General features: G+C 51.0%; 1 protein-coding gene across 1 annotated transcript; it reads left to right on the plus strand.

Annotated features, from left to right (window-relative positions):
- Positions 1-25,149: 25,149 nt before the first annotated feature.
- On the plus strand, positions 25,150-26,776 carry LOC137375544 (uncharacterized; the record flags this gene model as incomplete). Its single annotated transcript, XM_068042886.1, has 1 exon — positions 25,150-26,776. A coding segment is annotated over one exon (1,593 nt), but the record flags the coding sequence as incomplete, so codon positions are not given.
- Positions 26,777-70,497: the final 43,721 nt, after the last annotated feature.

Genomic DNA, 70,497 nt, shown 5'->3' on the forward strand with positions numbered 1-70,497 from the left:
AGAGTCATTGCCTGTGGAAGTTTACCCCATTTAGAGTCAGTGCCTGTGGAAGTTTACCCCAGTGAGAGTCAGTGCCTGTGGAAGTTTACTCCATTCAGCTACAGTACCTGTAGAAGTTTACACCATTCAGATTCAGTGCCTGTGGAAGTTTACCCCAGTGAGAGTCAGTGCCTGTGGAAGTTTGCCCCATTCAGAGTCAGTGCCTGTGGAAGTGCCCCCCAGTGAGATCCAGGGCCTGTGGAAGTTTACCCCTTTCAGAATCAGTGCCAGTGGAAGTGTCCCCCAGTGTGAGTCAGTGCCTGTGGAAGTTTACCCCATGCAGATTCAATACCTGTAGAAGTTTACCACATTCAGATTCAGTGTCTGTAGAAGATTACCCCTTTCAGAGTCACTGCCTGTGGAAGTTTACCCCATTCAGTGTCAGTACCTGAGGAAGTGTACCCCAGTGACTGTCAGTGCCTGTGGAAGTTTACCCCAGTGAGAGTCAGTGCCTGTGGACGTTTAACCCATTCAGAGTCAGTGCCTGTGGAAGTTTACCCCAGTGAGAGTCAGTGCCTGTCGAGGTTTAACCCATTCAGAGTCAGTGCCTGTGGAAGTGTACCCCTGTGAGAGTCATTGCCTGTGGAAGTGCACTGCAGTGAGAGACAGTGCCTGTGGAAGTTTTCCCCATTCAGATTCAGTGCCTGTAGAAGTGTACCCAGTGAGAGTCAGTGCCTGCAGAAGTGTACCCAAGTGAGAGTCAGTGCCTGATGAAGTGATCCCAAGTGAGAGTCGGTGCCTGTGGAAGTTTACTCCATTCAGATTCAGTGCCTGTGGAAGTGTACCCCAGTGAGTGTCAGTGCCTGTGGAAGTTTACCCCATTCAGAGTCAGTGCCTGTGGAAGTTTACCCCATTCAGATTCAGTGCCTGTGCAAGTGTACCCAGTGAGAGCCAGTGCCTGTGGACGTTTACCTCAGTGAGAGTCATTGCCTCTAGAGGTTTACGCCATTCAGAATCAGTGCCTGTGGAAGTTTACCCCATTCAGATTAAGTGCCTGTGGCAGTGTACCTCATTCAGACTCAGTGCCTGTGGAAGTTTACCCCATTCAGAGTCAGTGCCTGTTGAAGTGTACCCCAGTGAGAGTCAGTGCCTGTGGAAGTTTACCCCATTCAGAGTCAGTTCCTGTGGAAGTTTACCCCAGTGAGAGTCAGTGCCTGTGGAAGTTTTCCCCATTCAGATTCAGTACCTGTAGAAGTTTACCCCATTCAGATTCAGTGCCTGTGGATGTGTCCCCCGGTGAGAGTCATTGCCTCTGGAAGTTTACCCCATTCAGTGTCAGTACCTGTGGATGTTTACGCCATTCAGATTCAATGCCTGTTGAAGTGTACCCCATTCAGAGTCAGTGCCTGTGGAAGTTTACCCCATTCAGAGTCAGTGCCTTTTGAGGTGCACCCCAGGGACAGTCAGTGCCTGTGGAAGTTTACCCAAGTGAGAGTCAGTGCCTGTAGAAGTGTACCCCAGTTCGAGTCAGTGCCTTGGGAACGGTATCCAAGTGACAGCTAGAGCCTGTGGGACTGCACCCCAGTTAGAGACAGTGCCTGTGGAAGTGTACCCCAGTCAGAGTCAGTGCCTGTCGAAGTGCACCCCACTGAGAGTTATTGCCTGTGGAACTGTAACCAATTCAGAGTCAGTGCCAGTGGAAGTTTACACATTCAAAGTCAGTGCCTGGGGAAGTTTACCCTATTCAGATTCAGTGCCTGTGGAAGTGTACCCCATTGAGAGTTATTGCCTGTGGAAGTTTACCCCATTCGGATTCAGTGCCAGTGGAAGTGTACCCCAGTGAGAGTCAATGCCTGTGGAAGAGTACCCCAGTGAGAGTCATTGCCTCTGGATGTTTACGCCATTCACAGTCAGTGCATGTGGAAGTGTGCACCAAAGAGAGTCTTTGCCTGTGGAAGTTTACCCCATTCAGATTCAGTGCCTGTGGAATTGTACCCCAGTGAGAGTCAGTGCCTGTGGACGTTTACCCCAGTGAGAGTCATTGCCTCCAGATGTTTACGCCATTCAGAATCAGTGCCTGTGGAAATTTACACCATTCAGATTCAGTGCCTGTGGAAGTGTCCCCCAGTGAGTGTCAGTGCCTGTGGAAGTTTATCCCATTCAGAGTCAGTGCCTGTGGAAGTTTACCCCATTCAGAGTCAGTGCCTGTGGAAGTGTACCCCATTCAGAGTCAGTGCCTGTGGAAGTTTACCCAGTCAGAGTCAGTGCCTGTCGAAGTGTACCCCACTGAGAGTCATTGCCTGTGGAACTGTCACCAATTCAGAGTCAGTGCCTGTGGAACTTTACCCCATTCAGATTCAGTGCCTGTGGAAGTGTACCCAAGTGAGAGTAAATGCCTGTGGAAGTTTACCCCATTCAGAATCAGTGCCTGTGGAAGTGTGCTGCTGTGAGAGTCAGTGCCTGTGGAAGTTTACCCCATTCAGAATCAGTGCCTGTGGAAGTGTACCCCAGTGAGAGTCAGTGCCTGTGGAAGTGTACCCCAGTGAGAGTCAGTTCCTGAGAATGTTTAACCCATTCAGAGAGAGTGCCTGTGGAAGTGTACCCCAGTGAGAGTCAGTGCCTGTGGAAGTTTACCCCATTCAGAGTCAGTGCCTGTGGAAGTGTACCCCATTCAGAGTCAGTGCCAGTGGAAGTGTACCCCAGTGAGAGTCAATGCCTGTGGAAGAGTACCCCAGTGAGAGTCATTGCCTCTGGATGTTTACGCCATTCACAGTCAGTGCATGTGGAAGTGTGCACCAAAGAGAGTCTTTGCCTGTGGAAGTTTACCCCATTCAGATTCAGTGCCTGTGGAATTGTACCCCAGTGAGAGTCAGTGCCTGTGGACGTTTACCCCAGTGAGAGTCATTGCCTCCAGTTGTTTACGCCATTCAGAATCAGTGCCTGTGGAAATTTACACCATTCAGATTCAGTGCCTGTGGAAGTGTCCCCCAGTGAGTGTCAGTGCCTGTGGAAGTTTATCCCATTCAGAGTCAGTGCCTGTGGAAGTGTACTCCAGTGAGAGTCAGTGCCTGTGGAAGTTTACCCCATTCAGAGTCAGTGCCTGTGGAAGTGTACCCCATTCAGAGTCAGTGCCTGTGGAAGTTTACCCAGTCAGAGTCAGTGCCTGTCGAAGTGTACCCCACTGAGAGTCATTGCCTGTGGAACTGTCACCAATTCAGAGTCAGTGCCTGTGGAACTTTACCCCATTCAGATTCAGTGCCTGTGGAAGTGTACCCAAGTGAGAGTAAATGCCTGTGGAAGTTTACCCCATTCAGAATCAGTGCCTGTGGAAGTGTGCTGCTGTGAGAGTCAGTGCCTGTGGAAGTTTACCCCATTCAGAATCAGTGCCTGTGGAAGTGTACCCCATTGAGAGACAGTGCCTTTGGAAGTTTACGCCATTCAGATTCAGTGCCTGTGGAAGTGTACTCCTGTTAGAGTCAATGCCTGTGTAAGTTTACCACATTCAGAGTCATTGCCTGTGGAAATGTACCCCTGTGAGAGTCAGTGCATGTAGAAGTGTACCCCAGTGAGATTCAGTGGCTGGGAAGCGGCTCACCATTAGGAGTCACTGCCCATGGAAGTGTACCCCACTCAGAGTCAGTGCATGTGGAACTGTACCCCAGTGAGAGACTTTGCCTGTGGAAATGTACGCCAGTGAGAGTCAGTGCCTGTAGAAGTGTACCCAAGTGAGAGTCAGTGCCTATGGAAATGCACCCCAGTGAGAGTCAGTGCCTGTCAAAATGTACCCCAGTGAGAGTCAGGGCCTCTGGACGTGTACCCCAGTGAGAGTCAGTGCCTGTGGAAGTTTACCCCATTCAGAGTCAGTACCTCTGGAAGTGTACCCCAGTGAGAGTCAGTGCCTGTGGAAGTGCAACCAAGTGAGGGTCAATGCCTGTGGAAGTGTACCACATTCAGAGTCAGTGGCTGTGGAAGTTTCCCCCTGTGAGAGTCAGTGCCTGTGGGAGTGTACCCCAGTTAGAGTCATTGCCTCTGGAAGATTTCCCCATTCAGAGTCAGTACCTGTGGATGTTTACCCCATTCAAAGTCAGTGCCTGTGGAGGTTTACCCCATTCAGATTCAGTGCCTGTGGAAGAGTACCCCTGTGAGAGACAGTGCCTGTGGAGTTTTACCCCATTCAGAGGCAGTGCCTGTGTAAGTGTACCCCAGTGAGAGTCAGTGCCTGTGGAAATGTACCCCAGTGAAAGTCAGTGCCTGTGGAAGTTGACCACATTCAGATTCAGTACCTGGAGAAGTTTACCACATTCAGATTCAGTGCCTACCGAAGTGTACCCCACTCAGAGTCAGTGCCTGTGGAAATGTACACCAGTGAGAGTCAGTGCCTGCAGAAGTGTACCCAAGTGAGAGTCAGTGCCTGTAGAAGTGTACCCAAGTGAGAGTCAGTGCCTGTGGAAATGTACCCCAGTGAGAGTCAGTGCCTGTGGAAATGTACCCCAGTGAGAGTCAGTGCCTGAAGAAGTGTACCCAAGTGATAATCAGTGCCTGTGGAAGTTTACCCCATTCAGATTCAGTGCCTGTGGAAGTGTACCCCAGTGAGAGTCAGTGCCTGTGGAAGTTTACCCCATTCAGAGTCAGTGCCTGTGGAAGTGCACCCAAGTGAGGGTCAGTGCCTCTGGAACAAAAACAAGAAATGCTGGAATCACTCAGCAGGTCTGGCAGCATCTGTGGAAAGAGAAGCAGAGTTTACGTTTCGGGTCAGTGACCCTTCTTCGGAACTGACAAATATTAGAAAAGTCTCAGATTATAAACAAGTGAGGTGGGTGTGGGGCAAGAGATAACAAAGGAGAAGGTGCAGATTGGACCAGGCCTCATAGCTGACCAAAAGTTCACTGAGAAAAGGCAAACAATATGTTAATGGTGTGTTGAAAGACAAAGCAATATTGTTTGCCTTTTCTCCGTGACCTTTTGGTCAGCTATGTGGCCTGGTCCAATCTGCACCTTCTCCTTTGTTATCTCTTGCCCCACCCCCACCTCACTTGTTTACAATCTGTGACATTTCTAATATTTGTCAGTTCCAAAGAAGGGTCACTGACCCGAAACGTTAACTCTGCTTCTCTTTCCACAGATGCTGCCAGACCTGCTGAGTGATTCCAGCATTTCTTGTTTTTGTTTCAGATTTCCAGCATCCGCAGTATTTTGCTTTTATTTCAGTGCCTGTAGAAGTTTACCCCATTCAGATTCAGTGCTTGTGGAATTGTCCCCCAGTGGGAGTCAGTGCCTGTGGAAGTGTACCCCAGTGAGAGTCATTGCCTCTGGAAGTTTACCCCATTCAGAGTCAGTACCTGTGGATGTTTACGCCATTCAGATTCAGTGCCTGTGGAAGTGTACCCCAGTGAGAGTCAGTGCCTGTGGAAGTTTACCCCATGCAGATTCAGTACCTGCAGAAGTTTACCCCATTCAGATTCAGTGTCTGTAGAAGATTACCCCTTTCAGAGTCACTGCATGCGGAAGTTTACCCCATTCAGTGTCAGTACCTGTGGAAGATTAACCCATTCAGAGTCAGTGCCTGTGGAAGTGTACCCCAGTGAGAGTCATTGCCTGTGGAAGTGCACTCCAGTGAGAGACAGTGCCTGTGGAAGTTTACCCCATTCAGAGTCAGTGCCTGTGGAAGTTTACCCCATTAAGATTCAGTACCTGTAGAAGTTTACACCATTCAGATTCAGTACCTGTAGAAGTTTACCCCATTCAGATTCAGAGCCAGCGGAAGTTGACGCCATTCAGAGTCAATGCCTGTGGAAGTTTACCCCACTCAGAGTCAGTGCCTGTGTCAGTGTACCCCAGTGAGAGTCATTGCCTGTGGAAGTTTACCCCAGTGAGAGTCAGTGCCTGTGGATGTTTAACCCATTCAGAGTCAGTGCCTGTGTCAGTGTACCCCAGTGAGAGTCATTGCCTGTGGAAGTGTACCCCAGTGAGAGTCAGTACCTGTGGATGTTTACCCCTTTCAGAGTAAGTGCCTGTGGAAATGTCCCCTAGTGAGAGTCAGTGCCTGTGGAAGTGTACCCCAGTGAGAGTCAGTTCCTGAGAATGTTTAACCCATTCAGAGAGAGTGCCTGTGGAAGTGTACCCCAGTGAGAGTCAGTGCCTGTGGAAGTGTTCCCCAGTGAGAGTCATTGCCTGTGGAAGTTTACCCCATTCAGATTCAATACCTGTAGAAGTTTACCCCATTCAGATTCAGTGCGTGTGGAAGTGTTCCCCAGTGAGAGTCAGTGCCTGTGGAAGTTTACCCCATTCAGATTCAATACCTGTAGAAGTTTACCCCATTCAGATTCAGTGCGTGTGGAAGTGTACCCCATTCAGTGTCAGTGCCTGTGGAAGTTTACCCCATTCAGATTCAGTTCCTGCGGAAGTGTACCCCAGTGAGAGTCAGTGCCTGTGGAAGTTTCCCCATTTAGAGTCAGTGCCTGTGGACGTTTACCCCAGTGAGAGTCAGTGCCTGTGGAAGTTTACCCCATTCTGCTTCAGTCCCTGCAGAAGTTGACACCATTCAGATTCAGTCCCTGTAGAAGTGTACCCAGTGAGAGTCAGTGCCAGTGGAAATGTACCCCAGTGAGATTCAGTGGCTTGGGAGCAGCTCTCCATTAGGAATCAATGCCTATAGAAGTGTATCCCATTCAGAGTCAGTGCATGTGGAAAGGTACACCAGTGAGAGTCAGTGCCTGCAGAAGAGTACTCAAGTGAGAGTCAGTGCCTGAAGAAGTGATCCCAAGTGAGAGTCGGTGCCTGTGGAAGTTTACCCCATTCAGAGTCAGTGCCTGTGGAAGTTTACCCCATTCAGAGTCAGTGTCTGTGGAAGTGCACCCAAGTGAGGGTCAGTGCCTGTAGAAATGCAACCCAGTGAGAGTCAGTTCCTGTGAAAATCTACCCCAGTGAGAGTCAGTGCCTCTGGAAGTTTACCCCATTCAGAGTCAGTGCCTCTATAAGTTTACCCCATTCAGAGTCAGTGCCTGTCGAAGTGTACCCCACTGAGAGTCATTGCCTGTGGAACTGTCACCAATTCAGAGTCAGTGCCTGTGGAACTTTACCCCATTCAGATTCAGTGCCTGTGGAAGTGTACCCAAGTGAGAGTAAATGCCTGTGGAAGTTTACCCCATTCAGAATCAGTGCCTGTGGAAGTGTACCCAAGTGAGAGTAAATGCCTGTGGAAGTTTACCCCATTCAGAATCAGTGCCTGTGGAAGTGTGCTGCTGTGAGAGTCAGTGCCTGTGGAAGTTTACCCCATTCAGAATCAGTGCCTGTGGAAGTGTACCCCAGTGAGAGACAGTGCCTTTGGAAGTTTACGCCATTCAGATTCAGTGCCTGTGGAAGTGTACTCCTGTTAGAGTCAATGCCTGTGGAAGTTTACCACTTTCAGAGTCATTGCCTGTGGAAATGTACCCCTGTGAGAGTCAGTGCATGTAGAAGTGTACCCCAGTGAGATTCAGTGGCTGGGAAGCGGCTCACCATTAGGAGTCACTGCCCATGGAAGTGTACCCCACTCAGAGTCAGTGCATGTGGAACTGTACCCCAGTGAGAGACTTTGCCTGTGGAAATGTACGCCAGTGAGAGTCAGTGCCTGTAGAAGTGTACCCAAGTGAGAGTCAGTGCCTGTGGAAATGCACCCCAGTGAGAGTCAGTGCCTGTGAAAATGTACCCCAGTGAGAGTCAGTGCCTCTGGACCTGTACCCCAGTGAGAGTCAGTGCCTGTGGAAGTTTACCCCATTCAGAGTCAGTACCTCTGGAAGTGTACCCCAGTGAGAGTCAGTGCCTGTGGAAGTGCAACCAAGTGAGGGTCAATGCCTGTGTAAGTGTACCACATTCAGAGTCAGTGGCTGTGGAAGTTTCCCCCTGTGAGAGTCAGTGCCTGTGGGAGTGTACCCCAGTTAGAGTCATTGCCTCTGGAAGATTTCCCCATTCAGAGTCAGTACCTGTGGATGTTTACCCCATTCATAGTCAGTGTCTGTGGAGGTTTACCCCATTCAGATTCAGTGCCTGTGGAAGAGTACCCCTGTGAGAGTCAGTGCCTGTGGAGTTTTACCCCATTCAGAGTCAGTGCTTGTGTAAGTGTACCCCAGTGAGATTCAGTGCCTGTGGAAGTTTACCCCATTCAGATTCAGTGTCTGTAGAAGATTACCCCTTTCAGAGTCACTGCATGCGGAAGTATACCCCATTCAGTGTCAGTACCTGTGGAAGATTAACCCATTCAGAGTCAGTGCCTGTGGAAGTGTACCCCAGTGAGAGTCATTGCCTGTGGAAGTGCACTCCAGTGAGAGACAGTGCCTGTGGAAGTTTACCCCATTCAGAGTCAGTGCCTGTGGAAGTTTACCCCATTAAGATTCAGTACCTGTAGAAGTTTACACCATTCAGATTCAGTACCTGTAGAAGTTTACCCCATTCAGATTCAGAGCCAGCGGAAGTTGACGCCATTCAGAGTCAATGCCTGTGGAAGTTTACCCCACTCAGAGTCAGTGCCTGTGTCAGTGTACCCCAGTGAGAGTCATTGCCTGTGGAAGTTTACCCCAGTGAGAGTCAGTGCCTGTGGATGTTTAACCCATTCAGAGTCAGTGCCTGTGTCAGTGTACCCCAGTGAGAGTCATTGCCTGTGGAAGTGTACCCCAGTGAGAGTCAGTACCTGTGGATGTTTACCCCTTTCAGAGTAAGTGCCTGTGGAAGTGTACCCCAGTGAGAGTCAGTTCCTGAGAATGTTTAACCCATTCAGAGAGAGTGCCTGTGGAAGTGTACCCCAGTGAGAGTCAGTGCCTGTGGAAGTTTACCCCATTCAGAGTCAGTGCCTGTGGAAGTGTTCCCCAGTGAGAGTCAGTGCCTGTGGAAGTTTACCCCATTCAGATTCAATACCTGTAGAAGTTTACCCCATTCAGATTCAGTGCGTGTGGAAGTGTACCCCATTCAGTGTCAGTGCCTGTGGAAGTTTACCCCATTCAGATTCAGTGCCTGTGGAAGTGTACCCCAGTGAGAGTCAGTGCCTGTGGAAGTTTCCCCATTTAGAGTCAGTGCCTGTGGACGTTTACCCCAGTGAGAGTCAGTGCCTGTGGAAGTTTACCCCATTCTGCTTCAGTCCCTGCAGAAGTTGACACCATTCAGATTCAGTCCCTGTAGAAGTGTACCCAGTGAGAGTCAGTGCCAGTGGAAATGTACCCCAGTGAGATTCAGTGGCTTGGGAGCAGCTCTCCATTAGGAATCAATGCCTATAGAAGTGTATCCCATTCAGAGTCAGTGCATGTGGAAAGGTACACCAGTGAGAGTCAGTGCCTGCAGAAGAGTACTCAAGTGAGAGTCAGTGCCCTTAGAAGTGTACCCAAGTGAGAGTCAGTGCCTGAAGAAGTGATCCCAAGTGAGAGTCGGTGCCTGTGGAAGTTTACCCCATTCAGAGTCAGTGCCTGTGGAAGTTTACCCCATTCAGAGTCAGTGTCTTTGGAAGTGCACCCAAGTGAGGGTCAGTGCCTGTAGAAATGCAACCCAGTGAGAGTCAGTTCCTGTGAAAATCTACCCCAGTGAGAGTCAGTGCCTCTGGAAGTTTACCCCATTCAGAGTCAGTGCCTCTATAAGTTTACCCCATTCAGAGTCAGTGCCTGTCGAAGTGTACCCCACTGAGAGTCATTGCCTGTGGAACTGTCACCAATTCAGAGTCAGTGCCTGTGGAACTTTACCCCATTCAGATTCAGTGCCTGTGGAAGTGTACCCAAGTGAGAGTAAATGCCTGTGGAAGTTTACCCCATTCAGAATCAGTGCCTGTGGAAGTGTGCTGCTGTGAGAGTCAGTGCCTGTGGAAGTTTACCCCATTCAGAATCAGTGCCTGTGGAAGTGTACCCCAGTGAGAGACAGTGCCTTTGGAAGTTTACGCCATTCAGATTCAGTGCCTGTGGAAGTGTACTCCTGTTAGAGTCAATGCCTGTGGAAGTTTACCACTTTCAGAGTCATTGCCTGTGGAAATGTACCCCTGTGAGAGTCAGTGCATGTAGAAGTGTACCCCAGTGAGATTCAGTGGCTGGGAAGCGGCTCACCATTAGGAGTCACTGCCCATGGAAGTGCACCCCACTCAGAGTCAGTGCATGTGGAACTGTACCCCAGTGAGAGACTTTGCCTGTGGAAATGTACGCCAGTGAGAGTCAGTGCCTGTAGAAGTGTACCCAAGTGAGAGTCAGTGCCTGTGGAAATGCACCCCAGTGAGAGTCAGTGCCTGTGAAAATGTACCCCAGTGAGAGTCAGTGCCTCTGGACCTGTACCCCAGTGAGAGTCAGTGCCTGTGGAAGTTTACCCCATTCAGAGTCAGTACCTCTGGAAGTGTACCCCAGTGAGAGTCAGTGCCTGTGGAAGTGCAACCAAGTGAGGGTCAATGCCTGTGGAAGTGTACCACATTCAGAGTCAGTGGCTGTGGAAGTTTCCCCCTGTGAGAGTCAGTGCCTGTGGGAGTGTACCCCAGTTAGAGTCATTGCCTCTGGAAGATTTCCCCATTCAGAGTCAGTACCTGTGGATGTTTACCCCATTCATAGTCAGTGTCTGTGGAGGTTTACCCCATTCAGATTCAGTGCCTGTGGAAGAGTACCCCTGTGAGAGTCAGTGCCTGTGGAGTTTTACCCCATTCAGAGTCAGTGCTTGTGTAAGTGTACCCCAGTGAGATTCAGTGCCTGTGGAAGTTTACCCCATTCAGATTCAGTACCAGTAGCAGTTTACCCCATTCAGATTCAGAGCCTGTAGAAGTTAACCCCATTCAGAGTCAGTGCCTGTGGAAGTTTACCCCATTCAGAGTCAGTGCCTGTGGAAGTGTACCCCAGTGAGATTCAGTGCCTTTGGAAGATTTCCCCATTCCGAGTCAGTGCCTGTGTAAGTGTACCCCAGTGAGAGTCAGTGCCTGTGGAAGTGTACCCCAGTGAGAGTCAGTGCCTGTGGAAGTTTAACCCATTCAGAGTCAGTGCCTGTGGAAAGGTACCCCAGTGAAAGTCAGTGCCTGTGGAAGTTTACCCCATTCAGATTCAGTACCTGTAGAAGTTTACCAAATTCAGATTCAGTGCCTACCGAAGTGTACCCCACTCAGAGTCAGTGCCTGTGGAAATGTACACCAGTGAGAGTCAGTGCCTGTGGAAATGTACCCCAGTGAGAGTCAGTGCCTGCAGAAGTGTACCCAAGTGAGAGTCAGTGCCTGTAGAAGTGTACCCAAGTGAGAGTCAGTGCCTGTGGAAATGTACCCCAGTGAGAGAAAGTGCCTGTGGAAGTTTACCCCATTCAGAGTCAGTGCCTCTGGAAGTTTACCCCATTCAGAGTCAGTGCCTGTGGAAGTTTACCCCAGTGAGAGTCAGTGCCTGTGGAAGTTTACCCCATTCAGATTCAGTGCCTGTAGAATTGTACCCCAGTGAGATTCAGTGCCAGTGGAACTGGACCCGAGTGAGTGTCAGTGCTTGTGGAAGATTACCCCATTCAGAGTGAATGCCTGTGGAAGAGTACTCCAGTGAGAGTCAGTGCCTGTGGAAGTATCCCCCATTCAGAGACAGTGCCTGTGGAAGTGTACCCCAGTGAGAGACAGTGCCTGTGGAAGTGTACCCCAGTCAGTGTCAGTGCCTGTCGAAGTGTACCCCACTGAGAGTCATTGCCTGTGGAACTGTAACCAATTCAGAGTCAGTGCCTGTGGAAGTTTACCCCATTCAGATTCAGTGCCTGTGGAAGTTTACCCCATTCAGAGTCAGTGCCTGTGGAACTTTACCCCAATCAGAGTCAGTGCCTGTGGATGTGTACCCCAGTGAGAGTTAGTTCCTGTGGAAGTTTACCCCATTCAGAGTCAGTGCCTGTGGATGTGTACCCCAGTGAGAGTCAGTGCCGGTGGATATTTACCCCATTCAGATTCAGTGCCTGTGGAAGTGTACCCAAGTGAGAGTCATTGCCTGTGGAAGTGCACCCCAGTGAGAGTTAGTGCCTGTGGATGTTTACCCCATTCAGATTCAGTGCCTATAGAAGTGTACCCCAGTGAGATTCAGTGTCAGTGGAAGTGTACCCCAGTGAGATTCAGTGGCTGGGGGGCGGCTCTCCATTTGGAGTCACTGCCAATTGAAGTGTGCCACACTCAGAGTAAGTGCATGTGGAAATGTACCCCAGTGAGAGTCAGTGTCTGTAGAAGTGTACCCAAATGAGAGTCAGTGCCTGTTGAAGTGTACCCAATTGAGAGTCAGTGCCTGTAGAAGTGTACCCAAGTGAGAGTCAGTGCATGTGGAAAAGTAACCCAGTGAGAGTCAGTGCCTGTGAAAATATACCCCAGTGAGAATCAGTGCCTGTCGAAGCGTACCAAAGTGAGAGTCAGTGCCTGTAGAAGTGTACCCAAGTGAGAGTCAGTGCCTGTGGAAATGTACCCCAGTGAGAGTCAGTGTCTGTAGAAGTTTACCCAAGTGAGAGTCAGTGCTTGTGGAAATGTACCCCAGTGAGAGTCAGTGCCTGTCGAAGTGTACCCAAGTGAGAGTCAGTGCCTGTGGAAGTTTACCCCATTCAGAGTCAGTGCCTGAGGTAGTGTACCCCAGTGACAGTCAGTGCCTGTGGAAGTTTATCCCATTCAGAGTCAGTGCCTGTGGAAGTGTACCCCAGTGAGATTCAGTGGCTGGGGAGCGGCTCTCCATTAGGAGTCACTGCCTATAGAAGTTTATCCCATTCAGAGTCAGTGCATGTGGAAAGTTACACCAGTGAGAGTCAGTGCCTGCAGAAGCGTACCCAAGTGAGAGTCAGTGCCTGTAGAAGTGTACCCAGGTGAGAGTCAGTGCCAATGGAAATGTACCCCAGTGAGAGTCAGTGCCTGTTGAAATGCACCCCAGTGAGAGTTAGTGCCTGTGGAAATGTACCCCAGTGAGAGTTAGTGCCTGTGGAAATGTACCCCAGTGAGAGTCAGTGCCTGTGGAAGTGTACCCCAGTTTGAGTCAGTGCCTGTGGAAGTTTACCCCATTCAGAGTCAGTGTCTGTGGAGGTGTACCCCAGTGACAGTCAGTGCCTGTGGAAGTTTACCCCATTCAGAGTCAGTGCCTGTGGAAGTGCACCCAAGTGAGGGTCAGTGCCTGTGGAAGTTTACCCCATTCAGAGTCAGTGCCTGTGGAAGTGTACCCCAGTGAGAGTCAGTGCCTGTGGAAGTGTACCCCAGTGATAGTCATTGCCTCTGGAAGTTTACCCCATTCAAAGTCAGTACCTGTGGATGTTTACGCCATTCAGATTCAGTGCCTGTTGAAGTGCACCCCAGTGAGAGGCAGTGCCTGTGGAAGTTTACCCAAGTGAGAGTCAGTGCCTGTAGAAGTGTACCCCCGTTCGAGTTAGTGCCTAGGAAACGGTATCCAAGTGACAGCTAGAGCCTGTGGGACTGCACCCCAGTGAGAGACAGTGCCTGTGGAAGTGCACCCCAGTCAGAGTCAGTGCCTGTCGAAGTGTACCCCACTGAGAGTTATTGCCTGTGGAACTGTAACCAATTCAGAGTCAGTGCCTGTGGAAGTTTACACATTCAGAGTCAGTGCCTGGGGAAGTTTACCCCATTCAGATTCAGTGCCTGTGGAAGTGTACCCCAGTGAGAGTCAATGCCTGTGGATGTTTACCCCATTCGGATTCAGTGCCAGTGGAAGTGTACCCCAGTGAGAGTCAATGCCTGTGGATGTTTACCCCATTCAGAGTCAGTGCATGTGGAAGTGTGCACCAAAGAGAGTCTTTGCCTGTGGAAGTTGACCCCATTCAGTGTCATTGCCTGTGGAAGTGCATCCCAGTGAGGGTCAGTGCCTGTGGAAGTTTACCCCATTCTGAGTCAGTGCCTGTGGAAGTGTCCCCCAGTGAGATTCAGTGCCTGTGGAAGAGTACCCCATTCAGATTCAGTGCCTGTGGACGTTTACCCCAGTGAGAGTCATTGCCTCTAGATGTTTACGACGTTCAGAATCAGTGCCTGTGGAAGTTTACCCCATTCAGATTCAGTGCCTGTGGAAGTTTACCCCATTCAGAGTCAGTGCCTGTGGAAGTTTACCCCATTCAGATTCAGTGCCTCTGGAAGATTACGCCATTCAGAGTCAGTGCCTGTGGAAGTTTACCCCATTCAGAGTCAGTGCCTTTGGAAGTTTACCCCATTCAGAGTCAGTACCTGTGGAAGGGTTACCCAGTGAGAGTCAGTGCCTTTGGAAGTTTACCCCAAACAGAGTCAGTGCCTGTGAAAGTGTACCCCAGTGAGAGTCAGTGCCTGTGGAAGTGTACCCCAGTGAGAGTCAGTGCCTGAAGAACTTTACCCCATTCATATTCAGTGCCTGTAGACGATTACCCCATTCAGAGTCAGTTCCTGTGGAAGTGTACTCCAGTGAGAATCAGTGCCTGTGGAAGTTTACCCCATTCAGAGTCAGTGCCTGTGGAAGTGTACCCCAGTGAGAGTCAATGCCTGTGGAAGTTTACCCTGTCAGAGTCAGTGCCTGTCGAAGTGTACCCCACTGAGAGTCATTGCCTGTGGAACTGTAACAATTCAGAGTCAGTGCCTGTAGAACTTTACCCCATTCAGATTCAGTGCCTGTGGAAGTGTACCCCAGTGAGAGTAAATGCCTGTGGAAGTTTACCCAATTCAGAATCAGTGCCTGTGGAAGTGTACTGCTGTGAGAGTCAGTGCCTGTGGAAGTTTACCCCATTCAGATTCAGTGCCTGTGGAAGTGTACTCCTGTGAGAGTCAATGCCTGTGGATGTTTACCACATTCAGAGTCAGTGCCTGTGGAAATGTACCCCTGTGAGAGTCAGTGCATGTAGAAGTGTACCCCAGTGAGATTCAGTGGCTGGGAAGTGGCTCACCATTAGGAGTCACTGCCTATGGAAGTGTACCCCACTCAGAGTCAGTGCATGTGGAAATGTACCCCAGTGAGAGTCTTTGCCTGTGAAAATGTACCCCAGTGAGAGTCAGTGCCTCTGGAAGTGGACCCCAGTGAGAGTCAGTGCCTGTGTAAGTTTACCCCATTCAGCGTCAGTGCCTCTGGAAGTGTACCCCAGTGAGAGTCAGTGCCTGTGGAAGTGTACCCAAGTGAGGGTCAGTGCCTGTGGAAGTGTACCCCATTCAGAGTCAGTGGCTGTGTAAGTGTCCCCCTGTGAGAGTCAGTGCCTGTGGGAGTGTACCCCAGTTGGAGTCATTGCCTCTGGAAGATTTCCCCATTCAGAGTCAGTACCTGTGGATGTTTACCCCATTCATAGTCAGTGCCAGTGGAAGTTTACCCCATTCATTTTCAGTGCCTGTGGAAGTGTACCCCAGTGAGATTCAGTGCCTGTGGAAGTTTACCCCATTCAGATTCAGTACCTGTCGAAGTTTACCCCATTCAGATTCAGAGCCTGTGGAAGTGTACCCCAGTGAGAGTCATTGCCTGTGGAAGTGTACTCCAGTGAGAGTCAGTGCCTGTGGAAGTTTAACCCATTCAGAGTCAGTGCCTGTGGAAATGTACCCCAGTGAGAGTCAGTGCCTGTGGATGTGTACCCCAGTGAGAGTCAGTGCCTGTGAATGTTTACCCCATTCAGAGTCAGTGCCTGTGCAAGTTTACCCCATTCAGATTCAGTACATCTAGAAGTTTACACCATTCAGATTCAGTGCCTATAGAAGTGTACCCCACTCAGAGTCAGTGCATATGGAAATGTATACCAGTGAGAGTCTGTGCCTGTGGAAATGTACCCCAGTGAGAGTCAGTGCCTGCAGAAGTGTACCCAAGTGAGAGTCAGTGCCTGTAGAAGTGTACCCAAGTGAGAGTCAGTGCCTGTGGAAATGTACCCCAGTGAGAGTCAGTGCCTGTGGAAATGTCCCCCAGTGAGAGTCAGTGCCTGAAGAAGTGTACCCAAGTGAGAGTCAGTGCCTGTGGAAGTTTACCCCATTCAGATTCAGTGCCTGTGATAGTGTACCCCAGTGAGAGTCAGTGCCTGTGGAAGTTTACCCCATTCAGAGTCAGTGCCTGTGGAAGTGTGCCCCAGTGAGAGTCAGTGCCTGTGGAAGTTTACCCCATTCAGAGTCAGTGCCTGTGGACGTGCACCCAAGTGAGGGTCAGTGCCTGTGGAACAAAAACAAGAAATGCTGGTATCACTCAGCAGGTCTGGCAGCATCTGTGGAAAGAGAAGCAGAGCTAACGTTTCGGGTCAGTGACCCTTCTTCGGAACTGACAAATATTAGAAAAGTCACAGATTATAAACAAGTGAGGTGGGGGTGGGGCAAGAGATAACAAAGGAGCACGTGCAGATTGGACCAGGCCACTTAGCTGACCAAAAGTTCACGGAGAAAAGGCAAACAATATGTTAATGGTCTGTTGAAAGACAAAGCAATATTGTTTGCCTTTTCTCCGTGACCTTTTGGTCTGCTATGTGGCCTGGTCCAATCTGCACCTTCTCCTTTGTTATCTCTTGCCCCATCCCCACCTCACTTGTTTATAATCTGTGACTTTTCTAATATTTGTCAGTTCCGAAGAAGGGTCACTGACCCGAAACGTTAACTCTGCTTCTCTTTCCACAGATGCTGCCAGACCTGCTGAGTGATTCCAGCATTTCTTGTTTTTGTTTCAGATTTCCAGCATCCGCAGTATTTTGCTTTAGTTCAGTGCCTGTGGAAGTTTACCCCATTCAGAGTCAGTGCCTGTGGAAGTGTACCCCAGTGAGAGTCAGTGCCTGTGGAAGTTTACCCCATTCAGAGTCAGTACCTGTGGATGTGTCCCCCAGTGGGAGTCTGTGCCGTTGGAAGTGTACCCCAGTGAGAGTCAGTGCCTGTGGAAGTTTACCCCATTTAGAGTCAGTGCCTGTGGAAGTGTCCCCCAGTGGGAGTCTGTGCCTGTGGAAGTGTCCCCCAGTGAGAGTCATTGTCTCTGGAAGTTTACCCCATTCAGAGTCAGTACCTGTGGATGTTTACGCCATTCAGATTCAGTGCCTGTAGAAGATTACCCCTTTCAGAGTCACTGCCTGTGGACGTTTACCCCATTCAGTGTCAGTACCTGTGGAAGTGTACCCCAGTGAGAGTCAGTGCCTGTGGAAGTTTACCCCAGTGAGAGTCAGTGCCTGTGGAAGTTTAACCCATTCAGAGTCAGTGCCTGTGGAAGTGTACTCCAGTGAGAATTATTGCCTGTGGAAGTGCACTCCAGTGAGAGTCAGTGCCTGTGGAAGTTTACCCCATTCAGAGTCAGTGCCTGTGGAAGTGCACCCAAGTGAGGGTCAGTGCCTGTGGAACAAAAACAAGAAATGCTGGTATCACTCAGCAGGTCTGGCAGCATCTGTGGAAAGAGAAGCAGAGCTAACGCTTCGGGTCAGTGACCCTTCTTCGGAACTGACAAATATTAGAAAAGTCACAGATTATAAACAAGTGAGGTGGGTGGGGCAAGAGATAACAAAGGAGCACGTGCAGATTGGACCAGGCCACTTAGCTGACCAAACGTTCACGGAGAAAAGGCAAACAATATGTTAATGGTCTGTTGAAAGACAAAGCAATATTGTTTGCCTTTTCTCCGTGACCTTTTGGTCTGCTATGTGGCCTGGTCCAATCTGCACCTTCTCCTTTGTTATCTCTTGCCCCATCCCCACCTCACTTGTTTATAATCTGTGACTTTTCTAATATTTGTCAGTTCCGAAGAAGGGTCACTGACCCGAAACGTTAACTCTGCTTCTCTTTCCACAGATTCTGCCAGACCTGCTGAGTGATTCCAGCATTTCTTGTTTTTGTTTCAGATTTCCAGCATCCGCAGTATTTTGCTTTAGTTCAGTGCCTGTGGAAGTTTACCCCATTCAGAGTCAGTGCCTGTGGAAGTGTACCCCAGTGAGAGTCAGTGCCTGTGGAAGTTTACCCCATTCAGAGTCAGTACCTGTGGATGTTTACGCCATTCAGATTCAGTGCCTGTGGAAGTGTCCCCCAGTGGGAGTCTGTGCCTGTGGAAGTGTACCCCAGTGAGAGTCAGTGCCTGTGGAAGTTTACCCCATTCAGAGTCAGTGCCTGTGGAAGTGTCCCCCAGTGGGAGTCTGTGCCTGTGGAAGTGTACCCCAGTGAGAGTCATTGTCTCTGGAAGTTTACCCCATTCAGAGTCAGTACCTGTGGATGTTTACGCCATTCAGATCCAGTGCCTGTCGAAGATTACCCCTTTCAGAGTCACTGCCTGTGGACGTTTACCCCATTCAGTGTCAGTACCTGTGGAAGTGTACCCCAGTGAGAGTCAGTGCCTGTGGAAGTTTACCCCAGTGAGAGTCAGTGCCTGTGGAAGTTTAACCCATTCAGAGTCAGTGCCTGTGGAAGTGTACCCCAGTGAGAATTATTGCCTGTGGAAGTGCACTCCAGTGAGAGACAGTGCCTTTGGAAGTTTACCCCATTCAGAGTCAGTGCCTGTGGAGGTTTACCCCATTAAGATTCAGTACCTGTAGAAGTTTACACCATTCAGATTCAGTGCCTGTAGAAGTTTACCCCATTCAGATTCAGTACCTGTAGAAGTTTACACCATTCAGATTCAGTACCTGTAGAAGTTTACCCCATTCAGATTCAGTGCCTGTAGAAGTTTACCCCATTCAGATTCAGTACCTGTCGAAGTTTACACCATTCAGATTCAGTGCCTGTGGAAATGTACCCCATTCAGATTCAGAGCCAGTAGAAGTTAACCCCATTCTGAGTCAGTGCCTGTGGAAGTTTACCCCATTCAGAGTTAGTGCCTGTGGAAGTGTACCCCAGTGAGAGTCAGTGCCTTTGGAAGTTTACCCCACTCAGAGTCACTGCCTGTGTAAGTGTACCCCAGTGAGAGTCAGTGCCTGTGGAAGTGTACCCCAGTGAGAGTCAGTGTCTGTGGGTGTTTAACCCATTCAGAGACAGTGCCTGTGTAAGTGTACCCCAGTGAGAGTCAGTGCCTGTGGAAGTTTACCCCATTCAGAGTCAGTGCCTGTGTGTGAGAATAAGAAGTACTGAAATGTTGTTTCTACAGCTTGTGGAAAGTTACCAAGAAGTCATTTGTGCACAATATAATGAAATCACTGATAAAGAGAACTGATAAGGGTCTGTAAGTGGAGACCTTAAGACAGTACATCACTGACAAAGAGAGTTTATAAGGGTATGTAAGTACAGACCTTGGGACAGTACATCACTTAAAAATTGTGCTTAGGCAGATAAAAGAGAAACAGCAAGAGTTAGAACAAAGGATGTAGTGAATAAGAAACTGCCCCACTAAGATAAAGGCTGACAGCTGCAAGTTAAAACACATAATGGAGAGCCAAATAAGGTAAAACAAAAACAAGAGTTAGGGGCTAGAAAGTTAGAGTAGGGGGAGAAGTAAACAGAGGAGGAGACTGTAGCAACCATAGGATAGGTTAGTGTCATAATACGTTATAACCAATAATGTAAAATAAAGGCGTGGACAAATGGATTTGTATTGTATAAACATGAACTGAATATGTTGATCGGTGTGCCTGCTTGTTGGACACCCGATCTTGCAAGAACGTTAAATAAACTTACTTCTTCAGAGTTTGACTTGGTGTAAATTATTATTAAGTGGGCTACGTTTCTCACAATTGGGGGCTCGTCCGGGATCTATTCATCACTGCCGGGACCGCGGCCGAAGACAGACGAGAAGACGCGTCCCGTTAATTTAAAAACGGTCTCGTTTCTCTCGTTGGTAGTGGACCCCAGTAATTGACTGAAAACGATCCTAGGGAAGTCACTCTGAACGAGTATTTACTGCGGCAGGTACACACGTGAAGTCAGGCAACTCCGTGCACGGACCAAGGTAAGAAAAACGACTTTTAAGTATTATCTTGGTGACTTATGGTTAACTGTAGGATAAGACCTTCTAAGTACCAAAGGTCCTTGAGGAGTGAATTTTACAGTCCTGCGTATAAGACCCTTCAGCTAGGAGGTGAGTACTGTATGGTATAAGACCCTTCAGTTAGGAGGTGAATACCGTAAGGTATAAGACCCTTCAGCTAGGAGGTGAATACCGTGGGGTACAAGACCCTTCAGTTAGGAGGTGAATACTGTGGGGCAGTATAAGACCCTTCAGCTAGGAGGTGAATACCGTGGGGCATAAGACCCTTCAGCTAGGAGGTGAGTACTGTATGGTATAAGACCCTTCAGTTAGGAGGTGAATACTGTGGGGCAGTATAAGACCCTTCAGCTAGGAGGTGAGTACTGTGTGGTACAAGACCCTTCAGCTAGGAGGTGAATACCGTAAGGTATAAGACCCTTCAGCTAGGAGGTGAATACCGTAAGGTATAAGACCCTTCAGCTAGGAGGTGAATACCGTAGGGTACAAGACCCTTCAGTTAGGAGGTGAATACTGTATGGTATAAGACCCTTCAGTTAGGAGGTGAATACCGTAAGGTATAAGACCCTTCAGCTAGGAGGTGAATACCGTAGGGTACAAGACCCTTCAGTTAGGAGGTGAATACTGTGGGGCAGTATAAGACCCTTCAGCTAGGAGGTGAATACCGTGGGGCATAAGACCCTTCAGCTAGGAGGTGAGTACTGTATGGTATAAGACCCTTCAGTTAGGAGGTGAATACTGTGGGGCAGTATAAGACCCTTCAGCTAGGAGGTGAGTACTGTGTGGTACAAGACCCTTCAGCTAGGAGGTGAATACCGTAAGGTACAAGACCCTTCAGTTAGGAGGTGAATACCGTAGGGTACAAGACCCTTCAGTTAGGAGGTGAATACTGTGGGGCAGTATAAGACCCTTCAGCTAGGAGGTGAGTACTGTGTGGTACAAGACCCTTCAGCTAGGAGGTGAATACCGTAAGGTATAAGACCCTTCAGCTAGGAGGTGAGTACCGTAAGGTATAAGACCCTTCAGCTAGGAGGTGAATACCGTAAGGTATAAGACCCTTCAGCTAGGAGGTGAATACCGTAAGGTATAAGACCCTTCAGTTAGGAGGTGAATACCGTAGGGTACAAGACCCTTCAGCTAGGAGGTGAGTACCGTAAGGTACAAGACCCTTCAGCTAGGAGGTGAATACCGTAAGGTATAAGACCCTTCAGTTAGGAGGTGAATACTGTGGGGCAGTATAAGACCCTTCAGCTAGGAGGTGAGTACCGTAGGGTACAAGACCCTTCAGCTAGGAGGTGAGTACCGTAGGGTACAAGACCCTTCAGCTAGGAGGTGAATACCGTAAGGTATAAGACCCTTCAGTTAGGAGGTGAATACCGTAGGGTACAAGACCCTTCAGCTAGGAGGTGAATACCGTAAGGTATAAGACCCTTCAGTTAGGAGGTGAATACCGTAAGGTATAAGACCCTTCAGTTAGGAGGTGAATACTGTGGGGCAGTATAAGACCCTTCAGCTAGGAGGTGAGTACCGTAGGGTACAAGACCCTTCAGCTAGGAGGTGAGTACCGTAGGGTACAAGACCCTTCAGCTAGGAGGTGAATACCGTAAGGTATAAGACCCTTCAGTTAGGAGGTGAATACCGTAAGGTATAAGACCCTTCAGTTAGGAGGTGAATACTGTCAGGTACAAGACCCTTCAGTTAGGAGGTGAATACCGTAGGGTATAAGACCCTTCAGTTAGGAGGTGAATACCGTAAGGTATAAGACCCTTCAGTTAGGAGGTGAATACTGTCAGGTACAAGACCCTTCAGCTAGGAGGTGAATACCGTAAGGTATAAGACCCTTCAGTTAGGAGGTGAATACTGTCAGGTATAAGACCCTTCAGCTAGGAGGTGAATACTGTCAGGTATAAGACCCTTCAGTTAGGAGGTGAATACTGTCAGGTATAAGACCCTTCAGCTAGGAGGTGAATACCGTAAGGTATAAGACCCTTCAGTTAGGAGGTGAATACTGTCAGGTACAAGACCCTTCAGTTAGGAGGTGAATACTGTGGGGCAGTATAAGACCCTTCAGCTAGGAGGTGAGTACTGTGTGGTATAAGACCCTTCAGTTAGGAGGTGAATACCGTAGGGTACAAGACCCTTCAGTTAGGAGGTGAATACTGTGGGGCAGTATAAGACCCTTCAGCTAGGAGGTGAGTACTGTATGGTATAAGACCCTTCAGCTAGGAGGTGAATACCGTAGGGTACAAGACCCTTCAGTTAGGAGGTGAATACTGTGGGGCAGTATAAGACCCTTCAGCTAGGAGGTGAGTACTGTGTGGTATAAGACCCTTCAGTTAGGAGGTGAATACCGTAAGGTATAAGACCCTTCAGTTAGGAGGTGAATACCGTAGGGTACAAGACCCTTCAGTTAGGAGGTGAATACCGTAGGGTACAAGACCCTTCAGTTAGGAGGTGAATACCGTAGGGTACAAGACCCTTCAGTTAGGAGGTGAATACCGTAGGGTACAAGACCCTTCAGTTAGGAGGTGAATACCGTAAGGTATAAGACCCTTCAGTTAGGAGGTGAATACCGTAGGGTACAAGACCCTTCAGTTAGGAGGTGAATACCGTAGGGTACAAGACCCTTCAGTTAGGAGGTGAATACCGTAGGGTACAAGACCCTTCAGTTAGGAGGTGAATACCGTAGGGTACAAGACCCTTCAGTTAGGAGGTGAATACTGTGGGGCAGTATAAGACCCTTCAGTTAGGAGGTGAATACTGTCAGGTATAAGACCCTTCAGTTAGGAGGTGAATACCGTAGGGTACAAGACCTTTCAGTTAGGAGGTGAATACTGTGGGGTACAAGACCCTTCAGTTAGGAGGTGAATACTGTCAGGTATAAGACCCTTCAGTTAGGAGGTGAATACTGTCAGGTATAAGACCCTTCAGTTAGGAGGTGAATACCGTAGGGTACAAGACCTTTCAGTTAGGAGGTGAATACTGTGGGGTACAAGACCCTTCAGTTAGGAGGTGAATACCGTAGGGTACAAGACCTTTCAGTTAGGAGGTGAATACTGTGGGGTACAAGACCCTTCAGTTAGGAGGTGAATACCGTAGGGTACAAGACCCTTCAGTTAGGAGGTGAATACCGTAGGGTACAAGACCTTTCAGTTAGGAGGTGAATACTGTGGGGTACAAGACCCTTCAGTTAGGAGGTGAATACCGTAGGGTACAAGACCTTTCAGTTAGGAGGTGAATACTGTGGGGTACAAGACCCTTCAGTTAGGAGGTGAATACTGCCGGGTTTAAGACCCTTCAGTTAGGAGGTGAATACCGTAGGGTACAAGACCCTTCAGTTAACCATGGGAAATAAATCGTCTAAAAAGGAAGACGATGGGAGACAAGGAAAGTCTGCTGGCAACATCCCTCCAGAAAGTCCATTGGGACGGATGTTGGAGTATTGGGATTTAGAGTAAAAAAAAAATGAGAAAAAGACCCAAATATGATCTAAAGACAGCAAGAAGGACCACCCCTAAACCCGACGATAACGACGACGATAGAGACAGAGAGTCTCCTAAAACAATGATGCCCTTGAGTGAGGTACCAATAGGAAATAATGAAATTGGATTTGTTAGTGCACCATTAACGTCAGGAGAGGTAAGAGTGTTTAAAAAGGAAATGAAAGTCCTCGTAGAAGACCCCTGAAAATTTGGGAAAGAGAAAACCCTCCCGGGGTAGGGGGAAACGAACCAGCTGAACAAAAATACCCTAATCAAGACCCGCAGTGGCAGAACAATAATATCGGCCATAGGGGCCAGATGAAAGACCTTAGAAATCTGATAGTAAAAGGCATTGTTGTAAACAAGTAGTTGAAGCCCCTGCAAAACTTATGCCTTTACAGAGTTACCGCAGGCCCCTCTTATGGCACAAGCAGGCGGCGTATTGAGTGCGACCCCTCTGGGTGTTGAAGGCTGTTTCTAGACAAATATAGACCATTAAAGGCACTTAGGTGGGATCAAGGGATTGATTTTTAAAAAATGTTTTGAAGAATCAAAAGGGGGGACTGTGAGAACAGAATTTAGATTTTAGAATTTTTAAGAACAGAATTACATGGGAACATTTAAGATGAAACAATTAATCAGTCATGTATTGCTAACAAGCTAGCTGACTTCATAACTTCAGGGCTGCAGAGGCAACTTGGCCTTGCAGCTGGTACAGCGAGAGAGAGAGAGAGCGAGACATTGTACTTCAACAGCACTCTTCTTATCACCCAGACATGACAATCCCAGGGGAAAGTTAGAATGAAAAACATACCGACCAGGCTAATACACGCCCCCTTGTTAGAGGGTGGCTCAGCCTACCCTTCTGATTCAGCAGTTGCTGAGTTTTTTATATTTGCTTTTATATTATACTGTTTAAATGTTATTTGAGTAAATGGATCCACATAATCCTAGTGAATATATATATAATCATATATAAGTTGATCAGTAGAGAGAAGGTTATCATAGAATGATAAAAGGGGGGAATGTGGAAGTGAGCAGAAAGGCATGGCACAATGCTTAATGGGAAATATAGCCAAGTTAAGAATAGTAGCTTTGCTGAGCTTTGATCTTAAGTGGCAGAAACCACAATGAAATAGTTAAAAGGGATGGCCAGAGTGTGTGCAAGCTGTGGCAGCCACAGCACTTCAGACCAAGGACGTCATTTTACCTCGAAGCTATTACAAGAAATAGTTAGGGGATTGGGAATCCAATGGGACTTCCATACCCCTTGACACCCTCCCTCTTCAGGGCGGGTGGAAAGAATGAATCAGACCTTAAAGAAACACCTGTCCAAACTGATACTTGAAACAAGGTTACCCTGGACAAAATGTTTACCTATAGCGGTACTCAGAATTCGGACAGCCCCTAGAAAAGATGTGGGACTGTCCCACTATGAAATGCTATTCGGATTACCCTATATGGGAACCAGGGGCGAGATGCCAACCTTAGAAACTAAAGATTCATTTCTAAAGAACTATATACTGGCGTTGTCTTCCTCATTGTCATTCCTCAGGAAGCAAGGCCTGTTATCACAGACACCACCTCTCGAATTTGCAGTGCACAAGATCCAACCAGGAGATTGGGTTCTGGTGAAATCGTGGAAAGAGACTAAACTACAACTGAACTGGGAAAGACCATACCAGACTCTCCTAACCACTGAAACAGCCATAAGAACGGCAGAAAGACGTTGGACCCACTACACAAGAATCAAGGGGCCGGTACAACCCCCGGCCGAGGAAGGAACTTGGACAACCGAATTAACAGAAGAACCATTGAAAATAAAGCTAAAAAGACTTTGAGTAACGAACTTTTTTTTTAATATAACGGCGCGAGCGCGGAAATACTGTCTGTAATATTGTGTGCCTTCTCTCTTTCTTTTCAAAAGTAGCCAGGAAATAAAATGGGTTGGATGTTTTTGTATTACCCACTTCCAATTAGACAACAAGGTGTTTGGAGTAACAGTTAGAGAAGGGAAAAAGAAAGGTGAATTAAAATGTTGTTTTCAGGTAACAATAGATAAGACTGGTAAACCATCTAACAAACTAAAAGGGACCTCTCATAACGATCCTAACATAGTAAAAATAATAGAGGTAAAGGACCTGAGAAAGACAATTGAGATAGAAACCGGTTACGGGGACACAAATGCCTGGGTAGAATGGATAAAATTACCTGTAAAAAGTTTGAACAAAAACAATTGCGATGATTGTGCATCTGGTAGACCGATAGCTCAGGTAGTACCTTTCCCGCTGGGGTGGGAGCATGACCGAAAGGGCATGGAATGCATGTTAGCCCTATATCAGGATAAGACGGCTTGGGGTATTCAAACTTGCATATCCTTGTCAATAATGTTCCCTCCCCTAGAGAAAGAAGATTCAAGGACTCCCCCTTCATTTTTAGCCACCGGTGTGAATCACACATCATGCGTATGTCGACACGGTGCGGAGCTAACCAGAAATATGGGAGAGTTGAAGTCATGCATAGAGACTGAGGATGTAACTGGAAGAGTCAGGGGAGGGAACTACTCATCATTGAATGTTCCCAGAGCGGATTTATGGTGGTATTGCGGAGGAAACATCCTGAGACAGACCTTACCCTCCCAGTGGAAGGGGACGTGCGCAATTGTTCAATTGGCAATACCATTCACCTTGGCATTTGAGAAACAAAAGATAATAACGAGGGAAAGGGGTAAAAGGGAAGCGATAGCGAACTCTTTTGACGACCAGGTGTACTTGGATTCCATAGGGGTCCCAAGAGGGGTACCTGATGAATTCAAGGCCCGAAACCAAATAACCGCCGGTTTCGAGTCTTTGTTTTGGTGGGTCACTATTAACAAAAATGTAGATTGGATAAATTATATTTATTACAACCAACAAAGATTTATAAATTATACCAGAGATGCGGTAAAAGGTATAGCTGAACAATTAGATGCCACTAGTAGAATGGCTTGGGAAAATCGACTGGCTCTAGATATGATCTTAGCAGAAAAAGGAGGTGTGTGTATAATGTTAGGAGGGAAATGTTGCACATTTATCCCAAATAACACAGCACCCGATGGTTCAATCACCCGAGCACTGCAAGGGTTAACAACTTTAGCAGAGGAGATGGCCGAAAATTCAGGAGCAGACACTTCCCTGACGGGGTGGCTTGAATCCTGGTTTGGAAAATGGAAAGGCATGATAATCTCAGTTTTTACCTCCCTGATCATGGTTGTCGGAATACTAATAGCCATCGGGTGTTGTATTATTCCTTGTGTAAGAGGGCTGACACAGCGATTGATTGAGACAGCTTTGACGAAGCAGATGTCAATACAAAGAGGCCAGGAAGAGAGTATGTACCTGTTAGGTAATGACAAAGTGGATAGTATCAACGGAAATACAGACATTGAAAAGGCGGCTGAAATAATGCTCAGAGGATTTGAGAGGACATATGAGAACCCTCCGCAGTATGTAGAAAACAACAAGGATTAAGTAAAAGAAAAGGGGGAATTGTGAGAATAAGAAATACTGAAATGTTGTTTCTACAGCTTGTGGAAAGTTACCAAGAAGTCATTTGTGCACAACATAATGAAATCACTGACAAAGTGAACTGATAAGGATATGTCAGTGGAGACCTTAAGACAGTAAATCACTGACAAAGAGAACTGATAAAGGTATGTAAGTACAGACCTTGGGACAGTACATCACTTAAAAATTGTGCTTAGGCAGATAACAGAGAAACAGCAAGAGTTAGAACAAAGGATGTAGTGAATAAGAAACTGCCCCACTAAGATAAAGGCTGGCAGCTGCAAGTTAAAACACATAATGGAGAGCCAAATAAGGTAAAACAAAAACAAGAGTTAGGGGCTAGAAAGTTAGAGTAGGGGGAGAAGTAAACAGAGGAGGAGACTGTAGCAACCATAGGATAGGTTAGTGTCATAATACGTTATAACCAATAATGTAAAATAAAGGCGTGGTCAAATGGATTTGTATTGTATAAACATGAACTGAATATGTTGATGGGTGTGCCTGCTTGTAGGACACCCGATCTTGCAAGAACGTTAAATAAACTTACTTTCAGAGCTTGACTTGGTGTAAATTATTATCAAGTGGGCTACGTTTCTCACACAGTTACCCTGGAAACAGGGCGGTCAGTTCCCCCGGAAATAGGGCAGTCAGTTACCCCGGAAACTGGGTAGTCAGTTATCCTGGAAACAGGGCAGTCAGTTATCCCGGAAACAGGGCAGTCAGTAATCCTGGAAACAGGGCGGTCAGTTACCCCAGAAATAGGGCAGTCAGTTATCATGGAAACAGGGCGGTCAGTTACCCCAGAAACAGGGAGATCAGTTACCCTGGAAACAGGGCAGTCAGTTACCCCGGAAACAGGGAGATCAGTTACCCTGGAAACAGGGCAGTCAGTTACCCTGGAAACAGGGCAGTCAGTTAACCTGGAAACAGGGCAGTCAGTTATCCCGGAAACAGGGTGATCAGTTACCCCGGAAACAGGGAGATCAGTTACCCCGGATACAGGGCAGTCAGTCACCCTGGAAACAGGGCAGTCAGTTATCCTGGAAACAGGGGGGGTCAGTGACCCTGGAAACAGGGTGGTCAGTCACCCTGGAAACAGGGCAGTCAGTTATCCTGGAAACAGGGTGGTCAGTTATCCCGGAAACAGGGTGATCAGTTATCCTGGAAACAGGGCGGTCAGTTACCCCGGAAACAGGGCAGTCAGTCACCCTGGAAACAGGGCAGTCAGTTATCCTGGAAACATGGTGGTCAGATACCCCGGAAATAGGGTGATCAGTTATCCTGGAAACAGGGCGGTCAGTTACCCCGGAAACAGGGCAGTCAGTTACCCTGGAAACAGGGTGATCAGTTATCCTGGAAACAGGGCAGTCAGTTAGCCTGGAAACAGGGCAGTCAGTTACCCCGGAAACAGGGCAGTCAGATACCCTGGAAACAGGGCAGTCAGTGATCCCGGAAAAAGGGCAGTCAGTTATCCCGGAAACAGGGAGATCAGTTACCCTGGAAACAGGGCAGTCAGTTACCCCGGAAACAGGGCAGTCAGTTACCCTGGAAACAGGGCAGTCAGTTATCGCGGAAACAGGGCAGTCAGTTATCCCGGAAAAAGGGCAGTCAGTTATCCCGGAAACAGGGTGATCAGTTACCCTGGAAACTGGGCAGTCCGTTACCCTGCAAACAGGGCGTTCAGTTATCCCAGAAACAGGGCTGTCAGTTACCCGGGAAACAGGGCAGTCAGTTATCCCGGAAACAGGGTGATCAGTTACCCTGGAAACAGGGCAGTCAGTTATCCCGGAAAAAGGGTGATCAGTTAACCTGGAAACTGGGCAGTCAGTTACCCTGGAAACAGGGCAGTCAGTTACCCCGGAAGCAGTGCAGTCAGTTACCCTGGAAACAGGGCAGTCAGTTACCCCGGAAGCAGGGCAGTCAGTTACCCTGGAAAAAGGGCAGTCAGTTACCCCGGAAACTGGGCATTCAGTTAATCCGGAAACTGGGCAGTCAGTTATCCCGGAAACAGTGCAGTCAGTTATCCCGGAAACAGGGTGATCAGTTACCCTGGAAACTGAGCAGTCAGTTGCCCTGGAAACAGGGCGGTCAATTATCCTGGAAACAGGGTGATCAGTTACCCTGGAAACTGGGCAGTCAGTTACCCTGGAAACAGGGCAGTCAATTATCCTGGAAACAGGGTGATCAGTTACCCTGGAAACTGGGCAGTCAGTTACCCTGGAAACAGGGCAGTCAGTTATCCTGGAAACAGGGGGGTCAGTTATCCTGGAAACAGGGCGGTCAGTTACCCCGGAAACAGGGAGATCAGTTACCCTGGAAACAGGGCAGTCAGTTACCCTGGAAACAGGGCAGTCAGTTAACCTGGAAACAGGGCAGTCAGTTATCCTGGAAACAGGGCAGTCAGTTACCCCGGAAACAGGGAGATCAGTTACCCTGGAAACAGGGCAGTCAGTTACCCTGGAAACAGGGCAGTCAGTTAACCTGGAAACAGGGCAGTCAGTTATCCTGGAAACAGGGCAGTCAGTTACCCCGGAAATAGGGAGGTCAGTTATCCTGGAAACAGGGCGGTCAGTTACCCCGGAAACAGGGCAGTCAGTTATCCCGGAAAAAGGGTGAGCAGTTACCCTGGAAACTGGGCAGTCAGTTACCCTGGAAACAGGGCAGTCAGTTACTCTGGAAACAGGGCAGTCAGTTACCCCGGAAACTGGGCAGTCAGTTACCCTGGAAACAGGGCATTCAGTTATCCCGGAAAAAGTGCAGTCAGTTATCCCGGAAAAAGGGTGATCAGTTACCCTGGAAACTGGGCAGTCAGTTACCCTGGAAACAGGGCAGTCAGTTTCCCCAGAAACAGGGCAGTCAGTTATCCTGGAAACTGGGCAGTCAGTTACCCCGGAAACTGGGCAGTCAGTTATCCTGGAAACAGGGCGGTCAGTTATCCTGGAAATAGGGCAGTCAGATATCCTGGAAACTGGGCAGTCAGTTATCCTGGAAACAGGGCGGTCAGTTATCCCGGAAACAGGGCAGTCAGTTACCCCGGAAACAGGGTGGTCAGTTATCCTGGAAACAGGGTGATCAGTTACCCTGGAAACTGGGCAGTCAGTTACCCCGGAAACTGGGCAGTCAGTTATCCTGGAAACAGGGCGGTCAGTTATCCTGGAGACTGGGCAATCAGTTATCCTGGCAACAGGGCGTTCAGTTATCCCGGAAACAGGACAGTCAGTTACCCCGGAAATAGGGCAGTCAGTTACCCCGGAAACTTGGCAGTCAGTTACCCTGGAAACAGGGCAGTCAGTTTCCCCGGAAACAGGGCAGTCAGTTACTCTGGAAACAGGGCAGTCAGTTACCCCGGAAACTGGGCAGTCAGTTACCCTGGAAACAGGGCATTCAGTTAACACGGAAAAAGTGCAGTCAGTTATCCCGGAAAAAGGGTGATCAGTTACCCTGGAAACTGGGCAGTCAGTTACCCTGGAAACAGGGCAGTCAGTTTCCCCGGAAACAGGGCAGTCAGTGACCCTGGAAACTGGGCAGTCAGTTACCCCGGAAACTGGGCAGTCAGTTACCCTGGAAACAGGGCGGTCAGTTATCCTGGAAACAGGGCGGTCAGTTATCCTGGAAACTGGGCATTCAGTTATCCTGGAAAAAGTGCAGTCAGTTATCCCGGAAAATGGGTGATCAGTTACCCTGGAAACAGGGCAGTCAGTTTCCCCGGAAACAGGGCAGTCAGTTACCCTGGAAACTGGGCAGTCAGTTACCCCGGAAACTGGGCAGTCAGTTATCCTGGAAACAGGGCGGTCAGTTATCCTGGAAACAGGGCGGTCAGTTATCCTGGAAACTGGGCAGTCAGTTATCCTGGAAACAGGGCGGTCAGTTATCCCGGAAACAGGGCAGTCAGTTATCCTGGAAACAGGGTGTTCAGTTACCTTGGAAACTGGGCGGTCAGTTACCCCGGAAACTGGGCAGTCAGTTATCCTGGAAACAGGGCGGTCAGTTATCCTGGAAACAGGGCAGTCAGTAATCCTGGAAACAGGGCGGTCAGTTATCCCGGAAACAGGGCAGTCAGTTACCCTGGAAACAGGGCGGTCAGTTATCCTGGAAACAGGGTGATCAGTTACCCTGGAAACTGGGCAGTCAGTAACCCTGGAAACAGGGCAGTCAGTTATCCTGGAAACAGGGCAGTCAGTAATCTTGGAAACAGGGCGGTCAGTTACCCCGGAAAAAGGGCGATCAGTTATAATGGAAACAGGGCGGTCAGTTACCCTGGAAACAGGGCAGTCAGTTATCCTGGAAACAGGGCGGTCAATTACCCCGGAAATAGGGAGGTCAGTTATCCTGGAAACAGGGCGTTCAGTTACCACGGAAACAGGGAGATCAGTTACCCCGGATACAGGGCAGTCAGTCACCCTGGAAACAGGGCAGTCAGTTATCCTGGAAACAGGGTGGTCAGTGACCCTGGAAACAGGGTGGTCAGTTACCCCGGAAACAGGGTGATCAGTTATCCTGGAAACAGGGCGGTCAGTTACCCCGGAAACAGGGCAGTCAGTTACCCCGGAAACAGGGTGATCAGTTATCCTGGAAACAGGGCAGTCAGTTATCCTGGAAACAGGGCAGTCAGTTACCCCGGAAACAGGGCAGTCAGATAGCATGGAAGCAGGGCAGTCAGTTATCCCGGAAACAGGGCAGTATGTTATCCCGGAAACAGGGAGATCAGTTACCCTGGAAACATGGCAGTCAGTTACCCCGGAAACAGGGAAGTCAGTTACCCTGGAAACAGGGCAGTCAGTTATCCCGGAAAAAGGTCAGTCAGTTATCCCGGAAACAGGGTGATCAGTTACCCTGTAAACAGGGCCGTCAGTTACCCTGGAAACAGGGCAGTCAGTAACCCCGGAAACAGGGCTGTCAGTTACCCTGGAAACAGGGCAGTCAGTTATCCCGGAAACAGGGTGATCAGTTACCCTGGAAACAGGGCAGTCAGTTATCCCGGAAAAAGGGTGATCAGTTACCCTGGAAACTGGACAGTCAGTTACCCTGGAAACAGGGCAGTCAGTTACCCCGGGAGCAGGGCAGTCACTTACCCTGTAAACAGGGCAGTCAGTTACCCCGGAAGCAGGGCAGTCAATTACCCTGGAAACAGGGCATTCAGTTATCCCGGAAAAAGGGTGATCAGTTACCCTGGAAACTGGGCAGTCAGTTACCCTGGAAACAGGGCAGTCAGTTACCCCGGGAGCAGGGCAGTCACTTACCCTGTAAACAGGGCAGTCAGTTACCCCGGAAGCAGGGCAGTCAGTTACCCTGGAAACAGGGCAGTCAGTTTCCCCGGAAACAGGGCAGTCAGTTACTCTGGAAACAGGGCAGTCAGTTACCCCGGAAACTGGGCAGTCAGTTACCCTGGAAACAGGGCATTCAGTTATCACGGAAAAAGTGCAGTCAGTTATCCCGGAAAAAGGGTGATCAGTTACCCTGGAAACTGGGCAGTCAGTTACCCTGGATACAGGGCAGTCCGTTACCCCGGGAGCAGGGCAGTCACTTACCCTCTAAACAGGGCTGTCAGTTACCCCGGAAGCAGGGCAGTCAGTTACCCTGGAAACAGGGCAGTCAGTTTCCCCGGAAACAGGGCAGTCAGTTACTCTGGAAACAGGGCAGTCAGTTACTCTGGAAACAGGGCAGTCAGTTACCCCGGAAACTGGGCAGTCAGTTACCCTGGAAACAGGGCATTCAGTTATCAGGGAAAAAGTGTAGTCAGTTATCCCGGAAAAAGGGTGATCAGTTACCCTGGAAACTGGGCAGCCAGTTACCCTGGAAACAGGGCAGTCAGTTACCCCGGAAACTGGGCAGTCAGTTATCCTGGAAACAGGGCGGTCAGTTATCCTGGAAACAGGGCGGTCAGTTACCCCGGAAACAGGGAGATCAGTTACCCCGGATACAGGGCAGTCAGTCACCCTGGAAAGAGGGCAGTCAGTTATCCTGGAAACAGGGGGGTCAGTGACCCTGGAAACAGGGTGGTGAGTCACCCTGGAAACAGGGCAGTCAGTTATCCTGGAAACAGGGTGGTCAGTTATCCCGGAAACAGGGAGATCAGTTACCCCGGATACAGGGCAGTCAGTCACCCTGGAAACAGGGCAGTCAGTTACCCTGGAAACATGGTGGTCAGTTACCCCGGAAACAGCGTGATCAGTTATCCTGGAAACAGGGCGGTCAGTTACCCCGGAAACAGGGCAGTCAGTTACCCTGGAAACAGGGTGATCAGTTATCCTGGAAACAGGGCAGTCAGTTAGCCTGGAAACAGAGCAGTCAGTTATCCCGGAAAAAGGGCAGTCAGTTATCCCGGAAACAGGGAGATCAGTTACCCTGGAAACAGGGCAGTCAGTTACCCCGGAAACAGGGCAGTCAGTTACCCTGGAAACAGGGCAGTCAGTTATCCCGGAAACAGGGCAGTCAGTTATCCCGGAAAAAGGGCAGTCAGTTATCCCGGAAACAGGGTGATCAGTTACCCTGGAAACTGGGCAGTCAGTTACCCTGCAAACAGGGCGTTCAGTTATCCCAGAAACAGGGCTGTCAGTTACCCGGGAAACAGGGCAGTCAGTTATCCCGGAAACAGGGTGATCAGTTACCCTGGAAACAGGGCAGTCAGTTATCCCGGAAAAAGGGTGATCAGTTAACCTGGAAACTGGGCAGTCAGTTACCCTGGAAACAGGGCAGTCAGTTACCCCGGAAGCAGGGCAGTCAGTTAACCTGGAAACAGGGCAGTCAGTTACCCCAGAAGCAGGGCAGTCAGTTACCCTGGAAACAGGGCAGTCAGTTACCCCGGAACTGGGCAGTCAGTTACCCCGGAAACTGGGCAGTCAGTTACCCTGGAAACAGGGCATTCAGTTATCCCGGAAACAGTGCAGTCAGTTATCCCGGAAACAGGGTGATCAGTTACCCTGGAAACTGAGCAGTCAGTTACCCTGGAAACAGGGCGGTCAGTTACCCTGGAAACAGGGCAGTCAATTATCCTGGAAACAGGGTGATCAGTTACACTGGAAACTGGGCAGTCAGTTACCCTGGAAACAGGGCAGTCAGTTATCCTGGAAACAGGGCGGTCAGTTATCCTGGAAACAGGGCGTTCAGTTACCCCGGAAACAGGGAGATCAGTTACCCTGGAAACAGGGCAGTCAGTTACCCTGGAAACAGGGCAGTCAGTTAACCTGGAATCAGGGCAGTCAGTTATCCTGGAAACAGGGCAGTCAGTTATCCTGGAAACAGGGCGGTCAGTTATCCTGGAAACAGGGCGTTCAGTTACCCCGGAAACAGGGAGATCAGTTACCCTGGAAACAGGGCAGTCAGTTACCCTGGAAACAGGGCAGTCAGTTAACCTGGAATCAGGGCAGTCAGTTATCCTGGAAACAGGGCAGTCAGTTACCCCGGAAATAGGGAGGTCAGTTATCCTGGAAACAGGGCGGTCAGTTACCCCGGAAACAGGGCAGTCAGTTAACCTGGAAACAGGGCAGTCAGTTACCCCAGAAGCAGGGCAGTCAGTTACCCTGGAAACAGGGCAGTCAGTTACCCCGGAACTGGGCAGTCAGTTACCCCGGAAACTGGGCAGTCAGTTACCCTGGAAACAGGGCATTCAGTTATCCCGGAAACAGTGCAGTCAGTTATTCCGGAAACAGGGTGATCAGTTACCCTGGAAACTGAGCAGTCAGTTACCCTGGAAACAGGGCGGTCAGTTACCCTGGAAACAGGGCAGTCAATTATCCTGGAAACAGGGTGATCAGTTACACTGGAAACTGGGCAGTCAGTTACCCTGGAAACAGGGCAGTCAGTTATCCTGGAAACAGGGCGGTCAGTTATCCTGGAAACAGGGCGTTCAGTTACCCCGGAAACAGGGAGATCAGTTACCCTGGAAACAGGGCAGTCAGTTACCCTGGAAACAGGGCAGTCAGTTAACCTGGAATCAGGGCAGTCAGTTATCCTGGAAACAGGGCAGTCAGTTATCCTGGAAACAGGGCGGTCAGTTATCCTGGAAACAGGGCGTTCAGTTACCCCGGAAACAGGGAGATCAGTTACCCTGGAAACAGGGCAGTCAGTTACCCTGGAAACAGGGCAGTCAGTTAACCTGGAATCAGGGCAGTCAGTTATCCTGGAAACAGGGCAGTCAGTTACCCCGGAAATAGGGAGGTCAGTTATCCTGGAAACAGGGCGGTCAGTTACCCCGGAAACAGGGCAGTCAGTTATCCCGGAAAAAGGGTGATCAGTTACCCTGTAAACAGGGCCGTCAGTTACCCTGGAAACAGGGCAGTCAGTAACCCCGGAAACAGGGCTGTCAGTTACCCTGGAAACAGGGCAGTCAGTTATCCCGGAAACAGGGTGATCAGTTACCCTGGAAACAGGGCAGTCAGTTATCCCGGAAAAAGGGTGATCAGTTACCCTGGAAACTGGACAGTCAGTTACCCTGGAAACAGGGCAGTCAGTTACCCCGGGAGCAGGGCAGTCACTTACCCTGTAAACAGGGCAGTCAGTTACCCCGGAAGCAGGGCAGTCAATTACCCTGGAAACAGGGCATTCAGTTATCCCGGAAAAAGGGTGATCAGTTACCCTGGAAACTGGGCAGTCAGTTACCCTGGAAACAGGGCAGTCAGTTACCCCGGGAGCAGGGCAGTCACTTACCCTGTAAACAGGGCAGTCAGTTACCCCGGAAGCAGGGCAGTCAGTTACCCTGGAAACAGGGCAGTCAGTTTCCCCGGAAACAGGGCAGTCAGTTACTCTGGAAACAGGGCAGTCAGTTACCCCGGAAACTGGGCAGTCAGTTACCCTGGAAACAGGGCATTCAGTTATCACGGAAAAAGTGCAGTCAGTTATCCCGGAAAAAGGGTGATCAGTTACCCTGGAAACTGGGCAGTCAGTTACCCTGGATACAGGGCAGTCAGTTACCCCGGGAGCAGGGCAGTCACTTACCCTCTAAACAGGGCTGTCAGTTACCCCGGAAGCAGGGCAGTCAGTTACCCTGGAAACAGGGCAGTCAGTTTCCCCGGAAACAGGGCAGTCAGTTACTCTGGAAACAGGGCAGTCAATTACTCTGGAAACAGGGCAGTCAGTTACCCCGGAAACTGGGCAGTCAGTTACCCTGGAAACAGGGCATTCAGTTATCAGGGAAAAAGTGTAGTCAGTTATCCCGGAAAAAGGGTGATCAGTTACCCTGGAAACTGGGCAGCCAGTTACCCTGGAAACAGGGCAGTCAGTTACCCCGGAAACTGGGCAGTCAGTTATCCTGGAAACAGGGCGGTCAGTTATCCTGGAAACAGGGCGGTCAGTTACCCCGGAAACAGGGAGATCAGTTACCCCGGATACAGGGCAGTCAGTCACCCTGGAAAGAGGGCAGTCAGTTATCCTGGAAACAGGGGGGTCAGTGACCCTGGAAACAGGGTGGTGAGTCACCCTGGAAACAGGGCAGTCAGTTATCCTGGAAACAGGGTGGTCAGTTATCCCGGAAACAGGGAGATCAGTTACCCCGGATACAGGGCAGTCAGTCACCCTGGAAACAGGGCAGTCAGTTACCCTGGAAACATGGTGGTCAGTTACCCCGGAAACAGCGTGATCAGTTATCCTGGAAACAGGGCGGTCAGTTACCCCGGAAACAGGGCAGTCAGTTACCCTGGAAACAGGGTGATCAGTTATCCTGGAAACAGGGCAGTCAGTTAGCCTGGAAACAGAGCAGTCAGTTATCCCGGAAAAAGGGCAGTCAGTTATCCCGGAAACAGGGAGATCAGTTACCCTGGAAACAGGGCAGTCAGTTACCCCGGAAACAGGGCAGTCAGTTACCCTGGAAACAGGGCAGTCAGTTATCCCGGAAACAGGGCAGTCAGTTATCCCGGAAAAAGGGCAGTCAGTTATCCCGGAAACAGGGTGATCAGTTACCCTGGAAACTGGGCAGTCAGTTACCCTGCAAACAGGGCGTTCAGTTATCCCAGAAACAGGGCTGTCAGTTACCCGGGAAACAGGGCAGTCAGTTATCCCGGAAACAGGGTGATCAGTTACCCTGGAAACAGGGCAGTCAGTTATCCCGGAAAAAGGGTGATCAGTTAACCTGGAAACTGGGCAGTCAGTTACCCTGGAAACAGGGCAGTCAGTTACCCCGGAAGCAGGGCAGTCAGTTAACCTGGAAACAGGGCAGTCAGTTACCCCAGAAGCAGGGCAGTCAGTTACCCTGGAAACAGGGCAGTCAGTTACCCCGGAACTGGGCAGTCAGTTACCCCGGAAACTGGGCAGTCAGTTACCCTGGAAACAGGGCATTCAGTTATCCCGGAAACAGTGCAGTCAGTTATCCCGGAAACAGGGTGATCAGTTACCCTGGAAACTGAGCAGTCAGTTACCCTGGAAACAGGGCGGTCAGTTACCCTGGAAACAGGGCAGTCAATTATCCTGGAAACAGGGTGATCAGTTACACTGGAAACTGGGCAGTCAGTTACCCTGGAAACAGGGCAGTCAGTTATCCTGGAAACAGGGCGGTCAGTTATCCTGGAAACAGGGCGTTCAGTTACCCCGGAAACAGGGAGATCAGTTACCCTGGAAACAGGGCAGTCAGTTACCCTGGAAACAGGGCAGTCAGTTAACCTGGAATCAGGGCAGTCAGTTATCCTGGAAACAGGGCAGTCAGTTACCCCGGAAATAGGGAGGTCAGTTATCCTGGAAACAGGGCGGTCAGTTACCCCGGAAACAGGGCAGTCAGTTATCCCGGAAAAAGGGTGAGCAGTTACCCTGGAAACTGGGCAGACAGTTACCCCGGAAACTGGGCAGTCAGTTACCCTGGAAACAGGGCATTCAGTTATCCCGGAAAAAGTGCAGTCAGTTATCCCGGAAAAAGGGTGATCAGTTACCCTGGAAACTGGGCAGTCAGTTACCCTGGAAACAGGGCAGTCAGTTTCCCCGGAAACAGGGCAGTCAGTTACCCTGGAAACTGGGCAGTCAGTTACACCGGAAACTGGGCAGTCAGTTATCCTGGAAACAGGGCGGTCAGTTATCCTGGAAACAGGGCGGTCAGTTATCCTGGAAACTGGGCAGTCAGTTATCCTGGAAAGAGGGCGGTCAGTTATCCCGGAAACAGGGCAGTCAGTTACCCCGGAAACAGGGTGGTCAGTTATCCTGGAAACAGGGTGATCAGTTACCCTGGAAACTGGGCAGTCAGTTACCCCGGAAACTGGGCAGTCAGTTATCCTGGAAAGTGGGCGGTCAGTTATCCTGGAGACTGGGCAATCAGTTATCCTGGAAACAGGGCGTTCAGTTATCCCGGAAACAGGACAGTCAGTTACCCCGGAAACAGGGCAGTCAGTTACCCCGGAAACTGGGCAGTCAGTTACCCTGGAAACAGGGCAGTCAGTTTCCCCGGAAACAGGGCAGTCAGTTACTCTGGAAACAGGGCAGTCAGTTACCCCGGAAACTGGGCAGTCAGTTACCCTGGAAACAGGGCATTCAGTTATCCCGGAAAAAGTGCAGTCAGTTATCCCGGAAAAAGGGTGATCAGTTACCCTGGAAAGTGGGCAGTCAGTTACCCTGGAAACGGGGCAGTCAGTTTCCCCGGAAACAGGGTGGTCAGTTACCCCAGAAATAGGGCGGTCAGTTATCCTGGAAACAGGGCGGTCAGTTACACCGGAAACAGGGCTGTCAGTTAACCCCGAAACCAGGCAGTCAGTTATCCCGGAAACAGGGTGATCAGTACCCTGGAAACTGGGCAGTCAGTTATCCCGGAAAAAGGGTGATCAGTTACCCTGGAAAGTGGGCAGTCAGTTACCCTGGAAACAGGGCAGTCAGTTTCCCCGGAAACAGGGTGGTCAGTTACCCCAGAAATAGGGCGGTCAGTTATCCTGGAAACAGGGCGGTCAGTTACCCCGAAACAGGGCAGTCAGTTATCCCCGAAACCGGGCAGTCAGTTATCCCGGAAACAGGGTGATCAGTACCCTGGAAACTGGGCAGTCAGTTATCCTGGAAACAGGGCGGTCAGTAATCCTGGAAACAGGGCAGTCAGTTACCCCGGAAATAGGGCGGTCAGTTCCTGGAAACAGGGCGGTCAGTTACCCCGGAAACAGGGAGATCAGTCACCCTGGAAACAGGGCAGACAGTTACTCTGGAAACAGGGCAGTCAGTTAACCTGGAAACAGGGCAGTCAGTTATCCTGGAAACAGGGCAGTCAGTTACCCCGGAAACAGGGTGATCAGTTATCCTGGAAACAGGCAGTCAGTTAGCCTGGAAACAGAGCAGTCAGTTATCCCGGAAAAAGGGCAGTCAGTTATCCCGGAAACAGGGAGATCAGTTACCCTGGAAACAGGGCAGTCAGTTACCCCGGAAACAGGGCAGTCAGTTACCCTGGAAACAGGGCAGTCAGTTATCCCGGAAACAGGGCAGTCAGTTATCCCGGAAAAAGGGCAGTCAGTTATCCCGGAAACAGGGTGATCAGTTACCCTGGAAACTGGGCAGTCAGTTACCCTGCAAACAGGGTGTTCAGTTATCCCAGAAACAGGGCTGTCAGTTACCCGGGAAACAGGGCAGTCAGTTATCCCGGAAACAGTGTGATCAGTTACCCTGGAAACAGGGCAGTCAGTTATCCCGTAAAAAGGGTGATCAGTTAACCTGGAAACTGGGCAGTGAGTTACCCTGGAAACAGGGCAGTCAGTTACCCCGGAAGCAGGGCAGTCAGTTAACCTGGAAACAGGGCAGTCAGTTACCCCGGAAGCAGGGCAGTCAGTTACCCTGGAAACAGGGCAGTCAGTTACCCCGGAACTGGGCAGTCAGTTACCCCGGAAACTGGGCAGTCAGTTACCCTGGAAACAGGGCATTCAGTTATCCCGGAAACAGTGCAGTCAGTTATCCCGGAAACAGGGTGATCAGTTACCCTGGAAACTGAGCAGTCAGTTACCCTGGAAACAGGGCAGTCAGTTACCCTGGAAACAGGGCAGTCAATTATCCTGGAAACAGGGTGATCAGTTACCCTGGAAACTGGGCAGTCAGTTACCCTGGAAACAGGGCAGTCAGTTATCCTGGAAACAGGGCGGTCAGTTATCCTGGAAACAGGGCGTTCAGTTACCCTGGAAACAGGGAGATCAGTTACCCTGGAAACAGGGCAGTCAGTTACCCTGGAAACAGGGCAGTCAGTTAACCTGGAATCAGGGCAGTCAGTTATCCTGGAAACAGGGCAGTCAGTTACCCAGGAAATAGGGAGGTCAGTTATCCTGGAAACAGGGCGGTCAGTTACCCCGGAAACAGGGCAGTCAGTTATCCCGGAAAAAGGGTGAGCAGTTACCCTGGAAACTGGGCAGACAGTTACCCCGGAAACTGGGCAGTCAGTTACCCTGGAAACAGGGCATTCAGTTATCCCAGAAAAAGTGCAGTCAGTTATCCCGGAAAAAGGGTGATCAGTTACCCTGGAAACTGGGCAGTCAGTTACCCTGGAAACAGGGCAGTCAGTTTCCCCGGAAACAGGGCAGTCAGTTACCCTGGAAACTGGGCAGTCAGTTACACCGGAAACTGGGCAGTCAGTTATCCTGGAAACAGGGCGGTCAGTTATCCTGGAAACAGGGCGGTCAGTTATCCTGGAAACTGGGCAGTCAGTTATCCTGGAAAGAGGGCGGTCAGTTATCCCGGAAACAGGGCAGTCAGTTACCCCGGAAACAGGGTGGTCAGTTATCCTGGAAACAGGGTGATCAGTTACCCTGGAAACTGGGCAGTCAGTTACCCCGGAAACTGGGCAGTCAGTTATCCTGGAAAGTGGGCGGTCAGTTATCCTGGAGACTGGGCAATCAGTTATCCTGGAAACAGGTCGTTCAGTTATCCCGGAAACAGGACAGTCAGTTACCCCGGAAACAGGGCAGTCAGTTACCCCGGAAACTGGGCAGTCAGTTACCCTGGAAACAGGGCAGTCAGTTTCCCCGGAAACAGGGCAGTCAGTTACTCTGGAAACAGGGCAGTCAGTTACCCCGGAAACTGGGCAGTCAGTTACCCTGGAAACAGGGCATTCAGTTATCCCGGAAAAAGTGCAGTCAGTTATCCCGGAAAAAGGGTGATCAGTTACCCTGGAAAGTGGGCAGTCAGTTACCCTGGAAACGGGGCAGTCAGTTTCCCCGGAAACAGGGTGGTCAGTTACCCCAGAAATAGGGCGGTCAGTTATCCTGGAAACAGGGCGGTCAGTTACCCCGGAAACAGGGCAGTCAGTTATCCCCGAAACCGGGCAGTCAGTTATCCCGGAAACAGGGTGATCAGTACCCTGGAAACTGGGCAGTCAGTTATCCCGGAAAAAGGGTGATCAGTTACCCTGGAAAGTGGGCAGTCAGTTACCCTGGAAACAGGGCAGTCAGTTTCCCCGGAAACAGGGTGGTCAGTTACCCCAGAAATAGGGCGGTCAGTTATCCTGGAAACAGGGCGGTCAGTTACCCCGGAAACAGGGCAGTCAGTTATCCCCGAAACCGGGCAGTCAGTTATCCCGGAAACAGGGTGATCAGTACCCTGGAAACTGGGCAGTCAGTTATCCTGGAAACAGGGCGGTCAGTAATCCTGGAAACAGGGCAGTCAGTTACCCCGGAAATAGGGCGGTCAGTTATCCTGGAAACAGGGCGGTCAGTTACCCCGGAAACAGGGAGATCAGTCACCCTGGAAACAGGGCAGACAGTTACTCTGGAAACAGGGCAGTCAGTTAACCTGGAAACAGGGCAGTCAGTTATCCTGGAAACAGGGCAGTCAGTTACCCCGGAAATAGGGAGGTCAGTTATCCTGGAAACAGGGCGGTCAGTTACAACGGAAACAGAGCAGTCAGTTATCCCGGAAAAAGGTTGAGCAGATACCCTGGAAACTGGGCAGTCAGTTACCCTGGAAACAGGGCAGTCAGTTTCCCCGGAAACAGGGCAGTCAGTTACTCTGGTAACAGGGCAGTCAGTTACCCCGGAAACTGGGCAGTCAGTTCCCCTTGAAACAGGGCATTCAGTTATCCTGGAAAAAGTGCAGTCAGTTATCCCGGAAAAAGGGTGATCAGTTACCCTGGAAACTGGGCAGTCAGTTACCCTGGAAACACGGCAGTCAGTTTCCCCGGAAACAGGGCAGTCAGTCACCCTGGAAACTGGGCAGTCAGTTACCCCGGAAACTGGGCAGTCAGTTATCCTGGAAACAGGGCGGTCAGTTATCCTGGAAACAGGGCGGTCAGTTATCCTGGAAACTGGGCAGTCAGTTATCCTGGAAACAGGGCGGTCAGTTATCCCGGAAACAGGGCAGTCAGTTATCCTGGAAACAGGGTGATCAGTTACCCTGGAAACTGGGTGGTCAGTTAGCCCGGAAACTGGGCAGTCAGTTATCCTGGAAACAGGGCAGTCAGTTATCCTGGAAACAGGGCGGTCAGTTATCCTGGAAACTGGGCAGTCAGTTATCCTGGAAACAGCGCGGTCAGTTATCCCGGAAACAGGGCAGTCAGTTACCCCGGAAACCGGGCGGTCAGTTATCCTGGAAACAGGGTGATCAGTTACCCTGGAAACTGGGCAGTCAGTTACCCTGGAAACAGGGCAGTCAGTTATCCTGGAAACAGGGCAGTCAGTAATCTTGGAAACAGGGCGGTCAGTTACCCCGGAAAAAGGGCAATCAGTTATAATGGAAACAGGGCGGTCAGTTACCCCGGAAACATGGAGATCAGTTACCCTGGAAACAGGGCAGTCAGTTACCCTGGAAACAGGGCAGTCAGTTAACCTGGAAACAGGGCAGTCAGTTATCCTGGAAACAGGGCGGTCAGTTTCCCCGGAAATAGGGAGGTCAGTTATCCTGGAAACAGGGCGTTCAGTTACCATGGAAACAGGGAGATCAGTTACCCCGGATACAGGGCAGTCAGTCACCCTGGAAACAGGGCAGTCAGTTATCCTGGAAACAGGGTGGTCAGTGACCCTGGAAACAGGGTGGTCAGTTACCCCGGAAACAGGGTGATCAGTTATCCTGGAAACAGGGCAGTCAGTTACCCCGGATACAGGGCAGTCAGTTACCCCGGAAACAGGGTGATCAGTTATCCTGGAAACAGGGCAGTCAGTTAGCCTGGAAACAGGGCTGTCAGTTACCCCGGAAACAGGGCAGTCAGATAGCATGGAAACAGGGCAGTCAGTTATCCCGGAAACAGGGCAGTATGTTATCCCGGAAACAGGGAGATCAGTTACCCTGGAAACAGGGCAGTCAGTTTCCCCGGAAACAGGGCAGTCAGTTACTCTGGTAACAGGGCAGTCAGTTACACCGGAAACTGGGCAGTCAGTTCCCCTGGAAACAGGGCATTCAGTTATCCTGGAAAAAGTGCAGTCAGTTATCCCGGAAAAAGGGTGATCAGTTACCCTGGAAACTGGGCAGTCAGTTACCCTGGAAACAGGGCAGTCAGTTTCCCCGGAAACAGGGCAGTCAGTTACCCTGGAAACTGGGCAGTCAGTTACCCCGGAAACTGGGCAGTCAGTTATCCTGGAAATAGGGCGGTCAGTTATCCTGGAAACAGGGCGGTCAGTTATCCTGGAAACTGGGCAGTCAGTTATCCTGGAAACAGGGCGGTCAGTTATCCCGGAAACAGGGCAGTCAGTTATCCTGGAAACAGGGTGATCAGTTACCCTGGAAACTGGGCGGTCAGTTACCCCTGAAACTGGGCGGTCAGTTATCCTGGAAACAGGGCGGTCAGTTATCCTGGAAACTGGGCAGTCAGTTATCCTGGAAACAGGGCGGTCAGTTATCCCGGAAACAGGGCAGTCAGTTACCCCGGAAACAGGGCGGTCAGTTATCCAGGAAACAGGGTGATCAGTTACCCTGGAAACTGGGCAGTCAGTTACCCTGGAAACAGGACAGTCAGTTATCCTGGAAACAGGGCAGTCAGTAATCTTGGAAACAGGGCGGTCAGTTACCCCGGAAAAAGGGCGATCAGTTATAATGGAAACAGGGCGGTCAGTTACCCCGGAAACATGGAGATCAGTTACCCTGGAAACAGGGCGTTCAGTTATCCCGGAAACAGGACAGTCAGTTTCCCCGGAAACAGGGCAGTCAGTTACTCTGGAAACAGGGCAGTCAGTTACCCCGGAAACTGGGCAGTCAGTTACCCTGGAAACAGGGCATTCAGTTATCCCAGAAAAAGTGCAGTCAGTTATCCCGGAAAAAGGGTGATCAGTTACCCTGGAAAGTGGGCAGTCAGTTACCCTGGAAACAGGGCAGTCAGTTTCCCCGGAAACAGGGTGGTCAGTTACCCCGGAAATAGGGCGGTCAGTTATCCTGGAAACAGGGCGGTCAGTTACCCCGGAAACAGGGCAGTCAGTTATCCCCTAAACCGGGCAGTCAGTTATCCCGGAAACAGGGTGATCAGTACCCTGGAAACTGGGCAGTCAGTTATCCTGGAAACAGGGCGGTCAGTAATCCTGGAAACAGGGCAGTCAGTTACCCCGGAAATAGGGCGGTCAATTATCCTGGAAACAGGGCGGTCAGTTACAACGGAAACAGAGCAGTCAGTTATCCCGGAAAAAGGGTGAGCAGATACCCTGGAAACTGGGCAGTCAGTTACCCTGGAAACAGGGCAGTCAGTTTCCCCGGAAACAGGGCAGTCAGTTACTCTGGTAACAGGGCAGTCAGTTACCCCAGAAACTGGGCAGTCAGTTCCCCTGGAAACAGGGCATTCAGTTATCCTGGAAAAAGTGCAGTCAGTTATCCCGGAAAAAGGGTGATCAGTTACCCTGGAAACTGGGCAGTCAGTTACCCTGGAAACAGGACAGTCAGTTTCCCCGGAAACAGGGCAGTCAGTCACCCTGGAAACTGTGCAGTCAGTTACCCCGGAAACTGGGCAGTCAGTTATCCTGGAAACAGGGCGGTCAGTTATCCTGGAAACAGGGCGGTCAGTTATCCTGGAAACTGGGCAGTCAGTTATCCTGGAAACAGGGCGGTCAGTTATCCCGGAAACAGGGTGATCAGTTACCCTGGAAACTGGGCGGTCAGTTACCCCGGAAACTAGGCAGTCAGTTATCCTGGAAACAGGGCGGTCAGTTATCCTGGAAACAGGGCGGTCAGTTATCCTGGAAACAGGGCAGTCAGTTACCCCGGAAACAGGGCGGTCAGTTATCCTGGAAACAGGGTGATCGGTTACCCTGGAAACTGGGCAGTCAGTTATCCTGGAAACAGGGCAGTCAGTTATCCTGGAAACAGGGCAGTCAGTAATCTTGGAAACAGGGCGGTCAGTTACCCCGGAAAAAGGGCGATCAGTTATAATGGAAACAGGGCGGTCAGTTACCCCGGAAACATGGAGATCAGTTACCCTGGAAACAGGGCAGTCAGTTACCCTGGAAACAGGGCAGTCAGTTAACCTGGAAACAGGGCAGTCAGTTATCCTGGAAACAGGGCGGTCAGTTTCCCCGGAAATAGGGAGGTCAGTTATCCTGGAAACAGGGCGTTCAGTTACCACGGAAACAGGGAGATCAGTTACCCCGGATACAGGGCCGTCAGTCACCCTGGAAACAGGGCAGTCAGTTATCCTGGAAACAGGGTGGTCAGTGACCCTGGAAACAGGGTGGTCAGTTACCCCGGAAACAGGGTGATCAGTTATCCTGGAAACAGGGCGGTCAGTTACCCCGGATACAGGGCAGTCAGTTACCCCGGAAACAGGGTGATCAGTTATCCTGGAAACAGGGCAGTCAGTTAGCCTGGAAACAGGGCAGTCAGTTACCCCGGAAACAGGGCAGTCAGATAGCATGGAAACAGGGCAGTCAGTTATCCCGGAAACAGGGCAGTATGTTATCCCGGAAACAGGGAGATCAGTTACCCTGGAAACAGGGCAGTCAGTTACTCTGGTAACAGGGCAGTCAGTTACTCCGGAAACTGGGCAGTCAGTTCCCCTGGAAACAGGGCATTCAGTTATCCTGGAAAAAGTGCAGTCAGTTATCCCGGAAAAAGGGTGATCAGTTACCCTGGAAACTGGGCAGTCAGTTACCCTGGAAACAGGGCAGTCAGTTTCCCCGGAAACAGGGCAGTCAGTTACCCTGGAAACTGGGCAGCCAGTTACCCCGGAAACTGGGCAGTCAGTTATCCTGGAAACAGGGCGGTCAGTTATCCTGGAAACAGGGCGGTCAGTTATCCTGGAAACTGGGCAGTCAGTTATCCTGGAAACAGGGCGGTCAGTTATCCCGGAAACAGGGCAGTCAGTTATCCTGGAAACAGGGTGATCAGTTACCCTGGAAACTAGGCGGTCAGTTACCCCTGAAACTGGGCAGTCAGTTATCCTGGAAACAGGGCGGACAGTTATCCTGGAAACAGGGCGGTCAGTAATCCTGGAAACAGGGCAGTCAGTTACCCCGGAAATAGGGCGGTCAGTTATCCTGGAAACAGGGCGGTCAGTTACCCCGGAAACAGGGAGATCAGTTACCCTGGAAACAGGGCAGACAGTTACCCTGGAAACTGGGCAGTCAGTTAACCTTGAAACAGGGCAGTCAGTTACCCTGGAAACAGGGCAGTCAGTTATCCTGGAAACAGGGCAGTCAGTTACCCCGGAAATAGGGAGGTCAGTTATCCTGGAAACAGGGCGGTCAGTTACAACGGAAACAGAGCAGTCAGTTATCCCGGAAAAAGGGTGAGCAGATACCCTGGAAACTGGGCAGTCAGTTACCCTGGAAACAGGGCAGTCAGTTTCCCCGGAAACAGGGCAGTCAGTTACTCTGGTAACAGGGCAGTCAGTTACCCCGGAAACTGGGCAGTCAGTTCCCCTGGAAACAGGGCATTCAGTTATCCTGGAAAAAGTGCAGTCAGTTATCCCGGAAAAAGGGTGATCAGTTACCCTGGAAACTGGGCAGTCAGTTACCCTGGAAACAGGGCAGTCAGTTTCCCCGGAAACAGGGCAGTCAGTTACCCTGGAAACTGGGCAGTCAGTTACCCCGGAAACTGGGCAGTCAGTTATCCTGGAAACAGGGCGGTCAGTTATCCTGGAAACAGGGCGGTCAGTTATCCTGGAAACAGGGCGGTCAGTTATCCTGGAAACAGGGCGGTCAGTTATCCTGGAAACTGGGCAGTCAGTTATCCTGGAAACAGGGCGGTCAGTTATCCTGGAAACAGGGCAGTCAGTTATCCTGGAAACAGGGCGGTCAGTTATCCTGGAAACAGGGCGGTCAGTTATCCTGGAAACTGGGCAGTCAGTTATCCTGGAAACAGGGCGGTCAGTTATCCCGGAAACAGGGCAGTCAGTTATCCTGGAAACAGGGTGATCAGTTACCCTGGAAACTGGGCGGTCAGTTACCCCTGAAACTGGGCAGTCAGTTATCCTGGGAACAGGGCGGTCAGTTATCCTGGAAACAGGGCGCTCAGTTATCCTGGAAACTGGGCAGTCAGTTATCCTGGAAACAGGGCGGTCAGTTATCCCGGAAACAGGGCAGTCAGTTACCCCGGAAACAGGGCAGTCATTTATCCTGGAAACAGGGTGATCAGTTACCCTGGAAACTGGGCAGTCAGTTATCCTGGAAACAGGGCAGTCAGTTATCCTGGAAACAGGGCAGTCAGTTACCCCGGAAACAGGGCAGTCAGTAATCTTGGAAACAGGGCGGTCAGTTACCCCGGAAAAAGGGCGATCAGTTATAATGGAAACAGGGCGGTCAGTTACCCCGGAAACATGGAGATCAGTTACCCTGGAAACAGGGCAGTCAGTTACCCTGGAAACAGGGCAGTCAGTTAACCTGGAAACAGGGCAGTCAGTTATCCTGGAAACAGGGCGGTCAGTTTCCCCGGAAATAGGGAGGTCAGTTATCCTGGAAACAGGGCGTTCAGTTACCACGGAAACAGGGAGATCAGTTACCCCGGATACAGGGCAGTCAGTCACCCTGGAAACAGGGCAGTCAGTTACCCCGGAAACAGGGTGATCAGTTATCCTGGAAACAGGGCAGTCAGTTAGCCTGGAAACAGGGCAGTCAGATACCCCGGAAACAGGGCAGTCAGATAGCATGGAAACAGGGCAGTCAGTTATCCCGGAAACAGGGCAGTATGTTATCCCGGAAACAGGGAGATCAGTTACCCTGGAAACATGGCAGTCAGTTACCCCGGAAACAGGGAAGTCAGTTACCCTGGAAACAGGGCAGTCAGTTACCCCGGAAGCAGAGCAGTCAGTTACCCTGGAAAAAGGGCAGTCAGTTACCCCGGGAGCAGGGCAGTCACTTACCCTGTAAACAGGGCAGTCAGTTATCCCGGAAAAAGGGTGATCAGTTACCCTGGAAACTGGGCAGTCAGTTACCCTGGAAACAGGGCAGTCAGTTATCCCGGAAACAGGGTGATCAGTTACCCTGGAAACAGGGCAGTCAGTTAACCCGGAAAAAGGGTGATCAGTTACCCTGGAAACTGGGCAGTCAGTTACCCTGGAAACAGGGCAGTCAGTTACCCCGGGAGCAGGGCAGTCACTTACCCTGTAAACAGGGCAGTCAGTTACCCCGGAAGCAGAGCAGTCAGTTACCCTGGAAACAGGGCGGTCAGTTATCCTGGAAACTGGGCCGTCAGTTATCCTGAAAACAGGTTGATCAGTTGCCCTGGAAACTGGGCAGTCAGTTACCCTGGAAAAAGGGTAGTCAGTTACGCCGGGAGCAGGGCAGTCACTTACCCTGAAAACAGGGCAGTCAGTTACCCCGGAAGCAGGGCAGTCAGTTTCCCCGGAAACAGGGCAGTCAGTTACTCTGGAAACAGGGCAGTCAGTTACCCCGGAAACTGGGCATTCAGTTATCACGGAAAAGGTGCAGTCAGTTATCCCGGAAAAATGGTGATCAGTTACCCTGGAAACTGGGCAGTCAGTTACCCTGGAAACAGTGCAGTCAGTTACCCCGGGAACTGGGCAGTCAGTTACCCTGGAAACAGGGCAGTCAGTTACCCCGGAAACTGTGCAGTCAGTTATCCTGGAAACAGGGCGGTCAGTTATCCTGGAAACAGGGCGGTCAGTTATCCTGGAAACTGGGCAGTCAGTTATCCTGAAAACAGGGTGATCATTTACCCTGGAAACTGGGCAGTCAGTTACCCTGGAAACAGGGCAGTCAGTTATCCTGGAAAAAGGGCAGTCATTAATCCTGGAAACAGGGTGGTCAGTTACCCCGGAAATAGGGCGGTCAGTTATCCTGGAAACAGGGCGGTCAGTTACCCCGGAAACAGGGCAGTCAGTTATCCCCGAAACCGGGCAGTCAGTTATCCCGGAAACAGGGTGATCAGTACCCTGGAAACTGAGCAGTCAGTTATCCTGGAAACAGGGCGGTCAGTAATCCTGGAAACAGGGCGGTCAGTTACCCCGGAAATAGGGCGGTCAGTTATCCTGGAAACAGGGCGGTCAGTTACCCCGGAAACAGGGAGATCAGTTACCCTGGAAACAGGGCAGACAGTACCCTGGAAACAGGGCAGTCAGTTACCCTGGAAACAGGGCAGTCAGTTATCCTGGAAACAGGGCAGTCAGTTACCCCGGAAATAGGGAGGTCAGTTATCCTGGAAACTGGGCGGTCAGTTACAACGGAAACAGAGCAGTCAGTTATCCCGGAAAAAGGGTGAGCAGATACCCTGGAAACTGGGCAGTCAGTTACCCTGGAAACAGGGCAGTCAGTTTCCCCGGAAACAGGGCAGTCAGTTACTCTGGTAACAGGGCAGTCAGTTACCCCAGAAACTGGGCAGTCAGTTACCCTGGAAACAGGGCATTCAGTTATCCTGGAAAAAGTGCAGTCAGTTATCCCGGAAAAAGGGTGATCAGTTACCCTGGAAACTGGGCAGTCAGTTACCCTGGAAACAGGGCAGTCAGTTTCCCCAGAAACAGGGCAGTCAGTTACCCTGGAAACTGGGCAGTCAGTTACCCTGGAAACTGGGCAGTCAGTTATCCTGGAAACAGGGCGGTCAGTTATCCTGGAAACAGGGCGGTCAGTTATCCTGGAAACTGGGCAGTCAGTTAATCTGGAAACAGGGCGGTCAGTTATCCCGGAACAGGGCAGTCAGTTATCCTGGAAACAGGGTGATCAGTTACCCTGGAAACTGGGCGGTCAGTTACCCCGGAAACTGGGCAGTCAGTTATCCTGGAAACACGGCGGTCAGTTATCCTGGAAACAGGGCGGTCAGTTATCCTGGAAACTGGGCAGTCAGTTATCCTGGAAACAGGGCGGTCAGTTATCCCGGAAACAGGGCAGTCAGTTACCCCGGAAACACGGCAGTCAGTTACCCTGGAAACAGGGCAGTCAGTTACCTTGGAAACAGGGCAGTCAGTTAACCTGGAAACAGGGCAGTCAGTTATCCTGGAAACAGGGCGGTCAGTTTCCCCGGAAATAGGGAGGTCAGTTATCCTGGAAACAGGGCGTTCAGTTACCACGGAAACAGGGAGATCAGTTACCCCGGATACAGGGCAGTCAGTCACCCTGGAAACAGGGCAGTCAGTTATCCTGGAAACAGGGTGGTCAGTGACCCTGGAAACAGGGTGGTCAGTTACCCCGGAAACAGGGTGATCAGTTATCCTGGAAACAGGGCGGTCAGTTACCCCGGAAACAGGGCAGCCAGTTACCCCGGAAACAGGGTGATCAGTTACCCTGGAAACAGGGCAGTCAGTTAGCCTGGAAACAGGGCAGTCAGTTACCCCGGAAACAGGGCAGTCAGATAGCATGGAAACAGGGCAGTCAGTTACCCCGGAAGCAGGGCAGTCAGTTACCCTGGAAACTGGGCAGTCAGTTACCCTGGAAACAGGGCAGTCAGTTACCCCGGAAGCAGGGCAGTCAGTTACCCTGGAAACTGGGCAGTCAGTTACCCTGGAAACAGGGCAGTCAGTTACCCCGGAAGCAGGGCAGTCAGTTACCCTGGAAACAGGGTGATCAGTTACCCTGGAAACAGGGCAGTCAGTTACCCCGGAAGCAGGGCAGTCAGTTACCCTGGAAACAGGGCAGTCAGTTTCCCCGGAAACAGGGCAGTCAGTTACTCTGGAAACAGAGCAGTCAGTTACCCCGGAAACTGGGCAGTCAGTTACACTGGAAACTGGGCAGTCAGTTACCCCGGAAACTGGGCAGTCAGTTATCCTGGAAACAGGGCGGTCAGTTATCCTGGAAACAGGGCGGTCAGTTATCCTGGAAACTGGGCAGTCAGTTAATCTGGAAACTGTGCGGTCAGTTATCCCGGAACAGGGCAGTCAGTTATCCTGGAACCGGGTGATCAGTTACCCTGGAAACTGGGCGGTCAGTTACCCCGGAAACTGGGCAGTCAGTTATCCTGGAAACAGGGCGGACAGTTATCCTGGAAACAGGGCGCTCAGTTATCCTGGAAACTGGGCAGTCAGTTATCCTGGAAACAGGGCGGTCAGTTATCCCGGAAACAGGGCAGTCAGATAGCATGGAAACAGGGCAGTCAGTTATCCCGGAAACAGGGCAGTATGTTACCCCGGAAAAAGGGAGATCAGTTACCCTGGAAACATGGCAGTCAGTTACCCCGGAAGCAGGGAAGTCAGTTACCCTGGAAACAGGGCAGTCAGTTATCCCGGAAACAGGGCAGTCAGTTATCCCTGAAACAGGGTGATCAGTTACCCTGGAAACTGGGCAGTCAGTTACCCTGGAAACAGGGCAGTCAGTAACCCCGGAAACAGGGCTGTCAGTTACCCTGGAAACAGGGCAGTCAGTTATCCCGGAAACAGGGTGAACAGTTACCCTGGAAACAGGGCAGTCAGTAATCCCGGAAAAAGGGTGATCAGTTACCCTGGAAACTGGGCAGTCAGTTACCCTGGAAACAGGGCAGTCAGTTACCCCGGGAGCAGGGCAGTCACTTACCCTGTAAACAGGGCAGTCAGTTACCCCGGAAGCAGAGCAGTCAGTTACCCTGGAAACTGGGCAGTCAGTTACCCTGGAAACAGGGCATTCAGTTATCACGGAAAAAGGGTGATCAGTTACCCTGGAAACTGGGCAGTCAGTTACCCTGGAAACAGGGCAGTCAGTTACCCCGGGAGCAGGGCAGTCACTTACCCTGTAAACAGGGCAGTCAGTTACCCCGGAAGCAGGGCAGTCAGTTACCCTGGAAACTGGGCAGTCAGTTACCCTGGAAACAGGGCAGTCAGTTACCCGGGAGCAGGGCAGTCACTTACCCTGTAAACAGGGCAGTCAGTTACCCCGGAAGCAGGGCAGTCAGTTACCCTGGAAACAGGGCAGTCAGTTTCCCCGGAAACAGGGCAGTCAGTTACTCTGGAAACAGAGCAGTCAGTTACCCCGGAAACTGGGCAGTCAGTTACACTGGAAACTGGGCAGTCAGTTACCCCGGAAACTGGGCAGTCAGTTATCCTGGAAACAGGGCGGTCAGTTATCCTGGAAACAGGGAGGTCAGTTATCCTGGAAACTGGGCAGTCAGTTAATCTGGAAACTGTGCGGTCAGTTATCCCGGAACAGGGCAGTCAGTTATCCTGGAAACTGGGCAGTCAGTTACCCTGGAAACAGGGCATTCAGTTATCACGGAAAAAGTGCAGTCAGTTATCCCGGAAAAAGGGTGATCAGTTACCCCGGAAACTGGGCAGTCAGTTACCCTGGAAACAGGGCATTCAGTTACCCTGGAAAAAGTGCAGTCAGTTATCCCGGAAAAAGGGTGATCAGTTACCCTGGATACTGGGCAGTCAGTTACCCTGGAAACAGGGCAGACAGTTTCCCCGGAGAAAGTGCAGTCAGTTATCCCGGAAAAAGGGTGATCAGTTACCCTGGAAACTGGGCGGTCAGTTATCCTGGAAACAGGGCGGTCAGTTACCCCGGAAACTGGGCGATCAGTTATCCTGGAAACAGGGCGGACAGTTATCCTGGAAACAGGGCGCTCAGTTATCCTGGAAACTGGGCAGTCAGTTATCCTGGAAACAGGGCGGTCAGTTATCCCGGAAACAGGGCAGTCAGTTACCCCGGAAAAAGGGCGGTCAGTTATCCTGGAAACAGGGTGATCAGTTACCCTGGAAACTGGGCAGTCAGTTACCCTGGAAACAGGGCAGTCAGTTATCCTGGAAACAGGGCAGTCAGTTATCCTGGAAACAGGGCGGTCAGTTTCCCCGGAAATAGGGAGGTCAGTTATCCAGGAAACAGGGCGTTCAGTTACCACGGAAACAGGGAGATCAGTTACCCCGGATACAGGGCAGTCAGTTACCCTGGAAACAGGGCAGTCAGTTATCCTGGAAACAGGGTGGTCAGTGACCCTGGAAACAGGGTGGTCAGTTACCCCGGAAACAGGGTGATCAGTTATCCTGGAAACAGGGCGGTCAGTTACCCCGGAAACAGGGCAGTCAGTTACCCCGGAAACAGTGTGATCAGTTATCCTGGAAACAGGGCAGTCAGTTAGCCTGGAAACAGGGCAGTCAGTTACCCCGGAAACAGGGCAGTCAGATAGCATGGAAACAGGGCAGTCAGTTATCCCGGAAACAGGGCATTATGTTATCCCGGAAACAGGGAGATCAGTTACCCTGGAAACAGGGCAGTCAGTATCCCCGGAAACAGGGCTGTCAGTTACCCTGGAAACAGGGCAGTCAGTTATCCCGGAAACAGGGTGATCAGTTACCCTGGAAACAGGGCAGTCAGTTATCCCGGAAAAAGGGTGATCAGTTACCCTGGAAACTGGGCAGTCAGTTACCCTGGAAACAGGGCGGTCAGTTACCCTGGAAACAGGGCAATCAGTTATCCTGGAAACAGGGCATTCAGTTATCCCGGAAAAACTGCAGTCAGTTATCCCGGAAACAAGGTGATCAGTACCCTGGAAACTGGGCAGTCAGTTATCCTGGAAACAGGGCGGTCAGTAATCCTGGAAACAGGGCGGTCAGTTACCTCGGAAATAGGGCGGTCAGTTATCCTGGAAACAGGGCGGTCAGTTACCCCGGAAACAGGGAGATCAGTTACCCTGGAAACAGGGCAGACAGTTACCCTGGAAACAGGGCAGTCAGTTAACCTGTAAACAGGGCAGTCAGTTACCCTGGAAACAGGGCAGTCAGTTATCCTGGAAACAGGGCAGTCAGTTACCCCGGAAATAGGGAGGTCGGTTATCCTGGAAACAGGGCGGTCAGTTACAACGGAAACAGAGCAGTCACTTATCCCGGAAAAAGGGTGAGCAGATACCCTGGAAACTGGGCAATCAGTTACCCTGGAAACAGGGCAGTCAGTTTCCCCGGAAACAGGGCAGTCAGTTACTCTGGTAACAGGGCAGTCAGTTACCCCGGAAACTGGGCAGTCAGTTACCCTGGAAACAGGGCATTCAGTTACCCTGGAAAAAGTGCAGTCAGTTATCCCGGAAAAAGGGTGATCAGTTACCCTGGAAACTGGGCAGTCAGTTACCCAGGAAACAGGGCAGTCAGTTTCCCACGGAGAAAGTGCAGTCAGTTATCCCGGAAAAAGGGTGATCAGTTACCCTGGAAACTGGGCGGTCAGTTATCCTGGAAACAGGGCGGTCAGTTACCCCGGAAACAGGGCAGTCAGTTATCCCCGAAACCGGGCAGTCAGTTATCCCGGAAACAGGGTGATCAGTACCCTGGATACAGGGCAGTCAGTCACCCTGGAAACAGGGCAGTCAGTTATCCTGGAAACAGGGTGGTCAGTGACCCTGGAAAGAGTGTGGTCAGTTATCCCGGAAACAGGGTGATCAGTTATCCTGGAAACAGGGCGGTCAGTTACCCCGGAAACAGGGCAGTCAGTTACCCCGGAAACAGGGTGATCAGTTATCCTGGAAACAGGGCAGTCAGTTCGCCTGGAAACAGGGCAGTCAGTTACCCCGGAAACAGGGCAGTCAGATAGCATGGAAACAGGGCAGTCAGTTATCCCGGAAACAGGGCAGTATGTTATCCCGGAAACAGGGAGATCAGTTACCCTGGAAACAAGGCAGTCAGTTACCCCGGAAACAGGGAAGTCAGATACCCTGGAAACAGGGCAGTCAGTTATCCCGGAAACAGGGCAGTCAGTTATCCCGGAAACAGGGTGATCAGTTACCCTGGAAACTGGGCAGTCAGTTACCCTGGAAACAGGGCAGTCAGTAACCCCGGAAACAGGGCTGTCAGTTACCCTGGAAACAGGGCAGTCAGTTATCCCGGAAACAGGGTGATCAGTTACCCTGGAAACAGGGCAGTCAGTTATCCCGGAAAAAGGGTGATCAGTTACCCTGGAAACAGGGCAGTCAGTTACCCCGGAAGCAGGGCAGTCAGTTACCCAGGGAGCAGGGCAGTCAGTTACCCTGGAAACTGGGCAGTCAGTTACCCTGGAAACAGCGCATTCAGTTATCCCGGAAAAAGTGCAGTCAGTTATCCCGGAAAAAGGGTGATCAGTTACCCTGGAAACTGGGCAGTCAGTTACCCAGGAAACTGGGCAGTCAGTTATCCTGGAAACAGGGCAGTCAGTTATCCTGGAAACAGGGCGGTCAGTTATCCTGGAAACTGGGCAGTCAGTTATCCTGGAAACTGGGCAGTCAGTTACCCTGGAAACAGGGCATTCAGTTATCACGGATAAAGTGCAGTCAGTTATCCCGGAAAAAGGGTGATCAGTTACCCCGGAAACTGGGCAGTCAGTTACCCTGGAAACAGGGCATTCAGTTACCCTGGAAAAAGTGCAGTCAGTTATCCCGGAAAAAGGGTGATCAGTTACCCTGGATACTGGGCAGTCAGTTACCCTGGAAACAGGGCAGACAGTTTCCCCGGAGAAAGTGCAGTCAGTTATCCCGGAAAAAGGGTGATCAGTTACCCTGGAAACTGGGCGGTCAGTTATCCTGGAAACAGGGCGGTCAGTTACCCCGGAAACAGGGCAGTCAGTTATCCCCGAAACCGGGCAGTCAGTTATCCCGGAAACAGGGTGATCAGTACCCTGGATACAGGGCAGTCAGTCACCCTGGAAACAGGGCAGTCAGTTATCCTGGAAACAGGGTGGTCAGTGACCCTGGAAACAGGGTGGTCAGTTACCCCGGAAACAGGGTGATCAGTTATCCTGGAAACAGGGCGGTCAGTTACCCCGGAAACAGGGCAGTCAGTTACCCCGGAAACAGGGTGATCAGTTATCCTGGAAACAGGGCAGTCAGTTCGCCTGGAAACAGGGCAGTCAGTTACCCCGGAAACAGGGCAGTCAGATAGCATGGAAACAGGGCAGTCAGTTATCCCGGAAACAGGGCAGTATGTTATCCCGGAAACAGGGAGATCAGTTACCCTGGAAACAAGGCAGTCAGTTACCCCGGAAACAGGGAAGTCAGATACCCTGGAAACAGGGCAGTCAGTTATCCCGGAAACAGGGCAGTCAGTTATCCCGGAAACAGGGTGATCAGTTACCCTGGAAACTGGGCAGTCAGTTACCCTGGAAACAGGGCAGTCAGTAACCCCGGAAACAGGGCTGTCAGTTACCCTGGAAACAGGGCAGTCAGTTATCCCGGAAACAGGGTGATCAGTTACCCTGGAAACAGGGCAGTCAGTTATCCCGGAAAAAGGGTGATCAGTTACCCTGGAAACTGGGCAGTCAGTTACCCTTGAAACAGGGCAGTCAGTTACCCCGGGAGCAGGGCAGTCAGTTACCCTGGAAACTGGGCAGTCAGTTACCCTGGAAACAGCGCATTCAGTTATCCCGGAAAAAGTGCAGTCAGTTATCCCGGAAAAAGGGTTATCAGTTACCCTGGAAACTGGGCAGTCAGTTACCCTGGAAACAGGGCAGTCAGTTTCCCCGGAAACAGGGCAGTCAGTTACCCTGGAAACTGGGCAGTCAGTTACCCAGGAAACTGGGCAGTCAGTTATCCTGGAAACAAGGCGGTCAGTTATCCTGGAAACAGGGCGGTCAGTTATCCTGGAAACTGGGCAGTCAGTTATCCTGGAAACAGGGCAGTCAGTTACCCCGGAATCTGGGCAGTCAGTTACCCTGGAAACAGGGCATTCAGTTATCACGGAAAAAGTGCAGTCAGTTATCCCGGAAAAAGGGTGATCAGTTACCCTGGAAACTGGGCAGTCAGGTACCCTGGAAACAGGGCAGTCAGTTACCCCGGAAACAGGGCAGTCAGTTACCCTGGAAACAGGGCATTCAGTTATCAAGGAAAAAGTGCAGTCAGTTATCCCGGAAAAAGGGTGATCAGTTACCCTGGAAAATGGGCGGTCAGTTATCCTGGAAACAGGGCGGTCAGTTATCCCCGAAACCGGGCAGTCAGTTACCCTTGAAACAGGGCAGTCAGTTACCCCGGGAGCAGGGCAGTCAGTTACCCTGGAAACTGGGCAGTCAGTTACCCTGGAAACAGCGCATTCAGTTATCCCGGAAAAAGTGCAGTCAGTTATCCCGGAAAAAGGGTTATCAGTTACCCTGGAAACTGGGCAGTCAGTTACCCTGGAAACAGGGCAGTCAGTTTCCCCGGAAACAGGGCAGTCAGTTACCCTGGAAACTGGGCAGTCAGTTACCCAGGAAACTGGGCAGTCAGTTATCCTGGAAACAAGGCGGTCAGTTATCCTGGAAACAGGGCGGTCAGTTATCCTGGAAACTGGGCAGTCAGTTATCCTGGAAACAGGGCAGTCAGTTACCCCGGAATCTGGGCAGTCAGTTACCCTGGAAACAGGGCATTCAGTTATCACGGAAAAAGTGCAGTCAGTTATCCCGGAAAAAGGGTGATCAGTTACCCTGGAAACTGGGCAGTCAGGTACCCTGGAAACAGGGCAGTCAGTTACCCCGGAAACAGGGCAGTCAGTTACCCTGGAAACAGGGCATTCAGTTATCAAGGAAAAAGTGCAGTCAGTTATCCCGGAAAAAGGGTGATCAGTTACCCTGGAAACTGGGCGGTCAGTTATCCTGGAAACAGGGCGGTCAGTTATCCCCGAAACCGGGCAGTCAGTTATCCCGGAAACAGGGTGATCAGTACCCTGGAAACTGGGCAGTCAGTTATCCTGGAAACAGGGCGGTCAGTAATCCTGGAAACAGGGCGGTCAGTTACCCCGGAAATAGGGCGGTCAGTTATCCTGGAAACAGGGCGGTCAGTTACCCCGGAAACAGGGAGATCAGTTACCCTGGAAACAGGGCAGACAGTTACCCTGGAAACAGGGCAGTCAGTTAACCTGTAAACAGGGCAGTCAGTTACCCTGGAAACAGGGCAGTCAGTTATCCTGGAAACAGGGCAGTCAGTTACCCCGGAAATAGGGAGGTCGGTTATCCTGGAAACAGGGCGGTCAGTTAAAACGGAAACAGAGCAGTCAGTTATCCCGGAAAAAGGGTGAGCAGATACCCTGGAAACTGGGCAATCAGTTACCCTGGAAACAGGGCAGTCAGTTTCCCCGGAAACAGGGCAGTCAGTTACTCTGGCAACAGGGCAGTCAGTTACCCCGGAAACTGGGCAGTCAGTTACCCTGGAAACAGGGCATTCAGTTACCCTGGAAAAAGTGCAGTCAGTTATCCCGGAAAAAGGGAGATCAGTTACCCTGGAAACTGGGCAGTCAGTTACCCCGGAAACAGGGCAGTCAGTTTCCCCGGAGAAAGTGCAGTCAGTTATCCCGGAAAAAGGGTGATCAGTTACCCTGGAAACTGGGCGGTCAGTTATCCTGGAAACAGGGCGGTCAGTTACCCCGGAAACAGGGCAGTCAGTTATCCCCGAAACCGGGCAGTCAGTTATCCCGGAAACAGGGTGATCAGTACCCTGGATACAGGGCAGTCAGTCACCCTGGAAACAGGGCAGTCAGTTATCCTGGAAACAGGGTGGTCACTGACCCTGGAAACAGGATGGTCAGTTACCCCGGAAACAGGGTGATCAGTTATCCTGGAAACAGGGCGGTCAGTTACCCCGGAAACAGGGCAGTCAGTTACCCCGGAAACAGGGTGATCAGTTATCCTGGAAACAGGGCAGTCAGTTCGCCTGGAAACAGGGCAGTCAGTTACCCCGGAAACAGGGCAGTCAGATAGCATGGAAACAGGGCAGTCAGTTATCCTGGAAACAGGGCAGTATGTTATCCCGGAAACAGGGAGATCAGTTACCCTGGAAACAAGGCAGTCAGTTACCCCGGAAACAGGGAAGTCAGATACCCTGGAAACAGGGCAGTCAGTTATCCCGGAAACAGGGCAGTCAGTTATCCCGGAAACAGGGTGATCAGTTCCCCTGGAAACTGGGCAGTCAGTTACCCTGGAAACAGGGCAGTCAGTAACCCCGGAAACAGGGCTGTCAGTTACCCTGGAAACAGGGCAGTCAGTTATCCCGGAAACAGGGTGATCAGTTACCCTGGAAACAGGGCAGTCAGTAATCCCGGAAAAAGGGTGATCAGTTACCCTGGAAACTGGGCAGTCAGTTACCCTTGAAACAGGGCAGTCAGTTACCCCGGGAGCAGGGCAGTCAGTTACCCTGGAAACTGGGCAGTCAGTTACCCTGGAAACAGCGCATTCAGTTATCCCGGAAAAAGTGCAGTCAGTTATCCCGGAAAAAGGGTGATCAGTTACCCTGGAAACTGGGCAGTCAGTTACCCTGGAAACAGGGCAGTCAGTTTCCCCGGAAACAGGGCAGTCAGTTACCCTGGAAACTGGGCAGTCAGTTACCCAGGAAACTGGGCAGTCAGTTATCCTGGAAACAGGGCGGTCAGTTATCCTGGAAACAGGGCGGTCAGTTATCCTGGAAACTGGGCAGTCAGTTATCCTGGAAACAGGGCGGTCAGTTATCCTGGAAACAGGCAGTCAGTTACCCCGGAAACAGGGTGGTCAGTTATCCTGGAAACAGGGTGATCAGTTACCCTAGAAACTGGGCAATCAGTTACCCTGGAAACTGGGCAGTTAGTTATCCTGGAAACAGGGCGGTCAGTTATCCTGGAAACAGGGCGGTCAGTTATCCTGGAAACTGGGCAATCAGTTCTACTGGAAACAGGGCGGTCAGTTACAACGGAAACAGAGCTGTCAGTTATCCCGGAAAAAGGGTGAGCAGATACCCTGGAAACTGGGCAATCAGTTACCCTGGAAACAGGGCAGTCAGTTTCCCCGGAAACAGGGCAGTCAGTTACTCTGGCAACAGGGCAGTCAGTTACCCCGGAAACTGGGCAGTCAGTTACCCTGGAAACAGGGCATTCAGTTACCCTGGAAAAAGTGCAGTCAGTTATCCCGGAAAAAGGGTGATCAGTTACCCTGGAAACTGGGCGGTCAGTTATCCTGGAAACAGGGCGGTCAGTTATCCCCGAAACCGGGCAGTCAGTTACCCTTGAAACAGGGCAGACAGTTACCCCGGGAGCAGGGCAGTCAGTTACCCTGGAAACTGGGCAGTCAGTTACCCTGGAAACAGCGCATTCAGTTATCCCGGAAAAAGTGCAGTCAGTTATCCCGGAAAAAGGGTTATCAGTTACCCTGGAAACTGGGCAGTCAGTTACCCTGGAAACAGGGCAGTCAGTTTCCCCGGAAACAGGGCAGTCAGTTACCCTGGAAACTGGGCAGTCAGTTACCCAGGAAACTGGGCAGTCAGTTATCCTGGAAACAAGGCGGTCAGTTATCCTGGAAACAGGGCGGTCAGTTATCCTGGAAACTGGGCAGTCAGTTATCCTGGAAACAGGGCAGTCAGTTACCCCGGAATCTGGGCAGTCAGTTACCCTGGAAACAGGGCATTCAGTTATCACGGAAAAAGTGCAGTCAGTTATCCCGGAAAAAGGGTGATCAGTTACCCTGGAAACTGGGCAGTCAGGTACCCTGGAAACAGGGCAGTCAGTTACCCCGGAAACAGGGCAGTCAGTTACCCTGGAAACAGGGCATTCAGTTATCAAGGAAAAAGTGCAGTCAGTTATCCCGGAAAAAGGGTGATCAGTTACCCTGGAAACTGGGCGGTCAGTTATCCTGGAAACAGGGCGGTCAGTTATCCCCGAAACCGGGCAGTCAGTTATCCCGGAAACAGGGTGATCAGTACCCTGGAAACTGGGCAGTCAGTTATCCTGGAAACAGGGCGGTCAGTAATCCTGGAAACAGGGCGGTCAGTTACCCCGGAAATAGGGCGGTCAGTTATCCTGGAAACAGGGCGGTCAGTTACCCCGGAAACAGGGAGATCAGTTACCCTGGAAACAGGGCAGACAGTTACCCTGGAAACAGGGCAGTCAGTTAACCTGTAAACAGGGCAGTCAGTTACCCTGGAAACAGGGCAGTCAGTTATCCTGGAAACAGGGCAGTCAGTTACCCCGGAAATAGGGAGGTCGGTTATCCTGGAAACAGGGCGGTCAGTTACAACGGAAACAGAGCAGTCAGTTATCCCGGAAAAAGGGTGAGCAGATACCCTGGAAACTGGGCAATCAGTTACCCTGGAAACAGGGCAGTCAGTTTCCCCGGAAACAGGGCAGTCAGTTACTCTGGCAACAGGGCAGTCAGTTACCCCGGAAACTGGGCAGTCAGTTACCCTGGAAACAGGGCATTCAGTTACCCTGGAAAAAGTGCAGTCAGTTATCCCGGAAAAAGGGTGATCAGTTACCCTGGAAACTGGGCAGTCAGTTACCCTGGAAACAGGGCAGTCAGTTTCCCCGGAGAAAGTGCAGTCAGTTATCCCGGAAAAAGGGTGATCAGTTACCCTGGAAACTGGGCGGTCAGTTATCCTGGAAACAGGGCGGTCAGTTACCCCGGAAACAGGGCAGTCAGTTATCCCCGAAACCGGGCAGTCAGTTATCCCGGAAACAGGGTGATCAGTACCCTGGATACAGGGCAGTCAGTCACCCTGGAAACAGGGCAGTCAGTTATCCTGGAAACAGGGTGGTCACTGACCCTGGAAACAGGATGGTCAGTTACCCCGGAAACAGGGTGATCAGTTATCCTGGAAACAGGGCGGTCAGTTACCCCGGAAACAGGGCAGTCAGTTACCCCGGAAACAGGGTGATCAGTTATCCTGGAAACAGGGCAGTCAGTTCGCCTGGAAACAGGGCAGTCAGTTACCCCGGAAACAGGGCAGTCAGATAGCATGGAAACAGGGCAGTCAGTTATCCTGGAAACAGGGCAGTATGTTATCCCGGAAACAGGGAGATCAGTTACCCTGGAAACAAGGCAGTCAGTTACCCCGGAAACAGGGAAGTCAGATACCCTGGAAACAGGGCAGTCAGTTATCCCGGAAACAGGGCAGTCAGTTATCCCGGAAACAGGGTGATCAGTTCCCCTGGAAACTGGGCAGTCAGTTACCCTGGAAACAGGGCAGTCAGTAACCCCGGAAACAGGGCTGTCAGTTACCCTGGAAACAGGGCAGTCAGTTATCCCGGAAACAGGGTGATCAGTTACCCTGGAAACAGGGCAGTCAGTTATCCCGGAAAAAGGGTGATCAGTTACCCTGGAAACTGGGCAGTCAGTTACCCTTGAAACAGGGCAGTCAGTTACCCCGGGAGCAGGGCAGTCAGTTACCCTGGAAACTGGGCAGTCAGTTACCCTGGAAACAGCGCATTCAGTTATCCCGGAAAAAGTGCAGTCAGTTATCCCGGAAAAAGGGTGATCAGTTACCCTGGAAACTGGGCAGTCAGTTACCCTGGAAACAGGGCAGTCAGTTTCCCCGGAAACAGGGCAGTCAGTTACCCTGGAAACTGGGCAGTCAGTTACCCAGGAAACTGGGCAGTCAGTTATCCTGGAAACAGGGCGGTCAGTTATCCTGGAAACAGGGCGGTCAGTTATCCTGGAAACTGGGCAGTCAGTTATCCTGGAAACAGGGCGGTCAGTTATCCTGGAAACAGGCAGTCAGTTACCCCGGAAACAGGGTGGTCAGTTATCCTGGAAACAGGGTGATCAGTTACCCTAGAAACTGGGCAATCAGTTACCCTGGAAACTGGGCAGTTAGTTATCCTGGAAACAGGGCGGTCAGTTATCCTGGAAACAGGGCGGTCAGTTATCCTGGAAACTGGGCAATCAGTTCTACTGGAAACAGGGCGGTCAGTTACAACGGAAACAGAGCAGTCAGTTATCCCGGAAAAAGGGTGAGCAGATACCCTGGAAACTGGGCAATCAGTTACCCTGGAAACAGGGCAGTCAGTTTCCCCGGAAACAGGGCAGTCAGTTACTCTGGCAACAGGGCAGTCAGTTACCCCGGAAACTGGGCAGTCAGTTACCCTGGAAACAGGGCATTCAGTTACCCTGGAAAAAGTGCAGTCAGTTATCCCGGAAAAAGGGTGATCAGTTACCCTGGAAACTGGGCAGTCAGTTACCCTGGAAACAGGGCAGTCAGTTTCCCCGGAGAAAGTGCAGTCAGTTATCCCGGAAAAAGGGTGATCAGTTACCCTGGAAACTGGGCGGTCAGTTATCCTGGAAACAGGGCAGTCAGTTATCCCCGAAACCGGGCAGTCAGTTATCCCGGAAACAGGGTGATCAGTACCCTGGATACAGGGCAGTCAGTCACCCTGGAAACAGGGCAGTCAGTTATCCTGGAAACAGGGTGGTCACTGACCCTGGAAACAGGATGGTCAGTTACCCCGGAAACAGGGTGATCAGTTATCCTGGAAACAGGGCGGTCAGTTACCCCGGAAACAGGGCAGTCAGTTACCCCGGAAACAGGGTGATCAGTTATCCTGGAAACAGGGCATTCAGTTCGCCTGGAAACAGGGCAGTCAGTTACCCCGGAAACAGGGCAGTCAGATAGCATGGAAACAGGGCAGTCAGTTATCCTGGAAACAGGGCAGTATGTTATCCCGGAAACAGGGAGATCAGTTACCCTGGAAACAAGGCAGTCAGTTACCCCGGAAACAGGGAAGTCAGATACCCTGGAAACAGGGCAGTCAGTTATCCCGGAAACAGGGCAGTCAGTTATCCCGGAAACAGGGTGATCAGTTCCCCTGGAAACTGGGCAGTCAGTTACCCTGGAAACAGGGCAGTCAGTAACCCCAGAAACAGGGCTGTCAGTTACCCTGGAAACAGGGCAGTCAGTTATCCCGGAAACAGGGTGATCAGTTACCCTGGAAACAGGGCAGTCAGTTATCCCGGAAAAAGGGTGATCAGTTACCCTGGAAACTGGGCAGTCAGTTACCCTTGAAACAGGGCAGTCAGTTACCCCGGGAGCAGGGCAGTCAGTTACCCTGGAAACTGGGCAGTCAGTTACCCTGGAAACAGCGCATTCAGTTATCCCGGAAAAAGTGCAGTCAGTTATCCCGGAAAAAGGGTGATCAGTTACCCTGGAAACTGGGCAGTCAGTTACCCTGGAAACAGGGCAGTCAGTTTCCCCGGAAACAGGGCAGTCAGTTACCCTGGAAACTGGGCAGTCAGTTACCCAGGAAACTGGGCAGTCAGTTATCCTGGAAACAGGGCGGTCAGTTATCCTGGAAACAGGGCGGTCAGTTATCCTGGAAACTGGGCAGTCAGTTATCCTGGAAACAGGGCGGTCAGTTATCCTGGAAACAGGCAGTCAGTTACCCCGGAAACAGGGTGGTCAGTTATCCTGGAAACAGGGTGATCAGTTACCCTGGAAACTGGGCAATCAGTTACCCTGGAAACTGGGCAGTTAGTTATCCTGGAAACAGGGCGGTCAGTTATCCTGGAAACAGGGCGGTCAGTTATCCTGGAAACTGGGCAATCAGTTCTACTGGAAACAGGGCGTTCAGTTATCCCGGAAACAGGACAGTCAGTTACCCCAGAAACTGGGCAGTCAGTTACCCCGGAAACTGGGCAGTCAGTTACCCTGGAAACAGGGCAGTCAGTTTCCCCGGAAACAGGGCAGTCAGTTACTCTGGAAACAGGGCAGTCAGTTACCCCGGAAACAGGGCAGTCAGTTACCCCGGAAACTGGGCAGTCAGTTACCCTGGAAACAGGGCAGTCAGTTTCCCCGGAAACAGGGCAGTCAGTTACTCTGGAAACAGGGCAGTCAGTTACCCCGGAAACTGGGCAGTCAGTTACCCTGGAAACAGGGCATTCAGTTATCACGGAAAAAGTGCAGTCAGTTATCCCGGAAAAAGGGTGATCAGTTACCCTGGAAACTGGGCAGTCAGGTACCCTGGAAGCAGGGCAGTCAGTTTCCCCGGAAACTGGGCAGTCAGTTACCCTGGAAACAGGGCATTCAGTTATCACGGAAAAAGTGCAGTTAGTTATCCCGGAAAAAGGGTGATCAGTTACCCTGGAAACTGGGCGGTCAGTTATCCTGGAAACAGGGCGTTCAGTTACCCCGGAAACAGGGCAGTCAGTTATCCCCGAAACCGGGCAGTCAGTTATCCCGGAAACAGGGTGATCAGTACCCTGGAAACTGGGCCGTCAGTTATCCTGGAAACAGGGCGGTCAGTAATCCTGGAAACAGGGCGGTCAGTTACCCCGGAAATAGGGCGGTCAGTTATCCTGGAAACAGGGCGGTCAGTTACCCCGGAAACAGGGAGATCAGTTACCCTGGAAACAGGGCAGACAGTTACCCTGGAAACAGGGCAGTCAGTTAACCTGCAAACAGGGCAGTCAGTTACCCTGGAAACAGGGCAGTCAGTTATCCTGGAAACAGGGCAGTCAGTTAACCTGGAAATAGGGAGGTCAGATATCCTGGAAACAGGGCTTTCAGTTACAACGGAAACAGAGCAGTCAGTTATCCCGGAAAAAGGGTGAGCAGATACCCTGGAAACTGGGCAGTCAGTTACCCTGGAAACTGGGCAGTCAGTTTCCCCGGAAACAGGGCAGTCAGTTATCCCGGAAAAAGGGTGATCAGTTACCCTGGAAACTGGGCAGTCAGTTACCCTTGAAACAGGGCAGTCAGTTACCCCGGGAGCAGGGCAGTCAGTTACCCTGGAAACTGGGCAGTCAGTTACCCTGGAAACAGAGCATTCAGTTATCCCGGAAAAAGTGCAGTCAGTTATCCCGGAAAAAGGGTGATCAGTTACCCTGGAAACTGGGCAGTCAGTTACCCTGGAAACAGGGCAGTCAGTTTCCCCGGAAACAGGGCAGTCAGTTACCCTGGAAACTGGGCAGTCAGTTACCCAGGAAACTGGGCAGTCAGTTATCCTGGAAACAGGGCGGTCAGTTATCCTGGAAACAGGGCGGTCAGTTATCCTGGAAACTGGGCAGTCAGTTATCCTGGAAACAGGGCGGTCAGTTATCCCGGAAACAGGCAGTCAGTTACCCCGGAAACAGGGTGGTCAGTTATCCTGGAAACAGGGTGATCAGTTACCCTGGAAACTGGGCAATCAGTTACCCTGGAAACTGGGCAGTTAGTTATCCTGGAAACAGGGCGGTCAGTTATCCTGGAAACAGGGCGGTCAGTTATCCTGGAAACTGGGCAATCAGTTCTACTGGAAACAGGGCGTTCAGTTATCCCGGAAACAGGACAGTCAGTTACCCCAGAAACTGGGCAGTCAGTTACCCCGGAAACTGGGCAGTCAGTTACCCTGGAAACAGGGCAGTCAGTTTCCCCGGAAACAGGGCAGTCAGTTACTCTGGAAACAGGGCAGTCAGTTACCCCGGAAACAGGGCAGTCAGTTACCCCGGAAACTGGGCAGTCAGTTACCCTGGAAACAGGGCAGTCAGTTTCCCCGGAAACAGGGCAGTCAGTTACTCTGGAAACAGGGCAGTCAGTTACCCCGGAAACTGGGCAGTCAGTTACCCTGGAAACAGGGCATTCAGTTATCACGGAAAAAGTGCAGTCAGTTATCCCGGAAAAAGGGTGATCAGTTACCCTGGAAACTGGGCAGTCAGGTACCCTGGAAACAGAGCAGTCAGTTACCCCGGAAACTGGGCAGTCAGTTACCCTGGAAACAGGGCATTCAGTTATCACGGAAAAAGTGCAGTCAGTTATCCCGGAAAAAGGGTGATCAGTTACCCTGGAAACTAGGCGGTCAGTTATCCTGGAAACAGGGCGGTCAGTTACCCCGGAAACAGGGCAGTCAGTTATCCCCGAAACCTGGCAGTCAGTTATCCCGGAAACAGGGTGATCAGTACCCTGGAAACTGGGCAGTCAGTTATCCTGGAAACAGGGCGGTCAGTAATCCTGGAAACAGGGCGGTCAGTTACCCCGGAAATAGGGCGGTCAGTTATCCTGGAAACAGGGCGGTCAGTTACCCCGGAAACAGGGAGATCAGTTACCCTGGAAACAGGGCAGACAGTTACCCTGGAAACAGGGCAGTCAGTTAACCTGCAAACAGGGCAGTCAGTTACCCTGGAAACAGGGCAGTCAGTTATCCTGGAAACAGGGCAGTCAGTTAACCTGGAAATAGGGAGGTCAGTTATCCTGGAAACAGGGAGGTCAGTTACAACGGAAACAGAGCAGTCAGTTATCCCGGAAAAAGGGTGAGCAGATACCCTGGAAACTGGGCAGTCAGTTACCCTGGAAACAGGGCAGTCAGTTTCCCCGGAAACAGGGCAGTCAGTTACTCTGGTAACAGGCAGTCAGTTACCCCGGAAACTGGGCAGTCAGTTACCCTGGAAACAGGGCATTCAGTTACCCTGGAAAAAGTGCAGTCAGTTATCCCGGAAAAAGGGTGATCAGTTACCCTGGAAACTGGGCAGTCAGTTACCCTGGAAACAGGGCAGTCAGTTTCCCCGGAGAAAGTGCAGTCAGTTATCCTGGAAAAAGGGTGATCAGTTACCCTGGAAACTGGGCGGTCAGTTATCCTGGAAACAAGGCGGTCAGTTACCCCGGAAACAGGGCAGTCAGTTATACCCGAAACCGGGCAGTCAGTTATCCCGGAAACAGGGTGATCAGTACCCTGGAAACTGGGCAGTCAGTTATCCTGGAAACAGGGCGGTCAGTAATCCTGGAAACAGGGCGGTCAGTTACCCCGGAAATAGGGCGGTCAGTTATCCTGGAAACAGGGCGGTCAGTTACCCCGGAAACAGGGAGATCAGTTACCCTGTAAACAGGGCAGACAGTTACCCTGGAAACAGGGCAGTCAGTTAACCTGGAAACAGGGCAGTCAGTTACCCCGGAAATAGGGAGGTCAGTTATCCTGGAAACTGGGCGGTCAGTTACAACGGAAACAGAGCAGTCAGTTATCCCGGAAAAAGGGTGAGCAGATACCCTGGAAACTGGGCAGTCAGTTACCCTGGAAACAGGGCAGTCACTTTCCCCGGAAACAGGGCAGTCAGTTACTCTGGTAACAGGGCCGTCAGTTACCCCGGAAACTGGGCAGTCAGTTACCCTGGAAACAGGGCATTCAGTTATCCTGGAAAAAGTGCAGTCAGTTATCCCGGAAAAAGGGTGATCAATTACCCTGGAAACTGGGCAGTCAGTTACCCTGGAAACTGGGCAGTCAGTTACCCCGGAAACTGGGCAGTCAGTTATCCTGGAAACAGGGCGGTCAGTTATCCTGGAAACAGGGCGGTCAGTTATCCTGGAAACTGGGCAGTCAGTTATCCTGGAAACAGGGCGGTCAGTTATCCCGGAAACAGGGCAGTCAGTTATCCTGGAAACAGGGTGATCAGTTACCCTGGAAACTGGGCGGTCAGTTACACCGGAAACTGGGCAGTCAGTTATCCTGGAAACAGGGAGGTCAGTTATCCTGGAAACAGGGCGGTCAGTTATCCTGGAAACTGGGCAGTCAGTTACCCTGGAAACAGGGCAGTCAGTTACCCCGGGAGCAGGGCAGTCAGTTACCCTGGAAACTGGGCAGTCAGTTACCCTGGAAACAGCGCATTCAGTTATCCCGGAAAAAGTGCAGTCTGTTATCCCGGAAAAAGGGTGATCAGTTACCCTGGAAACTGGGCAGTCAGTTACCCTGGAAACAGGGCAGTCAGTTTCCCCGGAAACAGGGCAGTCAGTTACCCTGGAAACAGGGCAGTCAGTTACCCAGGAAACTGGGCAGTCAGTTATCCTGGAAACAGGGCGGTCAGTTATCCTGGAAACAGGGCGGTCAGATATCCTGGAAACTGGGCAGTCAGTTATCCTGGAAACAGGGCGGTCAGTTATCCCGGAAACAGGCAGTCAGTTACCCCGGAAACAGGGTGGTCAGTTATCCTGGAAACAGGGTGATCAGTTACCCTGGAAACTGTGCAGTCAGTTCCCCTGGAAACTGGGCAGTTAGTTATCCTGGAAACAGGGCGGTCAGTTATCCTGGAAACAGGGCGGTCAGTTATCCTGGAAACTGGGCAATCAGTTATACTGGAAACAGGGCGTTCAGTTATCCCGGAAACAGGACAGTAAGTTACCCCAGAAACAGGGCAGTCAGTTACCCCGGAAACTGGGCAGTCAGTTACCCTGGAAACAGGGCAGTCAGTTTCCCCGGAAACAGGGCAGTCAGTTACTCTGGAAACAGGGCAGTCAGTTACCCCGGAAACAGGGCAGTCAGTTACCCCGGAAACTGGGCAGTCAGTTACCCTGGAAACAGGGCAGTCAGTTTCCCCGGAAACAGGGCAGTCAGTTACTCTGGAAACAGGGCAGTCAGTTACCCCGGAAACTGGGCAGTCAGTTAACCTGGAAACAGGGCATTCAGTTATCACGGAAAAAGTGCAGTCAGTTATCCTGGAAAAAGGGTGATCAGTTACCCTGGAAACTGGGCAGTCAGGTACTCTGGAAACAGGGCAGTCAGTTACCCCGGAAACTGGGCAGTCAGTTAACCTGGAAACAGGGCATTCAGTTATCACGGAAAAAGTGCAGTCAGTTATCCCGGAAAAAGGGTGATCAGTTAACCTGGAAACTGGGCGGTCAGTTATCCTGGAAACATGGCGGTCAGTTACCCCGGAAACAGGGCAGTCAGTTAACCTGCAAACAGGGCAGTCAGTTACCCTGGAAACAGGGCAGTCAGTTATCCTGGAAACAGGGCAGTCAGTTAACCTGGAAATAGGGAGGTCAGTTATCCTGGAAACAGGGAGGTCAGTTACAACGGAAACAGAGCAGTCAGTTATCCCGGAAAAAGGGTGAGCAGATACCCTGGAAACTGGGCAGTCAGTTACCCTGGAAACAGGGCAGTCAGTTTCCCCGGAAACAGGGCAGTCAGTTACTCTGGTAACAGGCAGTCAGTTACCCCGGAAACTGGGCAGTCAGTTACCCTGGAAACAGGGCATTCAGTTACCCTGGAAAAAGTGCAGTCAGTTATCCCGGAAAAAGGGTGATCAGTTACCCTGGAAACTGGGCAGTCAGTTACCCTGGAAACAGGGCAGTCAGTTTCCCCGGATAAAGTGCAGTCAGTTATCCTGGAAAAAGGGTGATCAGTTACCCTGGAAACTGGGCGGTCAGTTATCCTGGAAACAGGGTGATCAGTTACCCTGGAAACTGGGCGGTCAGTTATCCTGGAAACAAGGCGGTCAGTTACCCCGGAAACAGGGCAGTCAGTTATACCCGAAACCGGGCAGTCAGTTATCCCGGAAACAGGGTGATCAGTACCCTGGAAACTGGGCAGTCAGTTATCCTGGAAACAGGGCGGTCAGTAATCCTGGAAACAGGGCGGTCAGTTACCCCGGAAATAGGGCGGTCAGTTATCCTGGAAACAGGGCGGTCAGTTACCCCGGAAACAGGGAGATCAGTTACCCTGTAAACAGGGCAGACAGTTACCCTGGAAACAGGGCAGTCAGTTAACCTGGAAACAGGGCAGTCAGTTACCCCGGAAATAGGGAGGTCAGTTATCCTGGAAACTGGGCGGTCAGTTACAACGGAAACAGAGCAGTCAGTTATCCCGGAAAAAGGGTGAGCAGATACCCTGGAAACTGGGCAGTCAGTTACCCTGGAAACAGGGCAGTCACTTTCCCCGGAAACAGGGCAGTCAGTTACTCTGGTAACAGGGCCGTCAGTTACCCCGGAAACTGGGCAGTCAGTTACCCTGGAAACAGGGCATTCAGTTATCCTGGAAAAAGTGCAGTCAGTTATCCCGGAAAAAGGGTGATCAATTACCCTGGAAACTGGGCAGTCAGTTACCCTGGAAACTGGGCAGTCAGTTACCCCGGAAACTGGGCAGTCAGTTATCCTGGAAACAGGGCGGTCAGTTATCCTGGAAACAGGGCGGTCAGT

This window comes from Heterodontus francisci, chromosome 12 (genome assembly GCF_036365525.1).
Source record: "Heterodontus francisci isolate sHetFra1 chromosome 12, sHetFra1.hap1, whole genome shotgun sequence".
NCBI lineage: Eukaryota > Metazoa > Chordata > Chondrichthyes > Heterodontiformes > Heterodontidae > Heterodontus > Heterodontus francisci.